The sequence below is a fragment of the Hydra viridissima genome, unplaced genomic scaffold (genome assembly GCF_058129835.1).
Source record: "Hydra viridissima isolate aposymbiotic clone 2 unplaced genomic scaffold, HvirCarnegie_v1 scaffold_9, whole genome shotgun sequence".
Classification (NCBI taxonomy): domain Eukaryota; kingdom Metazoa; phylum Cnidaria; class Hydrozoa; order Anthoathecata; family Hydridae; genus Hydra; species Hydra viridissima.
This window is the reverse complement of record NW_028324308.1, coordinates 13,466,636-13,527,815: the sequence shown is the minus strand read 5'-3', so window position 1 is coordinate 13,527,815 and position 61,180 is coordinate 13,466,636. Positions and strand designations below refer to the sequence as shown.

General features: G+C 27.9%; 3 protein-coding genes across 12 annotated transcripts; 2 read left to right on the top strand and 1 right to left on the bottom strand.

The window, feature by feature from the left end:
• Window positions 1-530: 530 nt before the first annotated feature.
• Window positions 531-37,597, top strand: LOC145186113 (kalirin-like). 10 transcript variants are annotated; one of them, XM_090096800.1, is made up of 47 exons: window positions 531-697; window positions 8,691-8,762; window positions 9,040-9,154; window positions 9,755-9,848; window positions 10,048-10,152; window positions 10,555-10,668; window positions 12,325-12,594; window positions 13,278-13,400; window positions 13,621-13,743; window positions 14,294-14,485; window positions 14,691-15,065; window positions 17,838-17,960; window positions 18,216-18,407; window positions 18,499-19,353; window positions 19,477-19,668; window positions 19,961-20,347; window positions 20,439-20,765; window positions 21,868-22,007; window positions 22,180-22,246; window positions 22,444-22,550; window positions 22,651-22,720; window positions 22,967-23,149; window positions 23,395-23,433; window positions 23,621-23,698; window positions 24,428-24,715; window positions 25,349-25,436; window positions 26,322-26,403; window positions 27,014-27,068; window positions 27,206-27,482; window positions 27,943-28,045; window positions 28,233-28,377; window positions 28,858-29,172; window positions 29,737-29,910; window positions 30,047-30,280; window positions 30,361-30,438; window positions 30,539-30,718; window positions 30,823-31,003; window positions 31,335-31,391; window positions 31,751-31,775; window positions 33,751-33,790; window positions 33,879-33,992; window positions 34,252-34,472; window positions 34,649-34,696; window positions 35,177-35,973; window positions 36,053-36,338; window positions 36,441-36,703; window positions 36,831-37,597. In XM_090096800.1, the coding sequence occupies exons 1-47, from the start codon at window positions 685-687 to the stop codon at window positions 37,268-37,270; spliced, it is 8,847 nt and encodes a 2,948-aa protein (XP_089952926.1). In that variant the 5' UTR covers window positions 531-684; the 3' UTR covers window positions 37,271-37,597. The 10 variants fall into 10 exon arrangements, with proteins under 10 accessions (XP_089952926.1, XP_089952921.1, XP_089952920.1 ...); XM_090096795.1 differs by lacking the exon at window positions 531-697 and adding an exon at window positions 4,571-5,262 and having other exon boundaries at window positions 28,233-28,350; XM_090096794.1 differs by lacking the exon at window positions 531-697 and adding an exon at window positions 4,571-5,262.
• Window positions 37,598-43,099: 5,502 nt separating this feature from the next.
• On the top strand, window positions 43,100-44,286 carry LOC145186126 (uncharacterized). Its single transcript, XM_080062213.2, has 2 exons — window positions 43,100-43,335; window positions 43,691-44,286. The coding sequence occupies exons 1-2, from the start codon at window positions 43,151-43,153 to the stop codon at window positions 44,124-44,126; spliced, it is 621 nt and encodes a 206-aa protein (XP_079918339.2). The 5' UTR covers window positions 43,100-43,150; the 3' UTR covers window positions 44,127-44,286.
• Window positions 44,287-45,342: 1,056 nt separating this feature from the next.
• On the bottom strand, window positions 45,343-59,184 carry LOC145186115 (uncharacterized). Its single transcript, XM_080062196.2, has 6 exons — window positions 59,008-59,184; window positions 58,128-58,352; window positions 57,938-58,054; window positions 50,935-53,109; window positions 46,737-47,024; window positions 45,343-46,586 (listed from the first exon to the last, which is right to left on the bottom strand). The coding sequence occupies exons 1-6, from the start codon at window positions 59,069-59,071 to the stop codon at window positions 46,051-46,053; spliced, it is 3,405 nt and encodes a 1,134-aa protein (XP_079918322.2). The 5' UTR covers window positions 59,072-59,184; the 3' UTR covers window positions 45,343-46,050.
• Between the last annotated feature and the right edge of the window lie 1,996 nt (window positions 59,185-61,180).

Genomic DNA, 61,180 nt, shown 5'->3' with positions numbered 1-61,180 from the left:
TATAAAAAGCAAATAAAATGCGTTGCTGATCTTTTTTTGTTCGGTGATCAGTTTAATCTACAGTCAATAAGGAAAAACAACGAGCCCCAGTCTCCTCTACTTTTTAAAAATCACACAAGTAGTTTTGTTAAAGTAAAACATAATTAACATTTTCTTTCCGGAGATGGGATAGATATTTTCTATCCTTATTTTCCACCTTATATATTAGTGACAATCATCCCAACCCTTTAGTAGTTGTTAAAGTTTACCCTTATTTCCTAGTGTAATACATTTATATTAATTAACGGAAGATTATTATCTGTTTACTTAAATAAAAAGGTTGTTCTACACACCCAACTCCAAATACATCTCAAAATCTGTGTCAAACCTCTTCTCAAAGTACAAAACTCATGCAACTGCAGTATTATCAAAATTTCAAAAAGGCTTTTGAAATTAAATCCTTCTTTTAACAACACAACAATAACATTCCTCTTTAAGAATGTTAAACATTTTTCCAATTGCATCAAACCACTGCATTGCATCAAACCTCTGAATTTAGAGCTGTAGAAACTTAAGTACAAATATTTAGAACAGTGTCCAAAGACATTCTTTAAAAATATGTAATGTGCTAAAACGATTTGACGAACTTAAAATGACGGTTCATAAGGGATTTATTTTGATCAAATCTTAGAAGTTCTTTTATTAATGGTTTTAGGAGGTAATTTGTCAATTATTTTTTCAATTTTATATTTAACTATTTCTTAGATTCGTTTTAGGGTAGGGAATCCCAGGATCCTGCGGTTTTTTACCCTGAAATTCTGGCATTAGACTTATTTAAGGTTACATGGAAAATTACTTTATAGTCCCCTTAAATTTCTTAAAATCTTAAAATTTGGTTGAACATTTTTAAACTTTAACTTCTTCGGTTGAGATTCGAGTTTTTTGAATGAAAAGAGTCATTAAAAATAATCATAAAATTTTTTCAAAATCTCGGATTTTTTTTACTACGTAAACATGCAAGAAAATTTTCAAACTTTTTCGAGCTGCCGGTTGGTTGTCTATAAACTATTAGCCGGTTGTCTATAAACAGCATTGAAGATTTATAGATATATTGCTTTTATATTAATAAATATAAAAACATCTATGAATATAAAATAATTACATCTATGAATATTGAGTTTGGTGTTAAATATTTTTTCATAAATAGTTTAACCTTTAGCCATCTTGATTGTGTTAAGACATTTATTCTACCGGTTATCATACCGGTTATTTATTCTGCAGGTTATCATACTAAGTACTTTTAATTTTAATCTAGAGCAGTAGTTATTTGTTTTTGAAAAGCAAACTTTCTGAAAATATAATGGCTCCTTACATGGTCTGTAAAAATAAGAAAAATGGCAGACAGCGATGTACGAGTATACTCACTGTAAAAAGATTTTAAAATTCAAAGGTGGCTCCAAAAGGTCTCCGTACGCACTACTTTCCGTTCATAAAAGTAACCTGAAAACAGCTACTACTTCGGCCCGATGAACAACCGACAAAAAAACAAAAAACAAAACGTTAACCAAATATTTCCCGACACATTAACCAAATATTTTCCGACACACTGGAGTGAGACGAAAAAACACTTCTTGCTGCACTTGCCTGATTATCAGCTCTTGATTTCGTTCGACAAAAATATGAGGGGTTCATCAGCATCTACATGGCAGAACCAATGTTAAATCAGAATCTAAAGTGGAGCTCGTAACAGTTCCTTCTTCAGTAAAATGCTGCAAATTAATAGCTTGAATTATTCAATAGAATACACGCATCAAATCTACCTACATCACTAATAGCTTATGAGTCCGAAGTTGAACTTTGCGTTTGTAATCAGGCACCTCTCGAATTTGTATCCGTTTTTCTCAGGAATTTCCATCTAAATTTGTATCTTTTTCCTCTTAAAGAATCTTTAAGTATTTCAGACGAGCTCAATAAAAAGCTATTAAAAAAAAGCAAATTTCCCATGGATGAGCAAAGTTCCATGTAAGACACTGTCGGCAAAAATTGAAAAAGAAATGCAGTTGTTTAAAAATGGATGAACACGAGGTGACTTTTGAAAAGAGTGTTTAACTACTATTAAACCTACCAGTATAGAGTCTAAATGCGCTTTTTCTGCAGCTGGACGTTTTGCAACTAAAACAAAAAGTCGTTTGGGTGAAGAAACTTCGGATGTTCTCTATTTTCTTAAAACTTTTTTTAAAAATAACAAGGAATAATTACATATCTATAAATATATCTATAAAGACAATGAAGTTTTTAATATTTGACAAAGATTTTTTTTATAAAACTAATTTCAGTGATTCAAATGATTAATTTTTTTAAAATTTTGCTAAATTAATGTTGATATTTTTAAAAAACCGGTATTTATAAATCCCAGGAGTAATCCAAGGATCCTGGGGCTTGGGATCCTGTGATTAAGGAGATGTAATTTTTAAATTCCTGAATTAAAAATATAGCTCGGGATTTACAAAACCTAGTTCGATAATATTTCTATCTTTATCATCATAATTCAAATAAATCAGTTTGGCCAGTTTATCGCGTTAAGTTACAAAATCGTTTTGAAAAAGCGTTTTAGCAGGCTTTTAATTTTTCTTCAAAATTCATTTTTTTGCGTTAGTTAAAAATAAAATGAATACTAAATTTTGTGCTATTTTAAAGATTTTTTATAATCTACAATAAAAAAGGCGGTGCAAAAGTTCCGTAACCAGATCATTGGTGAGAGTAGGATCTTTTTTTAAGGAGCGTTACTTCATCAAATTGATAATCATACGCAAACACACTGAATCACACGCAGATACACACGCGCTAACAATATAAAAAATAATTAAAAAGAACCATGAAACCGCTTCCGTCAAATCAGTAGTAAAACCAGTAATTTAAAAATGAGTTCTTGCTAAATTCAAAAGTAAAAATAAAATAATTAAGGTAAAATAAAGTACCCAACATAAATAATAAAAAAGACGAACGATGAATGAATACTTCAGCAGAATGGTTTCATTAGGTATCTCCATTTGCATATGTACGGCATTACATTGCTTTGTGGCAAAAAGAGTGAAGAAAGGTTGTTTTTAGCTCGAAAGTAATTTCAAAAGGTGTTATTAAATAGTAACTAACCATATTGACTTAAAAAGGATTTTTGGGGACAGGAAAAGAAAGTGTGGATGATAAGGTGGTGGAGCGGATAACTGATGACTGCAAATCTGCAACATCTCTGATCAGTGAACTCATATACGATTCCCAACTTCGTATTGAAATTTGCATTGTGGATTTTATTCGTATTGACTTTGTTTATCATTTTGTTTCTATGTTCTACTGAAAATAGAAAAACCTGCTTTTGTTTGTTTACGAGTTAAACATTTATGAATTTTATAAAAATTCCGATAGTTTTATTCATATAATCCAGAAGGTCTAAGCGCTGAGCTTTGAATATCTCTTAAATAACTATTATCCTAAGGTACATGATACACTACAAACTATTTCGTGAAATTTCAGAAGAAAAAAAATCGAGCATAACGATTTGGAATCGCATATGCAATTCGCTAAACCTGTAGTACAAAAAAATATTGCAACCAATAACTTTTTGATTTTAATTTTAATAAAAATTTAAGTAAATAAGTCAATAATTACTTTAAGAGTTTTGCTGTAAGAAATAAAAACTAAAAATTGTAAGTAATCTCATGCAAAAGCAAACAAAAAAGTATTAACCCTTTTAAATCATCCATTACGAGCAATAATCATTACATTAATCCTTACGAACGAACAAGTAATAAGCAGTACCAAAAACAGAGAAAATAACATAGAGAATTCGTGCTGTACAACAGTAGCCATGTTAAATCAATAACCTTTTTTGAGCAGAAACAACAGCAGATGTTACGTCACCAAAAAATAATTTACTGGTAAAAAAAAAAAAAAAAAATGAAGCAGAGATCCAGCTAATTCAGTATTCTTAAGCCATTTCTTTATTTCGGTTGTAGCTTTATGGTTAATTTTTATTATTGTTTTTCTATTTTTGAATCCGATTAAATTCGTTTACCTAATTTTTAAACGTGATATTTTTCAAAATTTATGTATAAACATAAGCTTTTCACACCTTAAAATTTTGCTGTTTTTAAACAAATAATAATTTCTATTTTAATAAACTTTAGTAAATTCGATTAATTTCAAAAAGACTCAGAATTTTGATAATTTTTATATTTGTTAAAATTATTAACAGAAATACCAAACGCCAATCCTCAGTTTTAATTTTAACAAACTCTTATCAAAATCAACCTAAGTCTTCTTGGTCGAAAAAAAGAGAGATTTTCGAGGATAATTTTTGGTATCTTAAATATTTTGATGGCATTTTAAAAATAGAAACGTTTTTGTTTCAGAGCGAATTCAATACTTCGCCATTTGCGAATTCAATACTTCGCCATTTGCGATATTTAAAATGACAGCGAATGAATGAATTATAAATGTTTGGCGTATAACGCAAAAGAGAGAGAGAGAGAGAAAAAAAAATTTTTTTTTAGCTGTAAATGTGTAGATTTGTTTAACATTTGCGCGCGCAAACGTCAAATAAAAAAATTAGCTTTTACGATTAAAGTTTGTAAACATTAATAAAAATCTATAACTGAAATCTATTCTTTTATACTGATTAAGCTATACCTTCCAGTTTCAAAGATGCGAAGCGATGTTAATAAATGATAAAATTCTATGAAACGGCTTAAGAAAACCGTTCGTAATCAGCGAACTTCTTTGGAGAAAGATAAATATTTTGATTTTACAGATCGCGGATTCTGTTCTGAAATTTTGTCTTGCTTAAATATTTTTTTTTGTTAAATTTGGAACAAATTAAAATTTCAATTAAAGGTACCAATTAAGCAAGAACTTTTGAAATTCGTTTTTCTGCGAGAGAAAAAGTTATTACTTACTGGATTTTTGAAATACATTATCTACTATTTGATAAACTATTGGTTTGTTCTGAAAATATTTTAAAAACATGGTTGTATTAACCGGTTGCATAAATTTCAATAAATTTCAATAAATCCTCCTGCGGAGTAAATAGAATGTCATTAAAACGGAATCGAAGTTTTAAAGCTATACTCCGAAAACTTAGAAACAGCAAAAGTTTTGATGATGATGAAAATGTAGCAGATAACGAGTTTAAAGAAAGTGAAGAACCGACGGAAAATGAGGAATGCAATTCTGAAGTGTTTGAATGGGAGGGAGATAAAAGAAATGTAATGAATCTTGAAGAAAGTGGTAAGTTATTGATCCGTCAAATATAAAAAGAAAGGTATAGAAATGTGTTTAAATTTGCAGAAGGGATTAGCTAGCATTACAAGTTGCTGGAGGGATCTTAATACAAAACATATATTCTCAATATCCTTAAATAAAATAGTGTGGAGAAAGACTTGGGTGCTGATGGGTGGATAATGAAGTTCCCCAGCCGTTATATACAGTAATTTGTTGTTTTCTTAAAGAATTAATCGATAATAATAATAACAATAATAATAATAATAACAACAACAACAACAACAAGAATAATAATAATAATAATAATAATAATAATAATAATAATAATAATAATAATAATAATAATAATAATAATAATAATAATAATAATAATAATAATAATAATAATAATAATAATAGTAATAATAATAATAATAATAATAATAATAATAATAATAATAATAATAATAATAATAATAATAATAATAATAATAATAATAATAATAATAATAATAATAATAATAATAATAATAATGATAATAATAATAATAATAAATAATAACAGTAATAATAAATAACAATGATAAATAATGATAATGATAAATAATAGTAATAATAAATAATAATAATAATAAATAATAGTAACATTAATAAATAATGATAATAATAAATAATAATAATAAATTGTAATAATAATAAATAATAATAATAAATAATAATTATTATAACAAATAATAATAATAAACAATAATAATAATAAGAAATGATAATAATAATAATAATAATAAATAATAATAATAATAGTAATAAATAATAATAAGATGAATAATAATAGATAATAATAGCTATAATAAATAATAATAGTAATGATAATAATGACAACAACACCAATAACAATAACAACAATAATAAAAATGATAATAAAAATAACAACAACAACAATAGTAATAATAAAAATCCTAATAATAATATCAGTTATTATTTTTACTATATTACTATAATCGTTAATTTTATCATTGTTACTATTATCATTACTACTGTTATTATTTCTATCGCTGTTATTACAAATGTCATTATTGTTATTATAGAAGTAATAATAAATCTGACTTTCTTGAGGTAAAAACGGCAAGAACAGCACGATTATTTTTTATTGAAATATTATTTGCAAATTCTTTACGGAAACGAAAGTCAATTGAGTATTACGGTTTTTTTTTTTATTATCATCAATAATTCATTCAATTACTTCAAGTCCACACACGCTTCTATTATGAAGTTATAGTTTACAAAATATAAACTTTTAAATGAGCAATAATGGCGGTTAACCTATATCAAAAGATGGCAGTTAAAAGCATTCTAAAAGATTTATAACCGTTAACGATGACTTATTATCATTTTTCAATGAAAATATGTTAAAAAACTCCTCCAGCAATTCTTCTGAGAGGTGGTCAAAAGCATCAAGTGACAGTGATGCTTCTATTATTTTAGGATCCTCATCTACTTCACATGGTATGAATAACTTATAGCTATATATCTTGCACTGACAAAAGTTAATAATTAACACAAATAATTACTAAGGTATACTAATTTTATAAGAATGAATGAATCAGATAAATAAACATTTTAGTGAATTTTAAAGCACAAATTTAAACGAAAGTGTTCATATCTTATAGACAATGACTATTGTCAGATGAAAGTTTTGGTTTTTTACTGTTATTAATAACTTTTGTCAATATAAATAAAAAATATATACTTGTTCTATACATTTGTATTGAGTTTAAGAATATATATTTTAAATAAAGTTTGAAGTTAATTTTTTGTACTTTAAAGTGCAATATCAAAATTGTGAGCCTTTTGAAATTAAATTTGTTCATCCTTGACAATCATACATACACATGTTATTAGTTTATCTTTACTTTGTCATAAAACAGAAAAAGTATTGTGTAAAATATAAAAAAAAGTATTTTATACTCTAAGACATTTACATAAATATGTAAAAAGTATGTATATTAGCTTGCTTAAGCTGCTTAAAAAGTATGTATATTAGCTTGCTTAAACTGCCTAAAAACATATAAAACACATCCTTCTAATTAATGAGTATGAAACAATTTTATTTTACAAAAATTTATTAGTTATATGTAAATGTAAGAAGGAAATATTTTGATAATGGAGTGTTATAACTATCTTTTTTTAATATATATTATTTAATATTACAGGTATTACAATAATATGTCATATATATATATATATATATATATATATATATATATATATATATATATATATATATATATATATATATATATATATATATAAATTCCACTTGTTAACATACAATAGATTCCTATTTTACAGTTACTAATAAATATTTATTATAAACATAAATATACAATTGATACAAAAATACGAAGTTCTATGAATTGTTACTTATCCTATATATTTTTATTAGTTTGATATTATCAGCAATTTCTTCATTTAGTAATATTCAATAGTTAATTGACTAGAACAAATATGTTGAATATATAGCAACAAATGACAAAAACTCATAATGAACTTAATACATAAAAATTAGCAACCTAATAAATAAAAATAAATTCATTTTATATTTTTGGCTGAAATTATGAAATCAAACTATAAGTACCAAAAAAGTTTTCATCTATTTGCTGTATATTTAATATATTATCTTTGGTCAATAAACTATTGAACACTGCTGAATAAAGAAGTTATAAAAATAATGATAATAATAATAATAATAATAATAATAATAATAATAATAATAATAATAATAATAATAATAATAATAATAATAATAATAATAATAATAATAATAATAATAATAATAATAATAATAATAATAATAATAATAATAATAATAATAATAATAATAATAATAATAATAATAATAATAATAATGATAATGATAATGATAATGATAATGATAATGATAATGATAATGATAATGATAATGATAATGATAATGATAATGATAATGATAATGATAATGATAATGATAATGATAATAATAATAATAATAATAATAATAATAATAATAATAATAATAATAATAATAATAATAATAATAATAATAATAATAATAATAATAATAATAATAATAATAATAATAATAATAGTAATAATAATAATAATAATAATAATAATAATAATAATAATAATAATAATAATAATAATAATAATAATAATAATAATAATAATAATAATAATAATAATAATAATAATAATAATAATAATAATAATGATGATAATGATAATAATAATAATGATGATAATGATAATAATATTAGTATTAGTATTATTATATGTACTATACTATCAGTATTAAGTAATTAATAGTTCTTATAAGTAATAATTTTTACAAGAAATAAAGTTAATAAACAAATTTTACAAGCAGTAAATAGTTCTTACAAGTTATTAATGCTTTTTTTTATTTGATTGTTGAGGTGAGCTTCAATTGGTTGCTCCACGTGCTAATGAGGTTCAAGATCTACTTGGTAACTTAGCCCAATTGACAGGTATATGCTTTTGTATTTTCTTTCCTCTTTGCTTATTTCTTGATAAACATTATTGAAAAAAGTTTTAATGCCAAATGATGAATTGCTGATATCAAAATAATGGATGATGCTGGTCTAAAAATACTGAGATAAGTCTTTTTTTTTTTTAAATCCTCTGACTTTATTAAAAATTTTTCATAATATCTATAATTAGAATTTTTTTTTTTTTAATAGCTGATATTTTTCTGCATTAACATAATATTTTGAGGTGTTATATATTAGCAAAAATTTTTTTTAGGTGGCTATGATCGAAAAGGTTATCTGTTTCTAACTATTTTAAAAAATGCTTGTCAGGATGATGCAAAAGTTGAAGACATTAAAAAGGTTGTTTTGTATCTTGCTTCAACCAGAAGGTGATTATTTTTAGAGAAAGTATTTGTTATGCTATTTCGTTTTTGGAAACTTATTTTTAATAATAAAAAGTTAATAAAAAGTGCTAATTTGATGCTCTGTTTATCTGCTGCAAAGAAAAAGTGTTTTCTGTTAAGTTATTGACTGTAAAATGATTTCATTTAAAGAGTATTGTTGATTTCTTATAAAAGTTTTTTTTTTTTTTAACTTTTGTTTGTCTCTTCAGATTTCTTTAAACTGAAGTATCAAAAAAAAAAACAACTAGTAGTAATAAAAAAGATGATTCAAAGTTGTTGCTGTCAATACTATTTCATTGTTTTTAGTATTAATATTTTTGTTTTTAGTATTAATATTTTAAATTATAAAACCATTTTTATTATTGTCAGTAAAAATAACTACAAATTCTTATTTTTCTATCAGGCAGCTGCTAAAAAACAAACATTAATTATTAACCATTCTTTAGATGTTTGTTTTTAAAATAAAAACTGGTTTTTAAAGTTTTTGAGGTTGCTATTATAAATTTTCTATTCATATTCAGTAATTTTGTTTGTTATTTTTGATACATTTTTGTGGTAGTTTGTATTTCTTTTTCTACCTTTCAGCTCTGAAGAAAAGCAGAGAGGCTTCAGTTTTTTAGTGTGTCTGAAACCTACACCTCCATTTGGAAGTATAAAACCAATAACAAAGCTGTTACAGGTTTTTTTAACTTTGTTTATATTTTAACTACTTTCATACTTTTTCAAAATATTTATGGAATTCATTTTTAATATAAGATTTTAGTTTTTTTTTATTAATTATAAAATATATACCAAATCTTGAATTAAAAAAAAAAGGATGTCTTCTAAAAATATTTTTTAAAGTAGGTTTTAGTTGTTGAATTTTTTTATCATTGCAGGATTGTTTTCCATTCAAAATATTTGCTGTCTATGTTATTAAACCTGAGAAGTTCAAAGAAAAAATGCTATCGAGCTCTATGTCCAGTTCTAAGTACAGATTTGAGGTAAAAAATAAAACTAAAAAAAAAAAAAAAAGAAGAAGAAATTTTGAAAGACAATTTTGTGCTTTTATACAAATATGACAATATTATTTTGTACATATTTTAATTATATTCTTTGTAAAACAATGTTTACATTTTTTAAGTCAAGCATGTTATGCTGGCTTTAAACATTTGTTTTAAATCTATAAAATGGTGTTAGAAAAACAAATTTTGTAGTCATTCTTACATTTTATGGATTTAAAGGATTAAATGCTAAGCTGTGTCTTTAAAAAAAATTTCACATATAAATGTACATTATTCTTATAGTGCATAGTTTTAGCACATGCACTTTGTTAAAACAAAACAAAAAAACTCAAAATGAAATTTATTCAAAGAAACTATAACTGAATTCTTTTATCCATTTAGATCAATGTTGTCTCCAAGGAGAACATTTACAATTTTATTGCTCCTGAAGAATTAACTGAAGATTTGGGTGGTACACATATGTATCATCATAATGATTGGCTCTCAATGAGATTGGTGATTGTTTTCTAACAATTTTTTTAATTCATTGAACTGCAAGTTCATCTAATTTTTTATTATTTCAAATTAAAAAAAAAAAAAAAAAGGTTATTTAACAAAATAAACAGTATGAAACTTTATTACTTTTTGATAATAAGAACTGCAATCTGAAATTAAATGATAAATTATTTAATTCATGTGAAGTCGATATTTCATTAGTTTGATTAAAAAAGAAATGTTAATTTAAAATTAAATCAAATTAGCAATCAATTAAATCATAAAAATGAGGGGGAAAATGTAATATTTATGCTGGATACATTTGTCAAGAAATCTACTTTGTTCTTTGAATTTATTTTATTCTTTGACAAAAAAAAAAAAAAGAAGGAATTTTGAAGCAGAAAATCTAAATTTGAAATAATTTCATTTCATGAAATTTTATAATAAAAAAACTCCTGACATAAAAAGATTGCTGACAAAAAAAAAAACATTGTGACTTTTCAATGTTTTGAGTTTATCAAAATATTTCTAAATGATTTTTTAAAAATAGATTACTTCATTTTGTAAAGTATACAAAATATACCATTTATGTCAATACTTATCATGATAGTTGTACATATAAAACATTTTTTCAGTATAAAATATATAAATTACATGTATAGAATATGATTTTTTTTGTTATAAAATATATAAATTACATATGTATGAATGTTTTTTTTGCAATAAATGAAATTTATGTTGTTTTACTAAAAATTAATTAACTTTATCTGGTATCTTAAATTTTTTTTTTTTTTTTAAAAGAAAATTAAAAAAAAGTAGTTAACTAGATCTCTAAGTGCTATCATATATATATATATATATATATATATATATATATATATATATATATATATATATATATATATATATATATATATATATATATATATATATATATATATATATATATATATATATATATATAATCAGTATTTTAAAAACCTATGAACTTGCTGTTAAATCTTTTTTCTAAAACACACAATTTAAAAAGAAATTAATCTTCTTTATTATGTTTGCAATTAAAAAGAAAGTAAGTTGATTTCCATTGTTCAATTTTACAATTACATCTGTTTCCCTTTTTTTCATAAAGAAACATTGTGTTTGGAACTCAATAGTTTTCTAAATTAATGATGTCATTTTTACTGACATTTTGTTATTGAGTTATACTTCTTTTCAAGCTTTAAAAAAACTTTTTATTTTTTTACATAATGAACTGCATGTGTTATTTTGTCTTTAATAAGTTAGATTTTGACACATTTAATTTTTTTCCTCATCAAATATTAAGATGACATTTTACATATAAATATACTTGTTTCTCAAGTTATTAAATTAGAAAAGTTGATCTCTTTACAATAACCTGTATCTCCATTATTTATTAGAAGTTTAAAGTTCTAAAGAAAGATAAATACCTGAACACAAAATTAATTATAATTTATTAATATATTTCTTTCATCTTTTTCACTGAGTTTGTTAAAGATCTCATAACCATTACAATACTTATCTATAAAAATGTTTAATTGAGGAATATATTTGTTTAAAACAATATTTAAGAGATGTTTCTAATGTTTTAGGATGATTTAATTTAATTTAAAATTTTAAATTTTGTTTTAAATAGATTTTCAATATTATTTTATTCAGGCTTTTGAAAAATTTCTGTTTGAATCAACAGCATTATCTTCTAAACTTGATGATATTAAACGCAATCTACTTCAAGATGATTTTGCTATTACAGTAGATGGTGTCCGTGAGCAAATTCAGCATCACCAATATGTGCGTAAATGGATTGAAAAAGCTCCTGTGGGTCTACTAGCAGAAGAAGGAAACAATGTTATTCAAGTTGTAAAAAAGTCATGCAAATGTCAAAATGAAAATGAAATGAAAGATGAATACAAAAATGTAATACTCCAGGTTAGTGTTTCAATTGCAATCACTGTTTTCTTATGGGTAAAAAATAAAGTTTGCTGAAACAAAAGTTCGTACAAAAAAAGATAAAAGCATAAATTTTTTTCCTCTAAAAATGAAGTTTTAATGAAACTGAAATGTTCTATTATGTTGTCATTATGTTAAATGCAAAAATGTTAGCAAGAGTTTAAGAATGAAATTTGTTTATTAAATTTGAAACTTGTATATTTTCTGATTTGTTTTTTTAGTAATTTATTCTTTTTAATAACATTCTTATTGCAGGTTGTGTTTTATTAATATTCTTATTTTAGTTTGTGAATGTTTTTTTAAATATTTAACATTAGTTTATTACAATATATGACATTAGGTATTGTAGTGTTTTAAGTCCTCCAGCAACTGTCTTCCAGACTGTCCACTCCTCTCCAGGGGAAGACTAATTAGCACATCGACCCTGAGTTTGCCTCCCCCTTTGAAGAGCAGGCGAGAGAAAAAAAAAAAAATCAGTTTAATACAAGCACACTAGCCTAGACCAGCTACACTTGATCAGCTACACCGAGAAGCTACAAATGACATATATGACATTATCTTATTACAATGTGACATTTGATAAATGTGAACAAATAGTTATATAAATGCATTTTTTACCTCTTCTGCTAATTCAAATGTTAAAAAAAGAAATTTTTATTTAGGTGGATTCTGTGCTAGGAGGGCTGCAGGATCAAATCATCTTGCTTAAAGATTTATGGGTCAATCGGAGAACTCAACTTGAACAGCGATTTCAGTTCAACCTATTTAAGCAAGATGCAGAAAAGGTCATTTGTTGATTCTTTTTCAAAGTATTTTAATGATAAGCATTAAGTTATATTATAGTTCTATATCATAAATATTATTTATTAATTTTTATTATAATTCATAGGCTTTAAGTTTTATTTCAATAATGTTGTTTGATATTTTTATAATAACTATATTTTGTATTTTTATTTTTAGTCTCATCTCTTTGATAAAAATACTTTAAAATTTTTTTTTTTTTAGATGTTATCTTGGATAAATGAAAATAGAACAGAGTTTTTATGTAATTACACAGAGATTGGAGATGATACTCAGTATGCTGAAGAACTAAGAGAAGAGCATAAACAATTTGAAGAAAATTGTGGTGTAAGTTGACATTACATTATAAAAGTTACAGCAAAAACAAAATTTGTTTTATATTTCTGCATTAATTGATTTTTAAGAACCTTCTTAATTAATTTTAATGTAAATTTAATTTTAAATTATATGTAACTGTATTTTATTTTGAAGTACTTGAATGTTGTAAATAAATATTTTAAAATTTTATCATCAGTAATTTATTTGTTGTAAGTGCATTGATAAGTTCCATTTTAATTTGTTGTTGTTATATATATATATATATATATATATATATATATATATATATATATATATATATATATATATATATATATATATATATATATATTTTAATTTTTTTTGTAAAAAGAAAGACTTGATTTAGGCTTATAATTTTAAAAGATCTTTAATAGTTCTTTACCAATATTTTTTTTTATTATTACAAAAAAAAAAAATAAAGTTGCTAAAACAATTAAAATGTTATATTTTGTTATATTATATTTTGAAATGTTATATTTTATTAAAAAATCTAAATTAAAAGTAATAATGATTTTTATAATAAATAATTTCTTTTAAGGAGGTGCAAGCAAATATTGATGCAATACTCCAAGTTGCAAACAAACTGCATGACACACAGTTTTTCGATGTTGAACTGATAGAAAGGCTTACTAATAAACTAGATACAGAGTGGAAAAAACTTTTTACAGCTGTTGAAAGACGCAGCATGATGCTTGAAGCATCAGTATCATTCCATAAGAAAAGTGAAGAGGTGAAACTAGTCTTTAATTTAAACAATAAATTATATTACTATTTTTTATTGTTATTTTTACTAAAAAAATTAATTAAAACAAGCTTTGACAAAGTTTTCTCTTAAGGCACATTTATAATAAAGTTATGTTTACTTGATTTTAATTATTTTGCATTGGTTTGCTAAGGTTGTTTTTACAGTAAACATGTGTACCTCTTATTGTTAGTATTTGGAGAAAACTAAACTTTGGAATGAAGATTTACTATCAATTGAAACACGCTCTCTAAACTCTGAAAATATGCTAATTGAAGTACAGCATCATTACAACAACCTCAAACAAAGCATGCAAGAATCCTATGATAAAGTCAGCCTAGAAGCTAAATCACTATTAAGTGCTCTACAACGACCTCCTGCAAATGATACACGTGAAGAAAAAGCTCGTTCTCGATTGTCTGATTACACAGAAGCAGCATCTCATGTAATGGATATTATTGTTGAAATGTATGAACAAAATAAGCAGTTGAACATTCAGTGGGAAAAAACATGTTGCAGAATCCGTCAAAAATACAAGTTCTATCTTTTTGAGGCAGAGTGTGATAAGGTTTGGTTATAAGTTTATTTTTTATAGCTTTTGATTTGGTTTGTTTCATTTATTGAAAAATTTTTTTTCATTCTAAAATTCTCTTTTAGAAGTTTTCATAAGATAATTTATTTGATTGTTTCTATAATCTAATTTTATAATACTTTTGTAAAAATTGTTATAAATGCTCATAAATTAAAAAAAAAAAATCTCTGTTTTATCATGTGTTTTAATTTTATTAAGTTTGAAATTCTAAACAATTAACCTTAAGAATATATATTACAATTAAATTTTTTTTTTGTTTGTTTCTAAAACAATGTCAGTCTATTTATTCAGAAATGTTTAAATAGGAGAAAATCCTTCTTTCAAAAAAAAAAAAAAAAAAGAAAAAACCATGCTTTGCAAAAGAAAAAGTAATGTGCAGACTAATATATAATATTCATTGAGGTTATGAGCAATGGTCTTTAATTTGAAATGTAAAACCGTAAAGTTAGCTGCATACATAATCAGTGGTTTTTTATGAATGCACTCCACATAAAATTTTGAATAAAATTTAACAAATGAAGTTTAGTATTTCAAATGAAGATTTCTATCTCATTCACATTCTATTCAGGTGTTCATATTCAAGTATGTCCTAATCACTGATTTATTTATCATGAAATTTAATAATATAAAAAAAAACCCCTTTCTGCAACTTGTTGTACAGATTAAACTTTTATCTAATGGTGCTTGTTGAAGGAGGTTTAATTTTTCTATGTTTTTTATGAGTGGTAATGGGACAGTTTTTTTTAAATGACATCCCCCTATATCTGTGAAAAAAATTCTTGTGTAAAGTTGTCTATTAAAATATTAAGTTTTATACAGTGGCTAATTGTTTTTTGAATTGTATTTATTTGTAGCTAACTTAACTTACTGGTTTAAAACTTAATTTGTAGGTAACCTTATTTTTATTGGTTGATAGAGAAATTAGAGATGAGATTTTATTGGTTTAAAATATGGGATTTCTGTTTGGATTTAATTACAAAACATGAAAACATAGAAATAAGTTTTCAATAAGAGAAACTTTTTCTTCATAGTTTTTACAAATCATCAGAAGTCTTTTGAAGAGTAAAGTTTTAAACAAATAATTACTTTTTATAACATTTTAATTGTTTTGTGCAAATATTGGGAGGATTAGCATAAGTCTTTGTTAGCACTAAAATATAAATAGTAATAATAATAGTAATTTCTAATTTAATTATTTGTAAATAATTTTAGCATTTTTTTGCTTCTGGAATTTGTTGATTTATTTTAATCATTTTGAAAATACTTTAACAATATTTAAGTTTTCTCTTTCATAAAATGAAAATCTTTAATGTTTAATTTCTTTTCCTTTTTTCTTTTTTTCTCTCCTTTACTTTTTTTTCTTTAATGAAAAAAAAAAAATCTTTGTTTCAATTTTTTTCTACTTATGTGTAGATATATATGCTGCTTTGATAACATTATCATTTCAATCTTTAATGGCCTCTGTATAAATGTTTTGATGTTAAATTATTGAATGATCTTTTGGCAGCCTATTGTCTGCTCATAAGAGATGCTTTTAATTTTTTATTTATCTCAAGTCTTCTGATTATTAATCTGGTTGATAATGTTTCTCATGTCAATCTGTTGATCTTTATTAGTTTTTAATTCTTGTTAACAATCTTTTTCATTTGTTATTCTCAATAACTTTTTTTTTTTATTTACTTTGTTTTCTTTTGCATCAATATTTTTCACCAGCAAAAAAACTTAATGTTATAGTTATATAAATCTTATAGTTAATAATGAAAATCTTTTTTATTAATTTTTTTTTCCCCCCAAGTGAAGAAAAAGCTATTTTTTTCTTTTTCATTTTTTATATTGAGTATGTTTTCTTGCTGAATTGCACTTTTTTTTTACTGAAATTTTCTGGTAGTATGCATAATGGGAGCTCATGTTTTGTTTTGTGAAGCTTTTTGTAGTGAAAATAACAAATTTTTTAAAGTTAAAATTTTTGTTATAAAAAAAGAAGTTTTTGTTTTGTATCATTGGCAATTTTTATTTCGACATAATGTATTAAATTTAATAAAAATGTTTTTTACTTAAACACATAACTAGTTTAATAGTAAAATAGTAATGGATATTGAAAGATATTTAATGAGAGTTTTAAGAACAATTTAGAAGGTACAGTATAGATATTAAAGAATGGCTAAACATAGTAGTCATGGTTTACACCAAGCTAGTATGGTGGATTTTTATACATTACCATCTCCTGGAAAGGTAGGGTTGCTTGTCATTTAGGATTTAGGGAAAGTAGAATTTGTTGTACTTGTGATCATTAAAACATTTTTTCCAAACAAATCATTTAGAAATTTGGACATAATTTTACTTTTAATAATTTTACCTAACAATTGTCAACTTTTTTTTAGGATAGTATTAGTTTCTAAAAACTATTATAAATTTTTGTATAAAAATTGTTTAAAAAAAATATAAGCAAATGAATAAAGATAACTTCATTTATTTGCTTATATATATATATATATATATATATATATATATATATATATATATATATATATATATATATATATATATATATATATATATATATCTTTATTCATTTGCTTGTATTTTTTTTAAACAATTTATATATATATATATATATATATATATATATATATATATATATACACACATACATATATATATATATATATATATATATATATATATATATATATATATATATATATATATATATATATATATATATATATATATCTCACATTCTTATAGATTTTGAAGTACCTTAAAGGTAATGGAAACAACTTTTTATCAAAATACTCTTGGGTTGGTGATGGGTTGGAGATTGCAGAAGAGTTGCTGGCTGATCAAGATGAATTTGAAAAGTCTTTTCAGGTTTTTATAATAAGCCTTTTTATTGAATTGTTGCTGTATATCACATTATATAGACTAGACCTCAAATTAAATGTATGATATCTGTAGAGACTAATTCAACTAAACATTGTAAGTTCTGAGCTTTCTTATTTCTAATATACTTGTACTAAAACTATTTGTTATACAGCATATTTATTTAGTTATAAAAGTGAAACAAAAGCACAAACTTTTTTTTTTTTATATAAAAGTACTTTTCTAAAAGTTTCTTTATATTAGGAAACTTATTTAAAAGCAAAGAGACTGCTTGAGAATGCTACTCACCTAGCAGAGAAAAAAGAATGTGATCCACAGGAAATTAAACAAAAATCCATTCAAGTTGAAACAGATGTTAAACTATTTACTTCAAAAATCAAAAAACGAAGGGAATTATTAAAAATGGCTGTAAGCTTTTACAAAAATACACAAAAGGTATGTTTTATTTTGTTTTGTAGTTAAAATTAATTCTCTAACCATATATTATTATACATATAGGTATTTATCCTTTTATAAAATTCTTTAGCTTTCAAAAATGACAGAAAAGCTTAAAGAAGATATGAATTTGGATGCTACAGGATCTGAACCTCAAAACTTTGATGAAATGCTTGAAAAACACCGTCATGAATGTGAGGTGACACTTGAAAAGTTATTGAGCACTGTACAGGAGGGTGAGATACTTAGTGCTGAGCTGCTACAAGAATCAAGAGTACCAGATAAAGATAATCGAACATCTTGGTTTTCAACAGGCCTAAATTCACCTGAACAGTCAAGGATAGCTGTAGAATTGTATCTTAAAGAACTGAATATAAATAGAATACAACTACAAAAACTATGGCGAGGAAGGCAACAAAAATTAGACTATTGGGTAAAAGTAAAACATTATGAAAGAGATACTAATATACTCTATTTAGATGTTAAAAAATGGAACTCTTTATGGCAAAAAAAGGAACTCTCCAGTGATGTTAAAAAAGCTACAAATATGTTTGAAAGATTTGAAAGTGAATTTAAAGCAATTGTTGACCGTTTTCATGTATTGCTTTCAGAAGGTAAAGAATTAGAAAAAGAATTAGCTAGTTGTGGTATCATTGTAACAATAGCAGTTTCTGACAATGGAAAAATTGATAGTGTAAAGCATGTTTCAGAAATTATCAGAAAACTTATGTTAGAATTTGATGTTATAAAAAAGATAAATATGAGTTTAAGAGTTAAATATGAATTTACATTAAAACAGAGAAAACTTGAGGCTGATGCTAAAAAAGTTACAGGTTGGATTCGTCATGGAGAAAGTATTTTAGAAGCATCACATGAAGCTGGGAACTCCATGTATGAAGCAGAGGCTCTGCTGCGAGAATATGAGAGATTTCATACTGCAATAGAGGTAGCTATTGAAATATTTCAACTTTTTTTTGTGTGTGGTTTTCTGAATTTTATTATTTTAAAAGTATAAATGATTTCTCAGAAATTTATATTGTTTTATTTGTTAAAAAATGTTACTTTCCAGACTACACGTCTTGGGGTTTCGGATGTTTGCAAAAGCTTAGAAATGTTAATAAAGGAAGGTCATCCAGATCCTATCTGTATTAAATCTATTATTGATGAGGTCAAGTCAAAGTGGCTTTTGCTTATGAAACGTGCAGAAGATAGAAAGGCTGTTGTTTTTGCTTCATATAACTTTTATCGGGCAGCTGATCAGGTGAGCATAATTACATTTCAATTTCTCCAATATATATATGTATATGTATATGTATATGTATATGTATATATATATATATATATATATATATATATATATATATATATATATATATATATATATATATATATATATATATGTATATATATATGTATATGTATATATATTTGTTCTGTTCTGAATAGTACATGGCACTATGCCATGTACATTATACTGTATTTAAAATTCAAGTAATAGCTCCTTATATTTATTTCTTATTGCAATATTTATTTGTAGTGGTTTTTTTTTAAAGGTGGGGAAACTCCTTGAAAAGTTCAGTAAAGACTGTAAGTCTGATGAAGATCCTTGTTCAAAACTTTGCGATTATGATTTGATACACAAAAAAGAAAAACTTGAAGCTAGTATAAAAAATTCAGAGCCTGAAAAAAAGGCTGTTGAAGAGGGTTGTCTTAAAGTGAGAGAATCTTCTGAAGAATTTCTTAAAAAGGTTCTCCCAACTGCAACTGGTTCATCAGCACCAATTATTGATGGTTCTATTGGGCGGTTAGAAATAGTTGTACATGACTTGGTTGAACAAGTGACAAGTCAAGAAACATTTGTTCTTAAGCAGCTGCAGTTGCGTAAAACTGTAGTTGCAGGATGTGTGGAGTATGTGCTTTTCCAAGGAGAAGTAGAACAGGTATACAAAAACTAATAGGGTTTTAAAAATAAATTTTCTTAAAATGTTTTCTCAAAGTTTTTTTTTTTAATAACTTTTGCTTTGAAATCAGGTATTAGAATTGATAACAGAGCAAGGGACAGTAGTAAGTGAAGGGTTTAAAGCATTAGAAGAAGTTATGAGCTCAGAAGGAGTGGAGAGCTCTTTGTATGTTCAAAAGCAAGATGAGTATCAACGAATATTTGAAGATATTCATGAAAAAGTAAAAACTTTGTTGGAAGAAGCATCATTGCTTGTAAATAAAACACATTTTCACCGAACAAATATTAGTGAGTTAGCAAATGCCATTAACATGCGCTATAAAGACCTTGTGTTACATATGAAGCATTACAGAAAATCTCTTGAAGTCAAATTTGGTTACTCATTACCAGAATTAGAGGTATTTTAAAAATATTTTTATATTTTTCTATATTTTAGTTTATAGTTTTTTTATTATAGTTTATATTTATTTATTATCTTAGTAGTTACTTAGATAGACTGTGTTATTTACAGTTTAACTTTGAAATTTTTTAAAATGCTTAATTAAATAAGCTTGTAATTTAATTTGTAAAAAAGATTTTTTTTTAAATGAGGCCAATAAACAACAGATGCTTCTTCCTATAAACTTTAAATTTTTATGCATGCAATTTGTAAATACATGATTGTCTCTTAAGTATGCAAAGTATTCGATTTTTTGAGTTTTTTTGTTTTGTTTTGCACTTGTAACAATTGATTATTTTAAATAATTTCTTTTTCATTCATTCTTTTTTCTCCTATTTTTTCTTGAATTTCAATGAAAATCTTTAACCTAGTTTATTATTTTTTATTTATAAAGTTTTTTTTTTAGTTATTTTAGCTTTTAACTTTTCCAATTTCAAAAATTTACAAAACAAATATTACATATATATGAAATTAATTTTTTTACTTTTCTTGAATTAGTTATTTATGTTTATACATTTATGGTTTTTGTTTAAAAACCACAACCGAAGTAATTATTAGACAAAATTCCTTCCAAGAAATGCTTTTGTAAAAGTCGTGAATGTCATTAGGCGGCTAAACTTGGAGTAAATTGCTTAATTGTAGTTTCCTATGATATGTTTTAAGAGTGATTTATGAGTGAACACTTTAATAAGAAAGTTGTTTAAATAAGTAAAAGAGAAGAAAAAGATTTTATATTTCTTCTATGATAATGATTTTGGAAGATGATGTTTTTCAGTATTTTGAGCACACTGGTTATTTTTTTGAGTTTAAAGGATTTGTCATTGATAAGAAGCTTAGTCAGCTTGACTTGGTATGAATCAAAATGAATAAAAATATAAAACAAAACTTCTTTTATACAAATTTCTATAAATAAAAAAATTTTATTCTATGAAACTAAATTTTTTTTTAAAACTTTTTGACAAGTTTTTTTATTTCTTTTTCAAATGCTGAAAATTTTCATCTTTTAGTTGGTCTCGTAATTTTTATTAAACTCTTATTTTTTTTTTGATTTTAATACACAGGATGAAAACGAATGGCCAAGTTTGTCATTATTACGAGTGCAGTCCGCCGATATTTCCAATGTTACTCGTCGCGATGTATCAAACGATAGTGGCATACATGAGATGACAGAAGAAAAACGAAGATCAGTGAAAAGAATCGAGTAAGTTAAAATTCAGTAGAATGTGAAATTTAATTTTCATAATAGCTTTCCAATCATTGATTAACTTTTGAAAATTCCGAAAATTTTAAAAAAGAAAAAATATTTAACACTTTATTGAAGCGAGTTTGTCTTTTTAAAGTTTTTTCTTAAAATCAAATTTCCGTTGCGTTAGGTTCGTTATAAAAGAATTGATACAAACCGAAAAAGCATACGTCGACGATTTGCGATGCTGTATTGAGGTTTGCGTTTGTGGAATTCTAAAATAAATAGTTTTGTAAACATTTCTCACTGATTTTTTTTACGTACATTTTTACAATAAACCTTTAAAAAGTGTGTGTATGATGTTCTATATTCTCGACGTTAACGGGAAACCTGTTCAAATGACACTATTTTATTTGTTTGAGTTTTTTTTTTTTTTTTTTTTTTCGGTTTATAGAACTTTTTGCTGCCTACCTACAACAATCCGAATTTTCCAGAAATGTTGCAAGGACAGCAGCATATTATCTTCGGTAACATTGAGCGAATATATGAATTTCACAGCAGGCAAGAGTTTCTTTATTAGCACGAGCTTATTATTTTTATAGCAGGAATCATTTTCAAAAATGCCATAGATAATTCATTATATGGAAATACTTTATTTTAGCATCTTTTTGAAATGTCTGGAGAAATATGAACGAAATCCAGAAAATGTTGGACATGCCTTTATTGATTGGGTATCACTATTTCCATTGAATTTATATGTGTGTGTATGTATGTAATGTAATGTAATGTAATGTAATGTATGTATGTATGCCTGATGTATATATATATATATATATATATATATATATATATATATATATATATATATATATATATATATATAGAGAGGTCTTTTTTGATCCCACAGAAGTAATTGATTTTATCGTAGTGTGGGAAAAAATGGCGGCTTTGTTTAATAATTTTTTATTGCTTTGCAGGAGGATAGTTTTCACATGTATGTTGACTTTTGCGCAAATAAACCAGACTCCAATGCGCTGTTGATAGAACATGGGGAGAACTTCTTTGAAGATTTACAACTCAAAAGAGGCCTTGGATTATCACTAGCTGCATACCTAATTAAACCGGTGCAAAGAATTACAAAGTATCAACTTCTACTCAAAGTTAGTATTTTGTACTCTCTTGTTTTGAATATCACCTAATTAATTATTGCGTATAATTAAATCCACGTGGTGAAGTGTAAAAGCGCTACGTTGCATTTTAAAACGTTTTTAAATAGGTTTGTAGGAATAAAGTAACGTAACCGTGAGAATGCGATACCTGCAAATTGTCAAGCGGTTTCAATATTTGCGTGCGTTTTGTGTTTTTAAAGATTAAAAATCAAAGATCAGATTTAATTTCATTTTAGGAATTGGTGTCGTCATGCGACAGTGACGCAAATTTGCAGGTAATTGAAATCGAACCGAATTTGATAACTATGCGTTACCATCAATTTATACAATTTAGAATTACTAATTATTCGACGTTCTTAGACAGCCTGTTTAGACGAATCAATTTAACGAAAAGTTTACTGAATTTTGTTTGTTTTTACATTTTTTTTAAGAAAAAAAACTTTTTTTTCTCTGTCTTTCCAGCAAGGTTTGGACGTAATGCTTAGCGTTCCAAGACGTGCAAATGATGCCATGTACTTGTGCATGATTCGCGGATTTGATGTGAGTTGTTTTGCTTCTATTTTTAAATATTATTTGCTGCGGTTCGTTTTTCCATTCAATTCCATTTCTTAATATTTTAATTCATTTCAATGAATTAAATTTAGTTTTTATTTTGTATTCTGCTGCTCAGGGGGTAACTTTTTATGTTATAACGGGAGTAAGAAAAAACACTTCGAACATGGTTGTCTAAATCAAATATCCTTGAGCTCATAATGGTTTCTTAAGGAAAAAAAAAAACAATTCCACAATTATTTGGATTGTTTGCGTAGTGTCGTGACTCTAAGCTTCTTATTTGAAATATATTTTTATGTTTATTCAACCGCAACAAGACTATCAATCATTTAATAAAAAGCAATCAGTGTGATTATGGGATTTATTAATAACGTAATCTCGACGCTCTACAACGTTAATTATCATTGGGATTAATTTTTATTTTTAATGTTTTTGCGAATGAAGTTGTCTTAGATAAATTTGATATTATTGTTGTGATGATGCGGGTGAGAAGTCTTTCTTTCGAGAATTTTAATGTACTGCTTTTAAAGCTTGATTTCTACGAATATTTATTTTACAAAGAAGTCTAGAGTTCTCTTAGGAGCCTTTAAAACTTGGCGTCTTCCAAAATAAATTGTGAATAATTTTCTTGTTTTAGTTTGTTTCGAGGACTTTATATATAACTGATATTGATTTGTTGAGTACTCTTGTAAACTTTTATACTTTCTTTCGATGTAGGAAGGAAGTTTGGAAACATTGGGGAAAATTCTCCTTCAAGATTCTTTCTCCGTTTGGGATCCCAAACATATCTTAAAAAAAGGAAAAGATCGCCATGTATTTTTGTTCGAGCAAGCATTGCTTTTCTGCAAAGAGGTGAAAGATTCTAACGGAAAATGTACGTTTACTTTCAAGTTCAAAATGAAAACAAACGAACTGGGTTTAACTGAGCATATCGCTGAGGATAGTTCAAAATTTGCCGTGTGGACAGGTGACCCTCCTTTTACCGAGGAGAAAAGAATCATTAAGGTCAGTCAAAAATTTCCTTAAAGTTAATACGTAAATACAAAATAAAAGTTCGATACCAGAAAAATGAAAAAATCATTCACTGCATCTAAAAAACTTTGATTATGATAAGTTATGTTGCGAAAATGATAAGGGGAAACACTTTAATTCTTTATATAACAATATTCGTTATATCGAGTAAACATCGGCGTTTGATTTTTTATCGAACAATAAAGAAATAACGCAAAAACATTTATATCAGTCATTTGAAATAAAACGAAATTAAAACAATTATAAGGATTTAGACATACCCAGTTATAAGACTCGAAAAAAAATTACTTACACCTTATAGTAATTTGTTTCAAGCCTTCCAGACGTTGTGGAAAATAGCCTTTCAATCAAATCCGTAAACTTAATGCTTCAAAGATAACTATAAATAAGTATGAAAATAAAGTTGTCTCATCAAAATGTTGTAAACGCATAGAGAGGTCTATTTTAATATTTCCGAAGGTTCGATTTGATTTAAAAGACTGGTATAGAAATTTGTACTTAATTTGTTACTAACGGAAAAATCAAACGAGAGTGTACTAAATATCGATTAAAGAAACATTTTACTTAATAATATTATCGTGTTTTTTTTTGTTTTTTTTGTTTAAGGCTGAATCGATTGTAGTAAAACAAATGTGGATTCGGGAAATTAGAGAGCTTATGCAACAGTTTCAATTTGGGATGTTGTTCCCTCAAGGTAATGTTTTTTAAAATTTCATGTAGGAAGGTATAAAATAATGCTACTATATAAGAGGCATAAGTTTTTTTTTTCTCTCATATTATTATACTTCCTAAATAGTAGCACTAACATTTTCTAATGGCCATTTACTGCAATATGGTGGGCCTCATAAACAAATTATAAACTTGCCGGTAGGCCAAAAAATAACGCCTTTGCGAACCATTTATGCAAATCTTGTTATGGCCACCCCTTATATAAAATAAGCAAATTAAAACATATCCCACTTTTTCTTGCAATGTTCAGCATAGTCACTTGAAAATTTGTCAACTTTACTTAGTGAAACAACCAATTACTTAAACTAGTAAATTAGCAATTAATTGTTCTGTGTGTAAAAATGTTTTTTCGCTTAGTCTCATTGTTATTGTTTTATTCGTTGCGTCAAAAATGTCTATTTTTAGATATTAAGTTTAACGTTAGCGTGAAGTTGACTGAAAATTAACTGAATAAATTAAATGTTATTGCACTAAGGATTCTAGCAATGCAAATCCATTCGACGCTTGGTGGTTTTTACATCGAAAAGGTTGTCTGCAGTAATCGGAGGGTTTATGTGTACTTTTTAATACGATTGCTCTTTTAACAGTGATCATGTTGAAAAAATTCACTGCCAGACTTTCTCGACTCAACGTTTATTAGTTCTTCTCAGAATCCAAGAAATTAAAAGCTATTTTCTTGAGAATAAGTAAAGATATGGGTCTGCGTTGCAGATATCGGCCTAATGAATCAGTAAAGATAAATACTTACGTTAAGATGTTATATAAATTTTCGATAATTAGCGGCAATATCGATATTATGTAAAAGGTAGTTTTGATAATTAACGACAATATCGATATTTTTTAAATATAGCGTCGTTCTATCCTCAGTCTCCTAAAAAGGGAAGCAAAAGCAGGAAAAGTACGAGTGTTGCTGATATGAGCATGACATCAGAGTGAGTTTTTTTAATTTTTTCTATCAACCTATTTTCGGGAATTTATATTCTTTAACTTGCGGACCATACTAAACGACTTTGAGAAAAGTTTACAATAATTACCTACAAAATGTAAGACAGGACAGCTAGATATGCACACATTGTAAAGTCAAAACCGTTTCCTTGAGTAATTTTTTATGTATTTAAACAGAGTTTTGGCTGCTGAGACTTTTATTTTGACACTACTTTGTGTTTCTTTTATGAGCGCAATCTACTTTAAAAAGTTTATTGCTAATTTAAAAAAATGTAGTTAAACGAAGAATAGTGCCGAAGTGAGTAAATAGATTGGAAAAAGAAGCTTTAGTAGCAATTTTGGACATTTTATTTCAATTCATTTTAATTCCTTTTTAATGCTTCGATGTATTCTATATTAATATAAGCGAAATTCAATTCATTTCAATTCCTTTTTGATGCTTCGACGTATTTCTATATTAATATAAGCACCTTCCTCTTGAAAACGTAACCATAGTTTATTCTCAGAGCCGTTTAAGATGTTTCACAAGGTTTTAAAAGACAGTGAAAAAGTTTAATTGGTCTTCTTGTTGACTATTAACAAGTCCATATTCTTTAGTGGTGGTTGTAATCGCTCTTCTGGCGACTTTGATACTGCCACTATATGTAGCAGGGTAAGTTTGACTTTTTTTTTTAAACAACTCCCTAGAACCGATTTTTTAATTTTAAGGAATTAATTATCCTTTAGAAAATGCTGCTAATACGTTTTCATATGATTGTTATTTATCTTACCTGTTTTTTCTATTTTTAGACTTCTCTTGAAAATTGCGTTCGAAGTGAGGTTTTTATTGTTACCGACGATTACACCGCAAAAAGCTCGCACGAAATATCTCTTACGCGTGGTCAGCATGTTGAAATTTTAAGCCGACCTCCTGGTAGCCGAAGCTGGCGTGTTCGGACTTACGATGAAGTACTGGGACAAGACAACGAGGGAATGGTTCCATATAGTATTTTGCGCAAGATTGACGATTCACCTATGCGAGGAATTAGAAATTCAGTGGAGACTTTGAATAGCCAAAGTAGTGAAGGTTTAAAAACATTTTTTATGATTTTCTTTTTTGATGTATCATTGATTTATGTAAAAAATCGATAGCTATAGGTAGACGTCTCATAAGTTTACAGAAATAAAATGTCTAAACACGGATAAAAAAAAATTTTTCCCGCAAAATCGACAGGATCTTAGTGAACTCAACCACTGTATCTTTTTACAAAGTTGACATTTTGGATTTTAAACGTTCAATTATTAAAATTAGATTTTTTTTCTCCACTTAAAATTTTTGTTTAACTTTTAAGATGTCAATCTTTAAGTATATGTATATTTTAGACCTATAGCTATTGATATATTCCAGACGTATAGTAGACAGTTATGTATCATAATCTTACAATCAAAACGTGGCCTCATAGTGATCGATATATTTTCATTTCAGCGTAAATGAGAATTTGTACAATTAAAAACATTTCATTAAAAATTCCTTAAATTTCCTTCAGACTCTTATCAACAAGAAAGTCCGAAAGGTTCCATGCACTCAATTTCGTCCGATGGTAAAAAAAGAAAAAATACGAAGTCTGAATACATGTCTGGAACATTAAAGTGAGTTGAAAAAAAAAAATAAATGTCAGAACTTTATGATTTATTTTTAATATTCTCGAGAATGTAATAGCTTGTAGTAGTTTAACTTCTCGATTGGTTGATCATTCTTTAGGAGAAGGAAATCTAACTTGATAAAATGAAGTTGCTTTGTTCTACTGTTCTCGTGTACTTTTTTTTTTTTTTACAGAATGCGAACTTGGGCGCGTTCGTCAAGCAGAAAGATAGCTGCTAACATTCGGTCTTCTCAGCCAAGCACACCAACTCGACAAAAAAATATATCCGGCGGAGGAGCGAATAAATTACAGGTTGATCTTCCTTCGCATAAGCTCTATGTTAGTGTGATCTAAAATATTATTTTTAAAGAAACGAAAAAAATATTTTCAATTGTAAAAAGTTTGTAAAAATAGTTATTATACCTGTGGCTAGCACTAAATTTCGAAGTATTGCTGGCGAATTATATCGTGGTTTTGTATTTTATCTGTTATTTTATATTTCTCTGACAATTCTTTTTGACATTTAAGCTTAAAATTTTTTTTATTGTAAATAACATTGTTAATAATACAAACGCAATAAATAGAATTCCTGGCTAGTTTTTAATCAACTAACTTCACTTTACATATTGCGTAATAATTGCGTAATAATTGTGCGGAAATGGTACTAGATTTACGCGAAATACCCTCGGTCTATCGAAATTAGCATGCTAATAGCTCTTTTAGAGAGTGATAATAACTCTTTTAAACTAAAAGTCATTGATACTATGATAAGGTCCATTTCTAGAATGATTTTTCACGGTCAATTTTTTACTCTTCTAGGCATTACTCGGGGCCCCTAAGAAAGAAATTGATTTGCTCATAAGACCAAGTGACGGTTCATACGCCACGCTTGGTCGAGCAGCGTCACGAAATGCTGAGAAAGTGAGGTTTTTGTCAGCATTAGATCATGAAGATCCTGGTTTTCAAGAAGGAGATTACGACTCCGGAGATTCAGTTAGCGATGTCTACGAAAGCTTAAACGGTTCAAACAAAGATTATGCAGAAGAAAGAGCTTTAGCTAAAAGAATGGCAATTTTAACAGAAATGATTGAAAGTGAAAAAGAATACATCAATACCCTGGAAGTCTCTGTATTGGTAAGCAGTATATTGTTAGGAAATATGGTTTTTTTTTCCTATAGTTGTGACTAAATTGCTCTGAAATGAAATATTTCATTCTTTAAATGCGAGTTAAAAAAAAAAAAGGAATTTTAATGACTTCACTATAAATGTCATTAATGAAGATTACAAGGGAAAACTCACAGTTGTCCACTTTTTTCTAAAAAGACTTCAGCAGTCTTTAATGTTAAACATATTTAAACAGCTCGATAGTTCCTTATAACGGTGGTTTTTCGCCTGTATATTGTCAGAAGTAATCGGTAAGCAGCAGTATATGATGAAAAGAACGCAAATCCGAAACCTAATGAAGTGGGACATCTGTGGTTTTTTCTGTGTAATCTTCAAATAATATAAAGGAATTTACCCACGTCAAGTTATTTATAGGTTTAATGAAAGAATATGTTGTTAACATTTTTACCATGTAATTTTATTAACATATTGTCGAAACTGAGTTTTGATATTTTTATTTTAATTCCAAGTTGATTTTAAAATTAGATTTGGTTACATTTTAATTATAAAAAAATTATTTAATATTTCCTCAAGAAAATAATACCTGATATGAACAAGAGAAGTGATGTTCCTGATGACTTACGCGGAAAAGAAAAGGTGATATTCGGGAACATTCCAAGTTTACTTGGCCTCCACAAAGTATTTATAAAAGAACTCGAATTATGTAGTGCAGCGCCAGAGAATGTAGCTTCCGTATTTATAAAATTTGTAAGTAAAATTATTCGTTAGTTCTTTCAATTCTCTGGGAAAATTTCGTAGACCGACTTTTGTGCTTGCTTATCGTTACTGGGGTGATGGGTGTACTTTACTAAGAATCCATAGAAAACTTTCTTATATTTTATAGGAAAAGGACTTTGAAATGTATATACAATATTGCGCGAACAAACCTCGCTCGGCAGCACTCGTCTACGATTATTTGCGAAGCTTTTTTGACGCTATCATAGAAAAAGAAAAATCTTCTCTCAGTTTCGAGGATCTTCTTATGCGACCTGTGGAAAGAATAATGAAGTATCACTCATTACTGAAGGATTTTATGAAGTATTCTTGGCGTTCTGGCCATGACACCACAGAGCTAGCGGTAAACAGAACTTTGAATTTATGACAATACAATTACATATGCTTTTTAAAAATTTCTCAAGTTATGAACAAAAATTTTAGAAAACATTACACGTCATGTACACCATCTTAAAGAAGGCTGATGACGTAATGAATGTTGGAATGATGAGTGGATTTCCGGTAATATTTTTTAATTTTGATTCTCCTCAAAATAAATCACGATCTCATTTTATTCCAAGCATACATTCATTTTTTTTTTTTTTTTTTTTTTTTTTTACAGGATAACTTGAACAATCAAGGTCTCCTTCTGCTTCAAGATACAATTTTCGTGGCGGATGTTAAGGCGCAAGTGTTACCTGTCGAGAAAAGAGTGTTTTTGTTCGAGAAACAATTGATATTTTGTGAACCTTTTGAAAGAAAACCCAAATTAGTTACGTTTATCTACAGACACTCTATAAAGGTTGTTATTAACTTCAACGTTTGAAATAAGCTTTAAAAATATTTTAATAAAAATAAAGCATTATCCTAAAAGTATGAATTAAATTTAATATTTAAAAATTTTAGACGAAGAAATTAGGATTAATGGCAAACTATGACGAAGATCCTTGTAAATTAGCTATATGGAGTAAACAGGACAACGGCTCCTCGGAAATCTATGTCATGACCACACGATCTTCGAGCTCAAAAAAATTATGGCACGAATCAATTCGAAAATTAATCGAGGATCAATACGTCTACGATAAAGGTATGGATTTACGATCATGTTTTCTGTATGAGTTATCTTAAAATACATCCTTTACGTCAATCGTTTTACGAATAAAACGTTTTATTGACTTAATGACTTTAATGGAGAAACTCCATTAAAGTCATTAAGTCATTAAGATTTGACCTGTACATAACAAATAGGCATAATGACGTTGTTAACGATGCTTCGTGCACTTTTTTTATTATCTTTTTTTGGCTCAAAGTACAGTTGAGTGGTTTGCACCGTTTCATAACAACTCGCACCGCATTTTATCGTCGTGCTTTTATTTTATCTTTGGGGGTTTGAAAATTTTAATATATTTACTACTTAGACGAAATACCTCCAGAAATGTGTAAAGCAATAAATCGCTACTACAGCATATGCAAAGGTTTGAATCAAGTTTCGATACCTTTTAACGTTAAACAAAATATAAATACAAATACATTAAATTTTATTTTGTTTAAATCAAGCCTTAACTTAAAACATGCTAAACGCGTTTAATGTCGTGGTTTAATAAAATTAGTTTAACAATTTGGTAATTTGTAAACGTGTTTCCTTTAAACTGCTTACTCTTAAAATATAAAAGTATATTTTTCAAAAATGAAATGGGTTAATTTTTTCAAGGTTACACTTTGTTTATTCTTTTTGGTTCATATTCATTTTGGTTTTTAATTTTTAGTTTTTTTCAACGGCAATCTTATATATTTTTTTTAGTTTTATATATACATATGTATATATTTTTTTTAGTACCAAGCCACGTGACCAAAGAAAGGTGAGTTTACAAATAATTAGCTTTAGCATTAACTTATCATTATTTATTCAAATGCAATCTTTTAAACTTGGATCAAGTATATCTTTTGAAAATGATCTTTGCACCCCAACAAAAATTGATTCGTTGGCGTTTACCGTTTCTCCATACCGGCTTAAATTTGTTAAAGGGGGGAAACCTGTACAATAGAGAACGAAATCAACTTAAACCTTTCTTAAATAATTAAATCCGAAAATCCGAAAGAAATGCCCACAGATAGTACTGATATTTCCCCAATAAGTGTGTATTACTAAATCAAAAGACTTATTAAAAAAAAGTCTAAACTCAAATGAAAATAACCACCTAATCATTCCATCTTCGGCAACTCCCATGGTGGAACAATAAACTCCTCAATTACACAATTACATTTCACCATTATTTTATACTTATTATTTGTTACAGATTTATTTGTGAATTTGTTAAGTTCACTATTTAAAGTCAATGACAGTTAAAGAAAAGTTTGGTCACAAATTTTATTTTAGGTAAATGTTGTTTAAACTTTCTAAGCTTTTTTTCAGATTTTTAATTGTTATAACAAATATTGCTGGCAGACTAATCTTGAACTTTTTGCATATTTGAGAAACTTTGAAAAGATATTTATAGAATATCTGCATGGTTTACATCAAATTGTTTAACAATATCGTTAATAGTATAGTTTGACAACATTGTACAATGAAGTTAATATTATTATGATTTTTTCTTTATTTTATTCAATCTTCAAGTTACATCCTCGTTTTCAATATCATAAAGTTACCATTCTCATTTTCAATATCATGAAGTCACCATTTTTCTGCAGCATGAAAAATCAATGGTTAAACTAATTTAAAACTGGTAATTTTTTTTTGATAATTTGTTCAAGTATATTTTAAAAAAAAGGTCTAAATTAAAAAGATAAAAGGAAAATTTTTTTAAAAAAAGCGTCGTTCCATCTTATGAAACGACGATTTGTCTTGTACAACCTTCCCCCAATTGTGATTGGTTGTTTTGTCGTTGTGGCTTTTCGCTTGTAACATTATATCAAATAAAAAGTTTCAACGCTACAATTTACGTAAGTGTACTGAATACATGCTGTCGTTATCTGCTAACTGCAATTTCTAATAATGGAAGTCCCATATAGTAGGCTTAGTTTAATATATAAATTGGTACAGTGAAATAAGCAACTTCCAAATTAGAAATCATAAAAACTAAAAACCATAAGAGGAATAAATTTTAGGCTGCAAATAAGAATTGGCTAAACATCCTTAAAAAAAAATCTACCCGTGGGGTGCACAGTAGTCAATTTTTCCGAATTTCAACGAAAAAACCTATTTAATATCTTACAGTCATGCCTTGTGCATGACTGTCAGATGTTAAATTTATTTAACATCTGACAGTTTTGATCTTAAGAAAATTAAACTAAAATGGTAAAACCCAAATAGAACACAACTTAAAAAAAAAATCGAAAAAAAAATACTAAAAAGTTTAGCAACTTTTAATAAAATTGAAAGTTGCTAAATTAGTATTTTACTTAAAATCTTTTTAGCATCGTCTTTACTGGAAATTTTTTAAAAAATTTTAGGTTTTGCATGTTTGCTATAGTAATAGCAAAACTTATTTCACTCTGAATATCCCAATCCAATTTTATAGTTGATCAAAGTAACACAGAAATGCTCTAAATCAGTTAAATTTCATTTCTGTTGTTATTATTATAAACAGCATAGTTAGAAATATATGAAAAATAGTTTTATTCTATGGTTTTTTCTAAGTTCGCACTGTGTGGGGGTTATAAAAAGTACATATTAGGTTATAATTATTAATAGTGGATTCTGTAATCGCGTCATTTAAATTTGAAAAAAATCAATAGGAAAGCTTGTTGTGCGCTTGTTTTTTATCAACATTTTCTTAGTTTTTCTATGTATTTATGATGCTGTGTTAAATATATCGTTTATATGTTGTTTAGTCGTGAGCATTCTACTGATCTTTCTCGTACGAGTATATCGGTAAGGCCCTATGGAATTACTTTTTCCTACCAAAACGAAGACGAAAACAAAATAAAAAACTGTTTTATTAAATAAATTTAATTTTCAGGAAGAGACCAGTCGAGAAAATAGTGACAAAACTCCGATATCTACTTTGCAACACGTTAAATTAATTCCGCTTGATGAAGCAAAGTCTCACGACGATTTGACGAAACCGTTTGCGGTAATTTCGTTTTTTCTATTTTTGGAAACAATGGCATTCTTTGTTCGATTCAATTTGTTGTATTGTTATTTTCGTTTGTTTTTTTTTTTTTTTTTTTTTTTTATGCATTCAATTTAACTTAGAACAAAAAATTTTTTTCCAAATTTAAAGAACAATCAAAATAACATTTTACGAAAAGTTTTCGAAAAATAAAAACAAGTTAAAATTAATGTCTTTAAACTTGTGATTTGTTTTTTCTTTATGATTTTTTAACTTTTAGCAAGATAAATATATTGTGTTGGAGACGCGAGAAAAACAAAACGCAGATGAAATTAGTGTAAAAGAAAAGGATATAGTTTATTTGGTGTCTAAGCCAAAGAAAAATACTGAATATTTAATGGTCCAAAACCTGGTAAAGGAACAGACGGGGTTAGTTCCTTTGAAAATTTTAAGGAAGCTTGAAAATGAAAAAAACGAATCTTTGCACACCACAAATCCAAGGTGAGTCACTTTAAATATAAGTTATCTGTTGTTAGTTTTCTAATTTTATTATACAAAACGCTCTATTGTTCTAATCTTTTGTTGGTTTAACGCATTCTGACGATAGCCTGCGGGTCATTGATTGTTATTTTCTCTGGATGATTCTTTTATTGATAATATAATGTTCATATTTCCAGTAACGAAAAATCAAAAAAAGATTCTTCAAAGCGCTCCAAAACATTCTCGTAAGTTACTTTTAATAATGAGTTTCCTTCTTTTTCTTTTTTTCTTTTTTTAAACCGTTGAACTATTTGTTTATGTGAATGATTTTTATGGCTTTGAAAGCAACTAATTTGCTTTTTGAGAAGCATATTTTTTCCGAATAAGTGAGTTATTTAAATTATTAAAACCACGGGGTTATTTACTTGTGTATCCTAGTAGCACCTGTTCAAACAATTTACGTTTTTACAAGAAGTTAAATTTCACGGAGATTTTTAACTAATAAATTTCCGCTTTTAATCGATATGTGGGACGCTGTCAGAAAAGGGTTACGGTTAGTCTAGCCCACATATTAATTGCCATCTAACTCAATAAATACTATTTCTTTTTAAAGATATTGTACCCTACATAAAAGTCAATGTGAAACAAATTTATATGAATGGATGTTTTTAGATCTTATATTGTGTAAACTTTTTAGTGTATACAGTTTTAGACATTTTTTTTAGATCGTCAACGTTACTGCGGACTGCTTCTCTTCGTCGTAGGAAGAGAAAAGATAAAGAGAAAAGCGGAAGCATTCCAAATATAAGTGAAATATCATCTCCCATTATTACTGAACCAAAACAGTCTAGTAGCTCAAATACATTTAATATTAGTAATGATTCTGATTATGACGATCTTCGTAATGCTCGAGCCGACGGGAGTCTCGAGAGAATCACGCAAGATCTCAACAACTGTAAATTTGCTCCTATTATAAGCAATCGTTTGAATGACGTTATGGTTAAAGCTGGACTATCCTTAAAACTTTCATGTACAATTACTGGAAACCCAACTCCGTTCATTACTTGGGGTTACAACGAGAAAACTTTAACTGCAAACAATAAATATAATATAACGTATAAAAGTAACTTATGTACTTTTGAAATAATGACTTCTGAAATATGCGACAGTGGCTGTTATACTGTAACAGCTACTAATCATCTCGGTAGCGTTTCTTGTTCGTGTAATGTTCTCATAAAGGCTGATAACAGCCCTTCTTCAATATTTAAACCTTTAATCAAGTCGGTTACTTCGTCATCCGTCAGTTTAGAATGGCATGCACCTGGGAGTTTACCTGTAAAATCTTATGCAATTCAACAATTAAGTGCTGCTGAATGGGAGACAGTGATACCAGAATGCCATGAAACTACTGCAACTATTTGTGGCCTTATCTCTGATAACACCTATAAATTTCGTGTTGTTGCTTTTTATGAAACTGATAGTAGAATAAGTGAACCGTCAGACATTGCTAAGATACTAAAAGGTAAGCTTTTAGTCCTCTTATTTTAAGTAATTTTTTTTTTTTTTGCATTTTTAGTTATCAACTTGTTCTTGCTTTTTAGATTCAAAATTAGCTCAGAAACCTTGTGAAATAAAGTGGCTTGGAAATATTGAAGAAAATTACCAGATATGTGGTGAACTTGGGCGTGGTCGATTTTCAGTTGTTAAAAGATGTGTTCAGAAAGAAACAAAAAGAGAATTTGCAGCCAAAATATTTCGTAGGAGATTTATTTCAAAAGAAACAGTCGAAAGCGAGGTTGCGGTGTTGCAGTCTCTGAATCATCCAGGCGTTGTGAAAGTATTCGAAATATACGAAGCTCCAAAAATATTAGTCATTATTCAAGAAATGTACATTTATTTTGCTTTTTTTTTCTGCAATTTTTATAAAAAATAGGTGTTCCCGATTTTTTGCGACGTTCTTTTTTTTTTTTTATCTTTTAAATATTTCAGGCTATCTGGTGGCAGGTTGTTTGATCATATTGTCGTTATGGATATGCTCACAGAAAATCTTGCTAAAAAATACATCAGGCAATTGCTCACAGCAGTCCAATATATACATAGTCTATCAATCGCTCATCTTGACATTAAACCAGAAAATATACTTTTGTCAGGCGGCACAGAAAGTAACGTGGTTCTCTCGGATTTCGGTGAAGCAATTCGGTTACGATCTGTGCCTTACCAGCATGAGATGAACGGCAACCCTGAATTTTCAGGTATATTTTATTTTATCCATTTATGGTATTTATAAAAATCTGTGTTCGTATTTGAGCTTTATTTATTTATTTTTACTTTTATTTTTTTAAAAAGCTTTTACATTTCAAAATATTTATATTTGTACAGCTCCAGAAATCGTCACAGGAAAAACGGTGAGTTTAGCGAGTGATATGTGGAGTGTCGGTGTCGTCGTTTATGTTCTTCTTAGTGGTGTGTCGCCTTTTTTTTCTGATAACTCAGCCAGGCTTTGTGAAAATATAACCCAAGTCAGGTACAAATTTCCAGGCGACTTTTTTGGGGATATTTCTGATGAAGCGAAAGATTTCATCGAAGATCTTTTAGTTATTGAACAATCTCAAAGACCAAATGCAAAAAAGTGTTTGGACTCTAATTGGTTGAGCTCTGACAATTCCATTAATGAACTGAATGAAAAATCGATTACATTATCACGTTTAGCTGCGTTTAACGCCAGAAGACATTATCATTACGAAATCTCTAATAGTGTTTTACCTGTAACTCAAAATATATCTCCTTTAAAAAACGATTCAGTTAGTAATAGAAGATAACGAAATATTTGTACATAGTTGTTTTGTTCTTAATGTTACGTTGCTTTTTACTCTTTTGTTTTATCTTGCATAAATGAAGTTGAAATTGTTTTAAATTTCATGACATTTTATGCGTATTTTTGAAATTTCTTTCTTTTTATTTCTTTTTGCATTTTTCATTCTTTAATTTGTAATATAAGATTCTCTAGAAGGAACTTTTATAACTTTTTTTTTATTTTTCCATTCTGCTTCGATTTCTCAAATGTAAACCGTACACTAAACGGAAAAAAGAAACATTTTCTAAGTGTAACATTTACCTTTAAAATGAAAATAAACCAGTTTTTAAGATGTAAAGTTGTTATCTCTATCCAACTATTAAAATCTGATGAAGCCGAGTTTTCTCATAAAAATGGGTTTCTGTAAATATATTGGTAAATTTGTAAAATTATCGTCTAAGGGAGTATAGAAAAATTTATAAAAGAGTTGTTCTTACTAAGATCTACCGTAAGTACGTTGGAATATTTTTCCGATTTTAAAAGCAGAAAAAAGGAAACAATTTTAAATATGTCAGCAAACTTTGGTAAATGTTTTTAATAGTAATAGTATAACGAAAAAGTTTTTTTCAGCAATGTTATGTTTGGGTAACTTTCACGCCATTGAGAAGCGTCGCATTGTTTCAAAGCAGTATTTTAAGCTAAAATTTGACTTTTACCTGTTAACAAACATCCTAATGCTTGTAAACAAATTTAAATAAAGAAGCACTTTTTAACTGACTTCGTTTACAATAGGCTTCCGAAAAGTGCGCATTACCGATTTAACCGACAACTGAAGTAGTTTTTTATAATGCACTATTCACTGATCTCAAAACTGGATTGCTTATTCTATTCTTTTTGGGGCAAAAAGTTTAAAAATTATTAATTTTTTAACTTAGGCCTACCAAGATAGCGGCGGTCAGAAATTATAAAATCCATACTTAAATGTGACTAAAAAAACATGGAAAAAAAAATTTTTTTTACATACCTTTTAATTCTTAACAACCAATCTTGTGTGTGATTGTAGGTGGAATAACACAATTGTACGGTAAGCAAAATGTCTACATACTATGGTTATTGATTTTTTTATCATTTTATGATTTTTTGCAGCTAGATGCCAGAAATGTATAAGCGCTACATAAATTCTAAGCTGAAAGGACACACAAATCAAAGGTTCTCTCTTGGAAACAAATTTTCCATTGCATTACGTAACCAATTATGTAACCCATGAAAGTCCAAAACTGTTAATTTTACGTATCACATGTAATGATGTCATTTCTAATAATAATATTCAATGGTTAAACTCAAACCTAAATATAGAAATTTGTTTTTTACTATGTAAAAATTATTTCAAATATATAAAATTAGCATGATATTTTATAAATTGAACTCCATTGTAGGTGAAAGACACTTATTAAAAAGCTGCTTTTCTATTTGAAGAACAAAACTCCACTGGATTTGAGATATTTTATTGATGTTTGTCGATTATGTGAAAATTTTTGTTTTTTCAGACGTTTGTTGGTCACAGCAACGAGAGGTATTAAAACGCGTTTCAGTATTTAATTTGTATTCATTTCACAACTGCGTTGTGTTTAGTTTCTACTTGTTAAAATAAATACTTTTTGTATTATGATATTAACTCTTTATACATTCACATAATTGAAGATTTTTGTAAGATGAAGGAAAAAAAAATTTGTTTAGGAAAAAATTTGTACCGGAAAATTATAAACCACCTCTTAACATCACAGTTTTCTCAGATCATTTTGAAGAAAAGTGTAATACAAATAATGATGCAATATTATTCTTAAAGGATCCTCTGAGATGTGTGTACTCACAGAATTATTAGCTCACGCAGGATTTGTGCATCAGCAGCATCTATCTACAAAAACTAATGGTATAAAAATAGTTGTACATAGCTACTATAGCTGCTTACCATGGAATTGTGCTAACCTTCTAGAACCCAGCAGCAGGATAATAATTAAGAATTTAAAGGTGTATAAGTTATGTATAAAAGATAGTTAACTTCTTCAAAAGAAAAAATATTAACGAATTACAAATTGTACTTAGTGTCTGTGAAGCAAACTGTTTTGATATCCAGCATTCAAATGAACAGGATATTTTTAATAAGCGTGTTAATGACAAAAAATGACGTAAAAGGCTCACGTTTGACTAGTAACCAGACTAGTCTATAGATAGACTTACAACACAGACATAGACAATTCTGTATGTTGTAATGGACACAACAAATGTTTAATTTTTTGTCCTTGTTGTGTCTATCAAACTTTTGATGGTGTCCTAAGATTGCTCAGTTAAAAAATAATTTTCACTTCATAAGTCTACAAAGCATAATTTTTTGTCTATTTGGTGTCTATGATTTTGTCTAAATTTACTTGATTTCATAAAACCAGAAATATTGATTTTTGCCAATAAAATCTAAATTACCCAAAAAATCCCTTAGAAACAAAAAAGAAAATATACGATACATTATATTTGAATTTTATTTCATGGTAAAAATGACTTTTATGGTGACAAATTTAAAGTGGTGACAAATTTTAGGACGGAATATGACAATAATGTTTACACAAATAGTTGATTTTCCAAAATTTAGATCCAATCATAGTCAGATTCACAGTCTGAGGATAGAATGTTAAGAAAAATCCCAAACTGGAGAGGGCATTTTAAAAATAAATTTTCACGCACATTCACTGAGAATTGAAAAACAACTGAACTGAGTAATTAATGAACTTCAATTGAGCACAAAATAGTCCATTTTGAGGTTTTTAAATAGACATTAACTTTTTAATCAACAGCACACGCTGGACAAAAAATTAAAAAATGAACTTCTGTTAGAAAAATTGTATTTTTAATTTTGTGCTCGTTTTCAGTTTTTGAAACGATGCTGCAGTGAAAATTTAATTACTCGTTATAAGTCCAAATTATATATGAAATAGATCTTCTATACCTCATTAAAAAATCGAGATTCATTTAGTGTCCGTTTTTTTTGTTCATTTAGTGTCCGTTTTTAAAATGATTGTCTAGAAAGACAAACATTTTTTATAGACAATTCATTTTTGATAGTTGTAATTAAAATTGTTGCAATTAGTGCTTTGTCGAAGTCTATTTTTGTCCTTTTATAATAAGGCCATTAGAGATTGTCTGGTTGCTACGTTTGACACAAGACAGTTTTAAGCATTGTAAAAGAATTTAATGTGCGTGCCAGAAAATATTTAAATTTTTTAAAAGAAATACTAAATACATTACCTTTCGGTTTTACTTTCTTTTTAAAAAATATTTATACCATTTGTTATTGGTCCATTTTGTGTCTGTCATTTGTTCATCATCCGGCATCAATCCGGCATCAATCAGATAGATTCCTATTAAAAGCCTCCTTTAAAATTTATTTAGTTCAGATTCGCCTTCAGCAAAGTTGAGTAGGCAAGCTCACGATTAAAGTTATATAAATTTAAAAAAATTAAAATAAATTATATCTTACGTTTAAACAAAAATTTTACTCATACACATTATGAATGTATTTGAGAGGTTCTTTTTATTTAAACTAAGGTAATTTTTTTCCGTAGCAGTTGCTAAATTAAACAATATAACTTTATCACCTTAAACAAGTTTACACATTTGAAAGCGTTAGATAAATATTATCTTAAAATTAAACTAATAATTCTGTATAAATTTTTTATATTCAAGAACATCTGGGCACTTTTATTTTTATTTCATTTTCAAAACAATTTTAAAGATAAAATCTTTACATTTGATAAGTTAAACCACTGTCCGTAAAAATGGCTGCAAATGCGTCACACCAGTTGAAACTCAAATGTTTATCCGTTGAAATAGTAGATGTATAGCCAGAGCTCCTTTCTCCTTATCGTAAAGATTACTCCAGGTGATCTGTGTATGTTGATGACATCTGGACCGAGAAAATGTTACTTTAGAGACAAAGTAGTCAAATTGTCCAGAGGAAACGAATCTCTTTTTCAGCGACAATTTCAGCATGAAGAAGTTAAAACTGAGTGATTTCAAATGTGACTAAAAACAAATCCAAAAATTTCAAAAATCTTCAACTTTTTTCAGGATTCCAAGATTTCTAGTCACAAGAAAAATAGAATTTTTTCTCTAACAACAATCGTTAAATAATATTAAATAAAAGTAATTATAAGTAAATATAATATTAAAAAATTCACAATAAAAAATCTATATTAAAAAAATGATAATAAATAATCGTGAATAATAAAAAAAATATAACATAACAGTAAAAAAAATTAAAACAAAAAGATTAATTATATATATCATTATTTTTTATTATTTAAAAGTTTAGCAAAGAACGTCAATGAGCATATTCGTGAGTTATAAAGGCCCGACTTGAATTAAAGGCTCGACTTGAATTAAAGACCCGACTTGAATTAAAAACAAATACAATGTATATAACAGCATTATGAACTTTCTCGAACGGGTTTAATGCCTTGTAAAGACATAACAAAAGAATCGGATATTTGATGCAGGAAAAAGATAAACAATTGGAACAAGTTTTGTAGAGAAGCCTTGCAATAAATTATTTGATGAATAATCCTGCGCAGCCAGATCACCCTGGTTAATTAAGAGATTGACAAATCGCTTTTTGCTTCTCTCAAATAAAAACGTGGTAGAATCATGGTTGACCTACAAAAAAGGGGTTTAAATCCTTTTAACATAAAGTTTTTAGCCCGTTAAAAACCTAAGGAAAAAAACGGAAATTTGGAGAAAAACATTTGTTTTGTTTCGAACCAAAAAAACAACCAACATGCTTGATTGTAATTATCTTGAAATGGGTACAAAATTATTTGTTATTCTTGTTATAGTTTTTTTTTAAAAAAAAGTACACTGAAAAAAGAAATAACGGATGTAAAGTAAAATTAAAAAAAGAAAAAAAATAGAAGAAAAGATGGGGAGTGGGAAAGAATATAAACAGTATAAAAATAGTCGTTGTAAACGACGAAAACCTTTTGGGGACATTTTAATCTGTCAAAATTAAATAGTGGACACCCATCCTAAGGTTCAAAACTACGGAGTGTTTATGTTAAGGTTATTGAATCCATCATATTTTCACTAATTATGATCTGATTGTCTGAAAATATCCTTAACCAGCTTTAATTTTAGCAAAAAGTCTGGAACAACACCACTTAACCCATGCAACAAACAAGCATATAATTTTATAAAAAATATTTTTTAGATATTTTATTATATTAATAAATATTTTAGATATTATAAAAAAACTTGATAAATAAATATCATTCGGTATAGAAAAATTTTTAGTTTTAAAAAAAATTTTTTTTTCGCATTTGCAATAATTGATTTATCGATAACTATTCATCATAACTGGCACAAAGTCAGCGAATGGATACAAAATTAGGACGTCGTTATAATTTAGATTTAGAATCAGAAGTCTGAAAACTAAACAAAAAACCTTAACCGAAAAAAAATAACGTATTGGTTACTTTCTTAAATCTACCATTCACAGATCAAATTTCAAAAAGGTCCGTTTTCTATTTCTTCAAAATTTAAACAAAACGCTAGTTTAAATTCAGTTTTAACTAGTCACGAAGCAGTTCCTTTTTATGAACCAATTATTTTAAAAGTAATATGGAATTTAGGAAATTTTCCTTTTAACATTTTCAGTTTTTATTTATATAAATTTTGTGAATATTTTCCGTATCATCATCATTTTTCACAATTTATCCACAAACCTTAAACAATAAGAACCGCGTGTTTTAACAATAGCAATCATAGCAACCAAAAAGTGGATTAAAAAATGTTATTTGTATCGAGATGTGCAATCTCAATCTTAACTTAGTGCAGACCAGCAACTTACAGGTCTTGAAAAATGTTAAGCGCATTAGCTCTTCTCTTTCTACTAGTTAAAATTGTTGGTTCGTCTGAAATGTATGGAGGAGTTGGAATAGGGCTGATTTCGCGCCCAGCACTATGTGAACGAACTACAAAAGATGGAGATTTGTTAAGGGTGCGATTCAATGGTACTTTAGGCGATGGAACTCCATTTGATACTAAGTAAGTTGCATACTAAAATAAATGTTAAAGAAGAAAAAAAGTTAAAACTATGTTAATAGAATTGTTGTTCCAAGTATAACTACTAACCTCGCCTAGTCACCCCACTGGTCCTATTTCATACACGTTGAAATATGTGTTTATATATGTAAAAAGGAGTTACTCTACATGTTCAAAGCTCATTTCTTTTAAATTGATAATAAACGATTATGGGGTAAATATGACTCAATAAAATATTTTTCTATCTTTTAGTTGTAAACGAAGATCTTTTCTCTTTAAAAATCTGATTGCAAAAGCTTTTTTATTGTTATCAGATCACTTGTTTTTTTTATTTTTATCATTATTATTTCTTAAATAGGTATATGGAAAAACCATTTGAGTTTGTCCTTGGCGAAGATCAGATGATTTCAGGATGGGAAGCTGGTTTACGTGATATGTGCAAAGGCGAGATTAGGTTTCTGACCATTCCTCCAAAGTATGCATATGGAGGAAATGGACTAGGAAATATGCCATCACGAGTTTATTTACACTTTTATGTAGAACTATTATCATTCCATGCGGTTCCAAACGCTCCGCGTGTTGAAAACGCTTTCAAGATGATTGATAAAAATAAAGATGGTGTTTTAACGAACGACGAAGTTTTTAACTATTTACAGCTCTCTGGTGTAAGAGATGAACCTGGTCCATATGGATTACGTCAAATGTTACGAGAAATTTTTGAAGAAGAAGATCGTGACAAAAATGGATATATTACTCATAATGAGTTCAGCGGCAAAAAACGTGATGAATTGTAATAGTTAGTTAGTTAGATTTTTTCAATATTCAATGCTTTGCAAAACCTATTGCCGTATATACTCGTGTATAACTTGCACTTCTTTTTAAAATTAAGCATTTTACTGTTAATCAATTTTTAATCCAATGATTTTCATGTTTGACCACGCATGGTCGAGTAAAGTTTTTTTTTTACTTATTGCCTCTTGTGCCCAAGCCCTCAGCCCGAACTTTTGAAGATTTTTTTTTTAAAAAGTATATTTGGTTCCTACATTTGATAAACATGTGGTTACCATGGTATATAACTTATGGTGTTTTGTGTAATCTCTAATGTTCTAAAAAATATTATGAATTTATTGATTGTAATCCTCAGCCACTGTGCCTGTAGCCATCATCAAACTTGTAATATGCCAGTGATTTCCGAACTTTATACTATTAACATTAACTATAAAGTTGCCATATTCGTATGATGGCGGTTGTACTCGCTATTCTGAGTAACTTGCTCGAATCCTTGGCTAAAGAAGACTGTTTGCAATATAAGTTGCAAAAAAACTTTTTAAAAAGTTGAAACTTGTACAAACAAGTGCTATAAAATTGCTAAGCTTTATTTAGTTTGAATGAAAGAAAAAGTAAGGTACCTTTTCTTTAAAATATCATTTCCACTATCTCCAACATCAACGTCAACAATAACGTCAACAGCTTCATTTCTCATATCGTAACATTATTTTTCTGTTAAGTAATTTATTAGACCCTTATCATAACCATCATAACCCTTATTAAGGGGTTTTTGAAATTAGTATTTTTTATGACGATGACCACGATTAAGGTAATGATGATGATAATGATAATGGTGATAATGATGATGATGATGATGATGATGATGATGATGATGATGATGATGATGATGATGATGATGATGATGTGATGATAATTTTTCTCTTACCAAAAATAAAGCGGATGCTATATCATCATCATCATCATCATCGTCATCATCATCATCATCATCATCATCATCATCATCATCATCATCATCATCATCATCATCATCATCATCATCATCATCATCATCATCATCATCATCATCATCATCATCATCATCATCATCATCATCACATCATCATCATCACCATCATCATCACCATCATGAGCAGCAGCAGCAGCATCTTAATTAACTTAACGTATATTTAACAAGTTTATTACACATTAGTAAAGTTTTATTAGTTGATAAATTTACAAATATTTTTGACATACAAAATACAAATTATTCTTTCGCTTAGATTTATATAATTACATTAATATTTAATATAAATTGAGTTTTCTTTAACAAGGCATAAAATACACAAAACAAAAAAATGTGAAAAAAAAGTCTTTTATAAAACAGTTTTAAAGATTTGATAATTTAAATCTTTTAAATCTAATAAATCTTATAAATTTTATAAGCTATATTATGAAAAGAAAGCATTTAGTAAGTAATAAATATGAATGCGTTTAAATATTATTACATCTCCGTTATATGCCACTCAAGTTGGAAGAAAGAATAAAAGAATGTAAAGAGAAAAAGAATTTAAAGGACTATTAGTCGAAGAGTTTTTTATGCAAACTTTTCTTAATCTCAGTTTTTTAAACTGAAGTTGAATTTGAAGCATCTACAACAAAGATTTTTTTTAGATGCTGCATATTTGTTGTTGGTGCTACAAATTTAAAGCTGTTTTTTCTTTTTTAAAGTATGGCTGAATTTTAATCCTCCGCCTTTACACGTTTCCACTTTTAATTTTTATTCGCTGATCATAAAGTATTTTCTGTTCAATTTTTAGCATTTCTGAGTGGATGAAAGCATTCAAATATAAGATATTTATTGCAGTTGGGTTCTAAGTTTATGTTTTCTATGCTAGACTAAACTTGGTAATGTTTTTGTGCAAGAGTACAGTGTTTACAAATCGTAGTTTCTTATTTTGGATGCGAATAAACCGTGTGCATGTCAGGAATTTGCCAATCCTCTAGCTGTTGGACCATATGCGGTATGGCAAGGACGATATTTCCATTTATTTCCATAGGTTCAATATTTGGCTTTTGATCCTCGTCTATTATTCTTCTATCTTCCTTAAGATCCCTGATCCCAGGAAGGAATGAGATGCGCTTCAATTTTCTTAAAATTTTATTTTGAATTCCTTTTAATTTGTGAGAACTTTTCTTCCCTTGTAAGTATTTAGGAAAATGTGCAGGAAAATAATCTGGTGATTGTCCTGGAAAATTTGCTGGAAATGTTCCAGATAAATGTTCAGGAAAATGTTTGGAAAAATGTTTAGGGAACTTTTTCTTATGCTTGTGTCTTAGGCGACTTGATTGAACGCGAGATGATTTTTTTTTACGTTTAAAATGCACTGAAATTCCCATTTTACTAAAGGGTGGAAATTTTGACCACTTTATCATAGGAGTTTTAAATTCGATTCTTGAATGCTGATTTGCTAACGAGCCAAGATCTCCTAATAAAAATTTTGTTTAAGATAAAACAAACTTTAGTTTGAGATATTTAAAAAATTTTTTACACAGCAAAGTTTAATATTTTCGCATTCTAGAAAAAAAAATATTTTTAGAAAAATTTATGCAAAAAGAAATTTGAACAATATAACTACCGTGATCTTCTCCGTGATAAACTCGATGGACCAGATTAAGGTTGTTATGAAAGTCCTCATTTTTTCCAATAAAAGTTCGGGGGTTATTTTTTAATCTTTCCCGATGTTTGAGATTTTCAATACTTACATGCTGCCGCTTCGCCACATCTGTGATACGGCTTTTGTTATGGCCCTTTAGAACAGGTTGCATGGCAAACGGAGATCCGTAAGGAAATCCTTTTTCTTTGAAACCATCGGTTTTTATATTTTCAAAGCTTAACTTCTCAAATTGGTTGTCACGATTATTTGCTGAAACCAAAATTTTTAATATTTGGAAAAAATAAAAAGAAATTGAATCTTATTTGTATATACTCAGCGACGGAGCTAGCAATAAAAGCCAAAGGAAGTGACAGAGGATATCAACGCCCCAATTGTTGTAACTGTAGCATAAAGATTCCTTAGCTGATAAACATACAAATTCCATTTCGATACTTTTCGTTTCTATGTCCTTAACTAAACCTTTTTTATTTCTGATTAAATAATTGCAAAAATCAAAAAAGTATAACCACTTAAATACAGAAAAAATATAAATATTTAGAAACAATTAAAAAATATAATATACGTATAACAATTAATTGTACAATCATTTTAGTTGCATTTCTAATATTTTACATGGTAGCTCCATTCTATGGAAAGGTACACGGAGTGTACACGAGCCCCAGTTAAAAACACTTCGGCTCCACAAAAAAAGAAAAAGCTAACTCTGTGAATTACCCTTTATATAAAATACTCAATAAATTATTTAACAACCTGATCTTGATCTGAAAAATGCATTTTTTATAAAAAAAGTTTTGTGATTTAGATGGTAATACAAAATATCTACTAGGTAACTTTTTTATTTGGTATAAGCCCATTTTTTAGTAGTTGTGAGCAAGGGAGCAACGGGCCCTTTGCGTATCTGCTAGCTCCTTCACTGTATATAGTATTTTGACTTAAGTCGTGTTAAAAAGCAAAGTAACTTGCTTACACTCGAGTATCATAAAACAGTACAGCATATAATATAATATAGCATATAATATAATATAGCATATAATATAGCATATATATAAAATATCATTAAAAAAATAGAACAGCATACATTTGAATACGCAGACGTTAAGCGGTTAAAGTTCAACGCCTTAGTAAATAGAAACCAAAAATAGTACGAGTTTAAAAAAGTTTCGTATTTAAGCAAACCAAAAAAATAGAAACACCAACTTTTGTGAACAAAAATATTTAAGTCCTGCATTTCAATGCTAAAAATTCTTAATTTCACTAATCCAATCATTTTGCTCAATTTGCTCATCAAAACGGAGAAGAAATGAAACCAAATATGCTTAAGTTAGAGGTAAAATAGTTTCATTTACAATTTTAGTTTTAAACTATTATATTTAAATTTAAAAAAAAAAAAAAAAATCTAGGTTGTCTACAAGTCAACCTAGATTTTTTTTTTTTGCTTGAAAAAGAAAAAAGAATTTAAATGAATATTAGATAACTTAAACAATCTTTTGGCGACCAATCAGATTTTGGCTTGACACAATTTTATTATTTATTGGCGAAAAGTTCTACACAATCATGCGACATTCTTACCAGCTCAAATGTAATCCACGCTTTTAATCCCAAATGTAAAGTATGACTTTGAAGCCATTGTTTTCCAGAAATGGCGATGATGCTATAGTCTATGAGAGAGTTTGCCTCATCTTGAACGAACCTGCCTTAGAGTTATCCTAGATTTCCCATAGCTACTTTTGATTTTCAGCCCAAATTTGATACCTTTGATAGGATAATTTTCACCAAAAAACGCGCTTAACACATCTTTTAAATTCAGCTCAAGGAGTATCCAATTTCTTGCTTTTGAAGCATTCCCATCGTTTTTAAACGATGCAAATGATTTTAAAGCAAGGAAATTGATCGCTGAAGTAACTTCTGATGTTTTAATCAATTTGTAAGGAATTTTCTCATTTCCTTTTCTTCATCCACAAGCTTTCTCGAGGTTCCTGAAGAATGTTTGGTTTTCACGTCAAATTGTCATCTTAAAGGCGTATAACTCATTACAAATCATTTTTGAGACGAATAAATCAGACTTTACAAGATCTGAAGTCAAAATTGTGGCGAAATATTTCGTCTTAAGAAGAAGCAAGAACAAAAAATGAAAACTTATTGGGAAGATACCTAGATATTGTACCGCCAAACCTATTGAAAATACTTTGCGTATGTATTTGTAGCAATTATGAAGCATGCTGAAATTAAGCTATTTACAACAATTATTAAAAAAGGCCAGAAACTTTTTTAAACCTCAAAAATATGTTTGTATATTGCACATATATCAATATGTATAAAGATTGCACATATATCATTGTGTGTGCATATTACGCATAATCGATATTAAAATTAGCGAAAAAAAATTTCAAATCGCTCTTTTAAATAGAATCAAGTTAATTGAGTATTATTATATTTACATGTATATATACAGCTGTTGCTATTAAGTAAAGCATCAGAGAAAATTTTTTTAAAAATCAAAATTTGAAATGCAATTTTTCAAGTTAGACATAATATTTGATTTTTCTAAAAAAAATATGAAACTGATAATAACCTCTGAAGCTGATAATGACCTTTTAATTAAAACATGCTTTCAATTCTACACATAGCTTAAGTAATGTAACTAATTATAGAATGCAAACAAAAATTCTCATTTTTGACAAAGCGTTAAAACTAATAAAGTTAAGCATCAAATAAAATGATCAATAATGATAAAAGCAAATCAACTGCAAGTTGCAAAAAAGTTCACTCGAATCGAGAATCAGAGCAGTAACTACGTCTGAGTTAAACTACTAGAGAGATAGGTAAAGCTATTGATGTTCATCATGTGTGGTTCGTTGTTTAAAACGTTATAAAGAGACAGGGTCAGTTTGCGAGCAAAAGAAAACTGGTAGACCAAAGAAGATTTCAAGTTGTGCAATTCGAAATTTAATCTAAAAAATGAATAAAAATGGACAAGCACCATCAAGTAGCAAGTATTTTAGTCAAAGAAACTCCTCCTATGATCTGCTTCCAATGTGTGCTAAGAATTTTTTAAAAGCAAATAAGAAGAAAGAATCAAAATAAGTAACTAGTAAAACTTCATTTTCTTCGAGTACATTCTAATAACTGGCAACTCAAAAAAGCAACTTAGAACTCAATTACAATTTGTTAAAGGCAAAAATCAAAAGTTTTAAAATTGGTGGCAAAACGTGTTACTTTGTGATGAGAATGTTGAAGTTGATCATCATAAGGGTCGAGTTATGCTTAAAAATTAGTGAAAAATGTAACGAAGATTGTATGCTATAACGAATCAAGCAATGCAGTGGTTCGATTAATATTTAGGCATGTATTCATAAAGGTGTCGGTTTTTTTACTTGTTTGATGATAGATTGAATGCTGAAAGATAAGTCGAAGTTCTTGGTGATTATCTTCATCCATCCTTACATATTTTCGGTAAACTAAATAAAGGCGTGGTTTTTCAGCAAGATAACGCCCCATATCATTGAGCAATAACCAAGATTTCTTTAAACAAAAGGAAATTATCGCAATGGGTTGACGTGTAAACAATTCAGATCTAAACTGCATTGTGATCTTGTTGGACCAACAGTTTGCTTAACAGCAATTATTCAACAAAATAAGTAATCAAGTTTAGTAATCAAGTTAAAACTGCAACTTATCATCTCAACAATGTTTCTCAAAATTTTTTTTTATAACTTGATGGTCAAATTGCATGAATGAATATATTAGAAGAAAATGAAGTTTTACTAGTTACTTATATTTGATTTTTCTTCTAATTTTCTTTTGATTCTGAAGTTGATATTTAAATTTGAAATTTTGCTTTACTTTCTTTTTTTCTTCTGAAGTAATTTCTAAATAAAGTAAATCTTTTTAAAGTATTTCTAAATTTTTTTCGGTTTTTAAAAATATCAAGTCAAAAAATATTTGAATTATTTAAAATGAAAGATAAATAAAAAAAATTCTCTGATTCTTAATTTGATAGCAAGCTTTGTATTTATATATGTATATAAAATTAATAGTTTTTCCTAATTTTTCTCTATAAACAGCAGGCCAATTGTAATAATTTTAATATTTTGACATACATTAAAAGTTTTAACTCCATGAAAAAAATCTTAAAAATACATTTACAATATTTACTTACTACGATGTTTTTTCCTTCTGCGATGCCTTCTGCGGTGTTTTCTGCGAGATTTTCTTCCTTTTCTATGTTTTTCTAAACCATGTCGCTTTGATGTGGCGCACATTGGTTTGTTATGCATGCTCTTCATCTTTTCAAGCATACATGTATACATTCGAGGCTTAGAAAACTTTCCGCTTTCACTGTATTTAGCGTGGCCATACTCACCTTGCCATGCAATATCGTCCCAATTAACATCTTCGTTTTCAGCCGGATCAGGATCCTCTTTATTTTTCAGTTTGTTTTTTCTTTTCTCATCATCATCTTCATCGTCATCATTGTCATCATTGTCTTCATCAGCGTTGTCATCATCATCATCACCATCATCGTCATCATCTTCATCGTTGTCATTGTCATCATTATTGTCATTATCAGAATCATTTTTTTCTTTGTCATTTTCATTCTCATCGTCTTCTTTGTAACTTTTATGGTTAGTATCTCCCCGACCATAACCTTCTCTGCTACTTTCTTTTTTATTTTCACCTTCTCTTTCATTATAATTATATCCTTTTCTCCCATGATAATCATCATCCTGGTTATCTGGAAGTTTAGAATATGGGGCTGCCTCAGATGGGTGATTCGAAGGATTATACTTTTCAACAATAACATCACCTACACGTTCTCCAACGTATTTATCGTTTTCTTCAGGGGGCTGTTTTCCATATTTATCATAATACTGCTGGTCAAAAAAACGCGCATCTTTTATTTCTGAAAAATCATCGTTTGGTTTATTGAACTGGTTTTTGTTGGGGTGATCTTCAAAGTGTGATGTATATTCATTTTTTCCATCATTAGTTGTACGTAATTCAATATGTCTATAAGGTTCTGAGTTCTGTTCTTGGTCGTGAAAAGCTGCCGGCTTTTGAAAATCGTCTTGGTTATTATTGCTAAATCTTCGCTCTTCAAATGGACTCGGTAATTTTTCTCGATTTTCTGGCTCATAGTTATCTTCGTGGTTGAAATACGGCAAATGGTTTGGACTGTTCCTATTATTCATTTCTTGATCAAATTTTTTTTCTGAAGGGTGGCGATTTTCTGGAGTTTCTTCACTGTCTTCCATTTGATTTGCTTTAAATTCTTCAAATCGTGGCTTAAACTCTTCGTTCGTTACATAGGGTTCGTTTCTATAAGGCAGCTTTTTATAATGATTACTATCGTGGACGTTCGGTTCATCGTGATTATCTGTTTGCACGTGATGATCTTCATCGTTAGGGTAGCTTTCATGATGACCTTTAACAAGACTGTTGTCATGAAATCTTTCTTCGTGCTCTTTCTCTTCGTGCTCTTTCTCTTCGTGATCATTCTCTTCTTGCTCATTCTCTTCGTGATCATTTTCTTCGTGTTCATTCTCTTCATGCTGATTGTATTTAGATTCATTACTATCTCCGAGATGATCATCCTTTGTGTAACCACCGTTGTTGTCCTGCCTCTTGTTTTGAGATTGAAAGTGGTGTTTATGAAAGTCATGTGGCCCATTTTTTATGTCGCGTGATTCTATTTGTTCTACGTCTGACGCAAAGGGTTTCGGATATGGTGTATGCCTAAAAGTCTTTGTTCGAGATAATGATTCGTCTCGTTTACTAGAAATTGTTTCATTGGAAAAGCTTGTTTTAAAATCAAAAGGACTCATAAACTCTTCATTTCTCGGATTAATTTTTACTATTGGGTCTGCTGTATCCGGAGATGGTGGCACATTAAGATTGGGATTAACATCTTGAAGAGCTGACTTTATTGCTATAAGCTTGTTTGGGTTGACTGGATCTTCAGCCAGTTGTAGAGTTGTATCGCTCAGACTTGATATAGGAAATATTTCTACTTTCGGCTGTGGGTATAATGACTGATCGCGTTTGGAGACTTCTTTATTGTTTTTTAGATAGCTATGTAAAGATGATTTCATCAAAAAGCTATGAGAGTTTTTTTTGATACTTTTTTCTTTTTTCTTTATTTTCTTTAATGTTTTCTTCCTATTCTTTCGTTGTTTCCCTTTAAAGTGGTTTTGGTGTAATGGAAACGAAGAGTTATCTGGAGTTTTTTTTGGTGGTGTTAATTTTACATTACTGTTCAATTTAAAAACATGTGAATATGTCTGAAAATCTCTGCTGTCAGCAAGATAATGAGATGTTGAGCGTGAAAATCTCGCTAAAATGATAAACCAACATTTGTCAAAAAAAACAAACAAACAACAAAAAACAAAAGAAACTTCGTTGGTCCGATGATATGAGAAGATTCTTGACAACTCAATAGCTTACCAATTTTAAAAATATTTCTTAAGTAAAAAGCGTAAATTAACAATTGTTCATTCATTTATTAAGTTCTAAATATTTTTTTAAAAACACATCGTTGTAAGATTTGTTTCGCGAGGTTAGAATTATTTTGTTCTATCTCCAAGTTTAAACGTTGGGAGAAAGTTTTTGATTTTCTTCTTTAAGTAAAAATTATTAAAAATTTTAGCCTTAATTTTTAAAGAAATAATAACTTATTCTTTAAATAATTTATGTTTAAACAAATTATTTGAGAAAAACTTGTAAAATAGAGCGCATTTTAGAAGTAATCATTACTTACTAAAATTATTGCTCCCAACTTTTAAAATAGGAGATAGAACAAAATAATTCTAACCTCGCGATTTGTATAAGTACTATAAAATTACTATGACACTCAATTCACCAATGCGATGCAAAAAAAAAAAAGTGTGGTGCGACAACTATTCAGAACAGAATATTCTTTTGCCTCTTCTATTATAAAAAGTTAGATCAGAAAGAAAAAAAGCGGGAAGAAGTTTGAAAAGTATTCTCAACGAAAAAAAATGCTGAAACAGTTTCCATCTGTCTTGACGCTTGGTCATCGTTTCATCATGGGTATTTGGGGGTGATGACACCTTTCATTCCAGACAACTGGGAGCAGATCAAGTTCTGCCTGCCATGTTCTAAGTTTGATCAAACCTTTTTCAAAGACTTGAGGATATTGCGAAAGAGTGGGAGCTAAAAGACAAGGTCATAGAATGCTTAAGAGACGATTCCGCAAATATAAAAGCAGTTTTCAAAGAACCACAGTGTTTTTACAAATCTGCTGGGTGTCTGAATCATTTACTTCAACTTGAGATAAAAAAAAAATTTTAGAAATATGTTGAAATCTTTTTAATCATGCTTTTTCAAACTCCTTGTTTTCTGCACTCTACAAACAATAAGAGATTCAAATTGTCAATTTTGACAGGCTCGGGCGCAAAAATGCTGTCCTAACATTCTGGAATTCAACTTAGTACACGCTTGAAAGAACTCTGTACTCAAAATCTGCAATTTCTATCACGCTGCTCAACTTTCCTTCCACAGGCATTGAATTCACGATACTGAATAAGAACCTGTGTGAAAAGCTGGTAAACAACTTAGCAATTTCTAAAGAAGCCGCTAAATTACACTCTGGAAAATATGCATCAGTGCGTGTTTTCTAATTGTGACATCCATCATCATGAAGTCACTTGACATTCCTTTAGATGACGAAGAAATAATGGGCTCGAAAAATGCTTTGAAGAAAACGAGACACGTTTTTTTGCCTTAAAGACCATTGACCATTTTGCAATAGCAACACTTCTTAATCCCAGATTCAAACTGCACTTCTTTAGATCTCAAGAAACCTTTCAGTCTGATAAAAAACAAGTTTTTTAGGAATTAGTTCGTATTTGAGACAATATGAAACTATCTCTGTGATGGAAACTACTTCTGTTGAGAACACTGGGTTTTTTTCAAAGATTCAAAATACAATTGCACAGTCACAAAGTGCAACGTCCAAAAATCCAACTTTCGAAATGGCAAAAGAAGTTTTAATGAGTAACTAGAAAGCCCAACATCTTCTTGCTGTTTAAAGTTTTGGAAATAATATGAAAAGAAAACATTTTTTAAAAAAAAAGTTTGGTTTGGCAAAATTAGCGAAGAGATTCCTTGCGAAGTTCCTAGCGAAGAGACACCACCGCTAACATCTACAGATGAAAGGTTGTCAACTGCTGAAGACTTTTAAATGAAAGAAACAAACATGGAAGAAATTTTGTTATGCGGAAAAAATATTTCAAATATTAACTTCAAGTATTAAAATGTCTATTTTAATTTTGCTTTAACTTTGTGATCATAAAAGATTCAGGGAATTTTAACATTCCTTTTCAAGTTTGTTGACCAGTTTCAGTGTCGGTTTTGATTAAATTTCGGTTATGGTTTCTGTTACGGTTTTACTGACCCGAAATTTCGGTACTTTCGGTTTCGGCTCAAATTTCGGTTTCGGTTGCTCACTATGCTAATGTAATATGCAAATAGGACGTGCAAAAGAAAAATACCATCGGAAATGGTTCATCCAACCATCGTTCTACAAGCCAATATTCGCTTTAGTGTCACTCTGTTTAAGATATTTGGTAACTATAAACAAAATCTTGCCACTGCATTTTGATTTTAGATTCTCATTCTTAAGATCTTGAAAAAAGTGCTCCAACTTGATTTTTTTTATTTGTTTAATCACGAGTTCTATTGAAAAATTAGGAGATTCCACTTGATTCCATGGTAATTTTAACATTTTCCGATTGATTGGCAAATGTTAAAATTACCATGGAATCTAGTGGAATCTCCTAGTTTTTCAATAGAACTCGTGATTAAACAAATAAAAAAACGAACGCAGAAAAATGTCAGTTGCCCGAACTTGCCCCAATTCAATATCCCACCTTTTAAAAAAAGTCAAATGTAAAGTTTCTAATTAACTTTCACATACTTTTGACACTATATAACTCAAAGACCAACATTCAAAAACTCAGGCTCAAACAAAATATGCTAATTTTCAAACCTCAAAAACCAAAAATTGCATGATTTGATGGCCTACTGCCTGAGCTAAAGGTTTAATAATAACGAATAATAGCTGATTGCTTGAATTCATCACGAAAAGAATATATTTGGTTCCTATCATTCAAAACTAAGGAACTAATTATGATAATTTACTTGAGGGTCTTCTACTTGAGTTTAGTAGATTGGAAGATCTAGGCCAGGTTTTCGGTGTGATATGTTTATATTCATACGTAAAATTGTTAGTTAAAATCTATTTAAATCAAATTAAATCGGTTTCAATCAAAAAGCAGCTTTGAGCAATGTTTTAAAAACAAAATAACATAAGATTTGCAAGATATCGCAATTTTTTTTTTGAAGTCCTGTAAATTTGTATGTTTAAATGTAAAAATTATGATGAATTAGAGTTGTTTTAAAAAACTTTTTTCAGAAACTTTTACTTTAATCGTTATACATCGAAAAAAATTGGAAAACCAAAGTCCGATGTCAATATTTAAATGTAAATTTAAATCTAAATTGCTGAAATACTTAAGAACCTTCTCAAGATTTCTGGAAAATGAACGAACCTGGTTGGATAAAGAACGAACCTGGTTGGTTAAAGAACGAACCTGGTTGGATAAAGAAGTAACAGTTGTCAGAAAAGACGTTGTAGCAGGTCCAGGTAGAAAGAACAAGGACTGGGAAGATCTAAGTGAGAGAAACAGAAGATATAAGGAAGTAATAAAACAACTGAATTCAAACCAATTCAAAAACTAGTTTACTCACTTGAAGACAGAAAAACACAGAACGTTGAACTATTGATTATCACATGTTTATATTTAATAAACATAATTTTTGCCATTTTTTCACCTTTCTGACTCACTGTGCAAAAGTAAATAAACTTATTGGAGGTTACAACTTAAGGGTAAGAACTGTATGGCTGCTTTTTGTTCTCGATGGCCCAGAAGTCATTTTAAACTACGATAATAATAAAAGGAATTTATTTTTTTTTTTAATTTAGTGATTTTTTAACTGTCGAACACAATCTATCATATCATGTCACGGCTGACAGAATTTTGAGTAAATGTATGTAAACGTATATAACTGTATGTAAATGTATATAACTGTATGTAAACGTATATAAATGCATGTAAATGTATATAAATTTACATAAATGTACGTAAATATACGTAAAGGTACGTAAATGTACGTAAATGTACGTAAATGTACGTAAATGTGTGTAAATGTATGTATAGAAGAATATTTATCAATACTTTAAAAAATTCGTAAGAAAAAACAGCAAAATGCGACCTACGAAATTCGAGCTTTGATTTTTTTAAGTAAATCAATCATAATGCCGAGCTAATTTTGTTGATTGTGATTGTGACTTAGTAATTTTTATTTCAATGAATTGTCAAAGATATAAGCAACAAAAAGAGAATTTAACACATCTTTTGGAAGAAAAGTAAAATAATATTTTAAAATAACTGCCTAAAATTTCGTCATTTTTCATGTATGTATGTATGTATGTATGTATGTATGTATGTATGTATGTATGTATGTATGTATGTATGTATGTATGTATGTATGTATGTATGTATGTATGTATGTATGTATGTATGTATGTATGTATGTATGTATGTATGTATGTATGTATGTATGTATGTATGTATGTATGTATGTATGTATGTATGTATGTATGTATGTATGTATGTATGTATGTATGTATGTATGTATGTATGTATGTATGTATGTATGTATGTATGTATGTATGTATGTATGTATGTATGTATGTATGTATGTATGTATGTATGTATGTATGTATGTATGTATGTATGTATGTATGTATGTATGTATGTATGTATGTATGTATGTATGTATGTATGTATGTATGTATGTATGTATGTATGTATGTATGTATGTATGTATGTATGTATGTATGTATGTATGTATGTATGTATGTATGTATGTATGTATGTATGTATGTATGTATGTATGTATGTATGTATGTATGTATGTATGTATGTATGTATGTATGTATGTATGTATGTATGTATGTATGTATGTATGTATGTATGTATGTATGTATGTATGTATGTATGTATGCATGATTTTTTAAACAATGTTACTAATATTTTAACATTTTTAAAAGTCATTTTAAAAACTCATTTAGAAACCTTTTTTGCTCTTCCTTTTTTTGCTTTCATCTGTACGTTGTTTTTGAAAACGCGGCTTTATTTTTTTTTTCAAGTTATAATTAGAACCTTTTAGTACCATGTTTTCTATCAATCTTCCTAAATACAAAATATTTTGATTAATTTATGGTGTTGCAAATATTTACATCAATTGTAAGTTTACGCATCATACCGTTCTTCTCCATGATGCGATCCACCTTTTCGCTCATCCTACTGATCTCCTCGCCAACAGTTGCGACGTTTTGTTTTGCATAAGAGCTGTCAATTTTTTTGCCCATTTTATCTATATCATCTTCCATTCTGTTATTAACAACTTCAATGGAGTTTGCCACTTTGTCGATTTCTTCGCCTTTCTCTTCGATTTGATGAACAAATTCATCATCTTTACCAATCAGATCTATGTAAAGGGCAATCATTTTCTATAAGGATTTTAAAACTTAGACAAAACCATTATAAAAGTATTTTAAAAAATCAAATTAAGAAAGAAACTTATCAAAAAATGTTTTAATTTTTTTTTTGATTGAAAATTTTTTATAGAACTTCTTAGAAATGATAAAAACTGAAAAATGACATTGGTTGGTGTAATGAAAAGTGATAAATTGATAATGAATTATACAGGTGATATTGATGAACTTCCGAGCCAAAAACACTGGAACGTTTTATTCTTGTTCTATTTGTCAAAATAAAAGTTCTCCCAACATTCAGAGAAGATGCTGAGCAGTGAATCATCGAATAATCTTTCCACAGAGACAACCCTATCAGAATATCTTTTTACTTTAGCAGTCATCAAGCTGACAGTTGCTATCAATGCATTATTTACAGCCAAAGATTAAATACAATCCCCTTTAGTAATAATTACCAATTATCAGCAACAATAACCATTGCAGCAAAAAAATATTTTGCAACTAGTTTTTAGCGCCTCCGATCAAAAGAAATCAAATGAAATTAATCTATTACTAAAACTTTGAAAGTTGAAGTTTAACGTAAAATTTGACTGTCTTTTTATCGCTTTAAGTCTGGATGTCAATTAAAATAGGTTAAAGAAATAGTACCAGAAAACGAAAAGCATCGTGTCAACATCAATACCAAATGTATCCACCATGTTATAAAATGCATTATAGCATAAATAGGTAAAAATAATGCACTTCATGTTTGACTCATTATGATTTTTTTTAAAAGAAACCAATTTTTCTTTTTTTTGTTGGATTTTTAATTCGTGCATTAAATGTAACGTAAACAAGCTGGTGCTCAACTCACTTTCTGTAAACAAAACTCTCATGCCCAGATTCCTTGTGCAAAATACAGCAGTTTAATAAAGATTTCATCTGCTTAAATAAGACAAACAGATTTCTTGTACAAAAAGTAGCAGTTTAAAAGTGGTTTCATCTGCTAAAATACGGCATAAACAACCAAAAATACTAAATTTTGTCTGAAGATAAGAGTTTGTTTATATTATAAAAAAGTCAATTTTTTTTAAAATAAAATTAGTAAAATTTGTCCGTATCAAGAAAAACTGATACAAGTAGGTTTTTTATTATAATATTGTAACAAAAACCTGACATGATGAAAAAAATGAAGAAATTTCTTATAGGAATAAATTAAAAAACTGAGAACCATTTTCGAAGTTATTTTTCGCAAGTCAATTTAGATAAAATGTAAGATCTTTTAAATGTAAAAGCCTATTTGAAATAACAGGTTAACAGAAAGAATATCAATAAAAAAGAGAAAAAGAGTTGCAACCTCTTACATCTTGATAATTTGTTTATTGAAAAAACATTTCTTAATTCCCACCGAAAACTAATTCGTATTTTACAACGCCTTTAAAGAAAGCGATTTTTTTAAAAAGCTTTTTAAATGAAAGGCTTGAAAAAGACTTCAATATCATTACAAAAACATGAAGCTGACATTACAAAAACATAAAACCTTTCTCTCTATTGAAAAAATGAACGAAGATCAAGATCAGGTTGACATTTTTAACGCCAAGGCCAAGGATCAAGCTCAAGGTTAGCACATTAAAGGTGTAGAACTTAATGCTGGGGCCAATGCTATAAACAATTCGAAGTTTTTTTCGAGAAAAAAAATCTTTCGTAAAAACGCAATTTTTCACGTACGAAAAAAAGTTCGTAATCTCGAAGAATTTATCGCTATTTGTATTTTTTTCGGCCATTGCTATAAAGCATAAAACGTATACGTCACTAAAATTCACGAACTTTTTTATCCGTAATACATAGTAGTTATATAATAGTAATTTTTATTGTAATTTTTATTTATTAGGCCTAATTAATGAATTTTATTAGTCATTAAGTATGCTGTGCTGTCTATTCTACTTTTATGAATATTTTTACATTCTAGTATTTGGTGTTTAAAAAAGCTGTGTAAAATTAAAGTAGGAACATGAATTTAATTTTTTCGGGCGAAGACTTAGATTTCGAAGTTGCAGAAAATTAGCTTCGCCACCGATTGCCTCGAGAGGTTGGTGTTTAAAACATTACTTAAAATTACTATATATATATATATATATATATATATATATAATGATTTTTTATCGAACAAAATCAGAAATCAAACTAAATAGGCGCAGAAATTATATTTTTGTTTTGTTTTTCAATATCATTTTAGTTTAATGGTCGCTTTTTTAACGAAGATGTTTCTGACAACGTTTTTCGAGAGCAGTATCGAGTCCCAAGAGCTGTATTAGATTTTTTAGAAACTAGGCTTAAAGATGATTTGCAACATTATACTAAGCAATTTGCAACATTATACTAAGCATTTCTTCATTTTATTGGCACAAATGTTTTTTTTCATGTTCTCAGAGACTGTCATGGAATCTCTACCAACACAATTTATCGTATTATACAGTGTAGGAGAAGCTATTTTCAATGTTAGTGTATTAAGTTAATAAAACTATTGGAAGTATATATATATTTACATATATATATATATATATATTTACATATATATAAAATTGATATATACTATACATTACATCATGTTATCACTGTTAATTTTATATACTGTAATATATCTCTGCTGTTTTTGAATAGAATGATTAAATTGCCATTATTATTACCCTTGTTATATATCATTAGTACTGTTAGTAGCTTACTTTACATTAGTTTATAACTATTTGTATATAAACTCGAATGTAAAATCTTTATTTAGAAATATGATTGATTGATTACATACTTATATTATGTTAATATATACTATATATTACATACTTAT

Bases quoted from the DNA above. Each gene is read 5' to 3' on its own strand.
- LOC145186113 (XM_090096794.1), top strand. From the start codon at position 5,067: ATGTCATTAAAACGGAATCGAAGTTTTAAAGCTATACTCCGAAAACTT. The intron at 30,281-30,360 runs GTAAACAGAACT...CAAAAATTTTAG, and splicing joins ATGACACCACAGAGCTAGCG to AAAACATTACACGTCATGTA. The intron at 33,993-34,251 runs GTAATTTCGTTT...TTTAACTTTTAG, and splicing joins ATTTGACGAAACCGTTTGCG to CAAGATAAATATATTGTGTT.
- LOC145186126 (XM_080062213.2), top strand. From the start codon at position 43,151: ATGTTAAGCGCATTAGCTCTTCTCTTTCTACTAGTTAAAATTGTTGGT. The intron at 43,336-43,690 runs GTAAGTTGCATA...TTTCTTAAATAG, and splicing joins GGAACTCCATTTGATACTAA to GTATATGGAAAAACCATTTG.
- LOC145186115 (XM_080062196.2), bottom strand. From the start codon at position 59,071: ATGCATTTTATAACATGGTGGATACATTTGGTATTGATGTTGACACGA. The intron at 58,353-59,007 runs GTACTATTTCTT...CCCTTTACATAG, and splicing joins ACGATGCTTTTCGTTTTCTG to ATCTGATTGGTAAAGATGAT. The intron at 47,025-50,934 runs GTAAGTAAATAT...TTTTGGTTTCAG, and splicing joins CAGAAGGAAAAAACATCGTA to CAAATAATCGTGACAACCAA.